The 60,948-nt window shown below is 35.8% G+C and overlaps 1 protein-coding gene, 1 long non-coding RNA gene and 1 other non-coding gene across 3 annotated transcripts; all 3 read left to right on the forward strand.

Annotated features, from left to right (window-relative positions):
• Positions 1–15,152: 15,152 nt before the first annotated feature.
• LOC141715977 (small nucleolar RNA R71) lies at positions 15,153–15,259 on the forward strand. Its single transcript, XR_012572714.1, has one exon. It is a non-coding gene; the product is annotated as a small nucleolar RNA R71 (small nucleolar RNA).
• Positions 15,260–33,354: 18,095 nt separating this feature from the next.
• LOC141712419 (mediator of RNA polymerase II transcription subunit 10b-like) lies at positions 33,355–36,480 on the forward strand. Its single transcript, XM_074515350.1, has 5 exons — positions 33,355–33,679; positions 34,291–34,371; positions 34,462–34,564; positions 35,250–35,339; positions 36,053–36,480. The coding sequence occupies exons 1-5, from the start codon at positions 33,453–33,455 to the stop codon at positions 36,122–36,124; spliced, it is 573 nt and encodes a 190-aa protein (XP_074371451.1). The 5' UTR covers positions 33,355–33,452; the 3' UTR covers positions 36,125–36,480.
• Positions 36,481–36,839: 359 nt separating this feature from the next.
• On the forward strand, positions 36,840–37,614 carry LOC141710768 (uncharacterized). The gene is made up of 2 exons (XR_012571051.1): positions 36,840–37,039; positions 37,183–37,614. It is a non-coding gene; the product is annotated as an uncharacterized LOC141710768 (long non-coding RNA).
• The last annotated feature ends 23,334 nt before the right edge of the window (positions 37,615–60,948 follow it).

A 60,948-nucleotide genomic window follows, 5' to 3' on the forward strand; every position in this document is an offset into this window, starting at 1 on the left:
GCGTCCCACCCGGCTCTTCGTCATTCTGACAAAGTGTCTTACCATAACACTGTTTGTCCCAATCAGAGAACAAAACTTGGGGGGAACAATTAAATTTGAAAGGAATGCAATATCCTCCTTTTTGATATCATCATAAGGAGTTTATTAAGAAAAGAAGTTCATACATTTTGAGGAATTAAAAAGGAATATACGCTGTAGTATTGAGGACAAGAATGATATCATTGGTCACCATCCACATTTCACTTGTATTCATCTTCCAAGCTTGTTCGATCATATCCCAGTTGTGTCATATAATAACTTTAAAAAGTACGCTGGAATGCCTTCGCAAATTAAGTATTATGGTAGATTCTTACTTGTTAAGTCTTGCATTTTTAACATCGCACTTACACATATAATACTTTAATAATTCGATCATAAAGGCATTCTTACCAAATATTTTCGAGCTTCCTCTTTTTAATTTAGAATAACTACAAACCATTCAACATAACGATCCTTTTGTTAATAATATTCTTCTTTTAGAGAGGTCTGGAAATCTTCCCAATCTTCTTCGATCACGCCCAGGCTCCTTTTACATCAATGAGTTCTTTAAACTTTAATGGTCTCCGCCACTGGATGAATAATTACTCCGTACGCGAATTCTGTTGTTAACCTTATCAAACTGTTAGGAATAATCAACTTCTTCATCATCGCGGGTTACTTTATTCCTAGAATTAACAATATTAAGTCTGAAACAAACATCCTTCCAGGTAATCCGGGTCTTTTTAACAAACAAGAAACTCAAGTAGTAACTTGACAACCAAGGTTTAAAACTTATTTTATTATAACAGCCCTTGAAAATTTGTTAAGAAAAATCTCTTTTGAGAGTTTGTTTAAGAAAATTTTGAAAATCGCACACTTGGTTGTCCTTACTATATGAGTTGGTTGTTGTCCTTCTTACCTCTAACAAGGTACCAAATTAAAGAAACAATCACATAAAAGTCCGTTCACTTCAATCTACCTTTTTTCCTTTATCCAGCCCATTTGTCTTCCTTAATCGACGAAAACTTCAATTGTCGTTGCATGCGATCTTATTCGTAGCCTCACATAAAGCTTCCATACTGTAATACTCCCGACATTACCATTGCAGTAGTTAAATAGAACAGGCTATCCAATAGTCAGCAAATCGGCTGATGTCACATCACCTTATTACTATAAATATATCACATTGTCATAACACCATTAATTATCTTCAAGAAAGCTCTAGAACCATAATCTCCTCTAACTCTCTTTTCAATACTTATCTAATCCATTCTACAAGCTAGTCATGGGTGGCCTAATCACTAAGGGCTTCTTTTAACCTGGTAACAGCTATCCTCCAGAACACTTGAATCTTCTTTATAAATACTCACCATTTACTGCAACTCCCGAATCCATCCCCATAGGTACAATTACTTCATAGGACAAGTTCTAAACTAGGGGTATAGAACAGGGTGTAGGGTAAACTGAAGAGATACACTCACAATCGAATGTCCAGTAAACCAAGAATAAACAGATGGAGGTTCTTAAATAGGTAGTCTCGTATCAAAAGGTAGTAAAATAGCGTAGAATAGCTTGAAGAGGTGCAACTGTCATAACGGAGGGTAGTACCATTAATATTGATGAAAGAACAAGGTGCAAATTAAATCTGATAGAAGATGACGATCCTTGAACGGAAAACTCCAAACGATCAGATGATACAGGGAAGTCAGGATCTACCATTGCCGTTGTCCGGAGATCACGTCGCAAGTTAAGAATACCGAGTCGCAATATGAACCGTGCCGGAGACCTACTATACAATCGCACTCAACCTCACAACGTCTTATCTTTCTATTTCCTATTCCTAATCCTAACCCTCTACCCAATCCCGACAATCTAGGCTTGTTTCAGTGACTTATAACCTGTAGCTCTGATACCGACCCGTGGTGCCCTCCAAACCCGGGTCAGAAGTTTGGGGTCCACAACACATACACAATATATAAACCTGTATATGAAATATTATTTGCAATGACCCTGCTTTACATAACCACGGACCGCAACAGGTTAAAGTATAAAAACAAGCCACAACCTTAACTTTTATTACAACATACCAAATCCCAACTAATTTAACTTACAACCGATAATGAAATTATTCTTACAATCTTATTATCTCACTACCATATGAAGCTTCTGCTAGTTCGATCCAACTCAAACTGGAATCCTAGCTCGCACTTTGGACTGAGGAACTTCACTATCATCCATATCCTTCTTAACTGTAAAATATATAAAAAGATTCGCAAGAGTGAGCTAACTAGCTCAGCAAGTCACAATAGCAATAACTGAGGTTAAACAATGATCAAACGAGATGATTCAAAGGAATCAAGTTTCTTGTTAAGCAACCAATAGAATTGGATATTCATTTTAAGTTTTTAAAACCAAGGTTAGGCTGCTGATCAGTCACGCACTAACCCCGAGCAAAGCACACAGCACTGCTCTAACTACTGGATCCAAGGTACACATTGGCCTAACTTGACCATTGATATGTTCTGACCACGAATCTGGTCCACATAAAAAAAACTATCCAATTCTAAAGCAGTTCAATACGATAAACAATATAATTCAATGAAATCGGATCATAATCAATAACAATAAAACATTTTTATAAGAGCATGGTGGAAATTCATGGGTACCACAAGGGCATGTCAGAATATATGAAGGAAATGGCCTCCATCCTGTAGGAGAATCGGGTATTAGATGAACAATATTTTTACAAGGTTTTAGTTCTGTGATGTCACAAGGTATGGTTAAGTATAAAAGTTTATGTATGTTTAAACAATTCTCTTCTGGCGTTTGGTATATGATGGGTATATATTTGTGGAGTAGTATCGTATTTGTGTGGTTTAGTATCTGGTAAATCAACAAGAAATGGTTCACAAAGAATAAGGCTTACGGTTCAAAGATCAAATGATGTGGCTCAGGTTCAAGGCTGAAGGATTCAAAGCATTTACAATATAAAACAGAGCTATTTTGAATACTTAACAATATGTTACGAGAAAATTTAGAAATATTTGCATTATATCTCGAAAAAGGTTTAGAAGTACTTGTCTTACAGAGCTTTACAACTATTACTGATTAATTCTGAGCCGACTCTGTCGCTCAGGCTTTAACGTCCAATCACTAGATCCCAGTGGATTCGACTTTGATACTCAAGTTTCTCTGTTGAAACTCTATTGAGCTCGTCGACTGACTACTAGTTCATCTCTAGTCCACCGTCCACTTCCAGGTTCCCGATTATAACCTACAGGGTCGAAATACCCTATGTTAGACGTCTTGGTATGCTTTACATATCCTTGATACTAATTCTTACCCAACGATATTCAAACCCGACTCGTAATTATGAATATTATAATAACACACGCAACAAATAGGGTTCACAATCTCGAAGATCGGTTCGGTGTTCGTTTTCGGAATATATATATATACTCTTTATTTTACGAAATCAGGGTTATCGATTTGGCAAAATATTTCATTACATCGTACAACCAGGTTTCGTATATAAAATATACACATATACATATAGTCACTCAACGTCCCGATAATCATTGGATACGTTCCCATATTTACATAATTCAGTTTCCCGGAAATCGGGCAGCGTCTCCTTTGTTTATCGAACTACCCGTTGAAACATCAATCGACGTCAAATCTCAAACACAACAATCGCAACAATTATCCAATCACTGCTTCAAACCAACACTATCAATCAAAATCCACACATTTTCAAATTCCAACTCAATCACAATTATTAATTATTACTCGTATTTTATTTTCATTTATTTATTTTCAAAATATTAGGACTCGGAATAATTCATCACGGTCCACCATCAGCTCACCGATGTTCATCGCTGACGGCGGCAGAATCAGTCGGTGCTCGAATAATTCAGGTGTCCAGGCCGATTCCACCGATTATTCAATAATTTTGCACCGAATAATTATCTAATTTCACGAAGCCAATCAATAATTCCTGCAGAAAACCAACAATTTAAATAATTAAATAATTCCCACATAGGCGCGTGAGTTACACGCACAACAGACCCAGTAACCGGAACCACAGCAACAGTCGGCAACAAGCCAGAAAAACACAAGCATAAAACACAATCTTCCCACACAAATGAATTAAACGCATGTTATACACACAATAGACATCGTATATATATACGATTAATACATATACCAACAGCACACACACATACACGCTGGAAAGGTCATCACGGGGTGGCAATTACCATCAGAAACAAAAGAAAACGGAACCACGAACACAGAGAACAAGAAGGAAGGAAATGAAACAGAGAGGGAGAGATAAGGGAGGAGAGAGACGCGTGAGAGATTGAGAGAGATGAGAGGAGAGTAGAGTGATTAAATTAGTTTAGGAAAAATTAAAGTGTAAAATTGATATTAGGAGTTGCAGCTACCTCACAAAACCATTAACACGTATCAACATATAAAGCCACGGCTAAACACGTGTCTTGGTTTCATTTCTTTTCTGGTTTGATCTCGTTTTTGCAATTTAACGAACCATTGCGCGAATAAAAATAATCCCAAAAAATTCCAAATTAATTTTAAAATATCAAAAATAATTCAAAGTTACTAAAAATAAATTTTCCATAATTTTAAAAGTATATTTGAAACGTAACTCGTACTCGTATTTATCAGTTAACGAGCTGAGCTACACTTAAAATAAATTCAGAAAATTACGAAAATAGTCTTAAAATATTATAAATATCCTGAAGTTTATAAAAATATGAAATTCGTAATTTTAAAATAATTTCTAATACGCAATTTTTACCCACTTTTAACAAATAAACGAATCAATGCGCGGGGTGAAATAAATCCCGAAAATTTCCGAAATAATCGTAAAATTCTCAACATATTCCAAACTTAAATAAATATGAGTTTCATAACTTTTGAAGAACTCTGGAATTAAATACATATTTTACAAATAAATGTAATCAGAAAATCATACAGGGTTAAATAATTGATAAATATTGATTTCTAAATTTTGTAAAATCCCAAGAATAATTATTGAAATTATAAAATTATAAAATTAGTTTTTGGAGACAATCCAAATATTTACGGATTTAAAATTGTAATAAAAATCACGTTTAAAAATAAACAGAACAATATAACTCAGTTTTTAACTACACATTCCAATCTTTTACACCAATAAATCTCAGATAAATGGTATATATCAACACACTGCTGCCAAAACCAAAACATATATTTTATTTAATTAATACTTCCATAATTACATATTTAAATAATTTAAAAATACACGAGTCGTTATAAAACTCGATAATTCTAACATCATACATCACCAAAAAAAATATACATATATACTTTATATATTTGTATATTTACACTCACCAAATCAATAATTTTAAAGATAGCATCCTGATATCTTGCTTTCACCTCCTCCGCAAGTGCCTAACAAATATAAAAATCCAATCTGTTTCATTTCACCATATACATTATAAATAAAATTAATTAATCACACAAAACATTAATACAGAGAGATCAAAATTTAACGAGAATCAACTTAAAATGGTGTTTAATTAATTTGGCGGCTGAATCCGGTAATCGAGACACCTAATCAGTCAAAATACCTAATTAGTACCCTAATTACTCAAACATCCAACTCAAATACCTTAATTAGTCAAATACAAATTAATTAGTAATCGAAGCAGAAAGAAGATGCTAAGAAGTTCAAAAACATAAATATTATCTCCAAATCAAACAAAAAACTAAAATTGAGAAATCTAACCAGAATGAAGAAGAGGAGTTTGTAATCGTTGTTGTAGTCAGTACAAGAGAGAGAGAGATGAAGGGAGAGAGGGAGAGAGGGAGAGAGGGATAGAGGGAGAGGGAGAGAGAGAGAGAGAGAGAGGAGGGGGAGAGGGGGAGAGAGAGAGAGAGAGAGAGAGAGAGAGAGAGAGAGAGAGAGAGAGAGAGAGAGAGAGAACCTTCCGGGAACAAGTGAAGCCGAGAGAGGAGGCTGAGACTGAAGGTTTGAGAAGCTTGAGATTGTGAGAGATTTGTCCGAGAATGTGTTTTCATTTGGGGGGGAAATACCGCCCAAATATTTCACTTAGTAAATTGTTCATTTTTTTAAATTTTAATTTTTTTTGTAAATTATTTAGTTGTTATTGATTAAATAGGAAAATAAAGGAAGTCTTTGAATTTATGTATAAGAAATTCCAGATTTAAATCATATTATATGTTACATTGATCATTTACTAGTAAATCAGAATATAATTTAATACTAATTTATGATAATATTTTTATTTTAATTTTTTTTTAAAATTTAAAAAGTTTCTAATGTAACACCAGTTGTTGCTGTTATATGTTGTACAACACCGGAAATTCTCCGCAACAGTAACTTTATAGCTATTGTAACACTACAAGAGAGATGTTACAATAGGCCAAAAATCTCTTAACTGATGTAACGCTCATTGTAACACTTGCATTACAATAGCACACTTATGACGTAGTGAGACACCAATTATATTGAGACCCTATATGTCTATAGAATTTGACAACATAATGGCTTAATGCACAAGTTATCTATCGAGATTACATAGGGCAAGTAAGATGGTTAAAATTACCTACGAATTATGCATAACAATAACACATGAACCTATGCTAGCATGGCAGTTCTAAATCCTTAAATTCACTTTCGCTTCATTAAAGATTAACACGCTATCTTATAAGTTCGCGATACTCATAAGACGAATAAGCACAACCAATACTAGGTTATCAAACAATCACCACACACTAAGGCATCGAAACAAATTAAATAAAGAAATCCATAAATAAATCCGCTAGAACTCCGAGATTACATAGGGCAAGTAAGAAAACTAGCATCCAAAGTTACAACTTAGAACAAAGAATCACAAGTATAAACTAGGTTTTCTTCGCTTTTATTGAATTGTGCTAAAACGGTCTTCATACGCCTTCTCCTTGTGCTCTGGTACGTCTTCTTATGAAAAATGACCTTTATTTAGGTATATATAGCAGCCCATGCGTAGTAGAAGTCCTCCAATCAGAAGCCCAATAGAATCAAGATTTAAATTTCCTGACCTGGCGCGGCTGCACGTTTGATCTGTGCGGGCGCACTGTCTCTGTACTTTGGGTGCGGGCCGCGCGCTATGACAGCGCGGGCGCGCCGACCTTATGGAGAAAATTCCATTTTCTTCTTTTCTTGCTGCAATGAGTTGGTCTTCACGAGCTTTATTCCTTGGACACCATCCTAACACCATATTAGCATCAAATCAATGCTAATTCACCTGAATTCTGGATTAAGGCCTGAAATGCAAAAACACTAGAAAACACATTAAAACACCAACAGCTTGAGTACAATAACACCAATTCAAAGCTTAATGAAGCGTTATAAAGTGTTATAAATGCCACTCAACATACCCCCAAACTTGAATCGATGCTTGTCCTCAAGCATACACAGACTCAAAGAACAAGAAATAAAAATGCATGAATGCAACGATCCCCATAGAATAACTAAACCAATCAACAAGCAACATCTCAACAAATGTAGTTATTCACGTACAGTTCAATCAAACCTTACAAATCAACTTACATACCAGAGACGTGCGTGTGTGCAAATGCTTACAAATATACTATCGCAATTAGATCAATAATTATGACTCACTACTCATCAAAGCAATCACAAGGTTATAAATAAAATAAAAGCTAGACTCAAAATAACTTATAACACTTCAATTCTTATATTGGAGTTTTATATGGATTCATGTTTTTATTCACAACAAAATAACACAAGTACGCTTATTTGACCGTGCAATGAGTGAGGTCCAAAAAAGACTTATACAATAGTACACATGTAGCGATCGTTAGTTTAGTGGATCCTAAACTATAAAAACCTTAGGTCACTAGGCACAAAGTCCCCTAAGAAATTAATAACTCGATTACTAAAGAGCCCACTTATGATCAATTATACATAACACTTATATATTTTTCTCTTTTTTTCTTCTTTTTCTTTTTTTCACAAATTTCTAAACGAGTAGTGTGTTTCGCTCCATCTTGTTCAACCCTAGACTACTCGTATAAATATGAGCCAGCTACTAGTCATTTGACACCTAGCCACAACAACTAGCAATGAAATCCAATTTTCTCCAATTTTTAAAAATCCATGTTATTTTATTATTAAGAGAATATCCTAAATTCTAAATATAAACAAGCGATTAAACCTCGATAAACAAATAAACCATGACCATGATCTAGCCATCAAGTAACCTATAAGACTTAGTGAAATAAAATTGTCTTTAGCATGTAAATCAATTTGATACGATTTAACATCACTAAACACGACATCACTACACTAGCATCAATATCACAAGTCAATCAGAAAAATTATCTAAGGGATCATGATATAATGCAAATGCATGAACTATATGAACAACTATCATAAAAAATAAAATAAAAACTACTACATGGAAAAATATGCAACTATATGCACTAAATTATCATGAATATGTAAACTATATGCGACTCACACAAAACATATTCCTTCAACTAATAACCCCAAACTTAAAATTTTCAATGTCCTCAGTGAAGGTAATAGTAAGGAATCAGGCATACCTAATCCGATTCAGGATCATCACCCTTAAGGGGTGGAGTGTCAGGCGTGTCTGAAGGTGGATACATGGAATCCTCACCAAATACTGGCCATTGGATGTCAACACCTATGGCTCTGAAAGCAGTCTGTAGTGCCTGGGTGAGATCTCGTGCAAACCGACTATGGATGTCATGCACCGCATCCATCCTCCTCGCTAGACGCCTATACTGCATCATGCTCATACCAACTCCAACATCCGCTCCTGCTTCCTCCTGCTCCTGCTGTGATGGACCAGCCTCCTCACCCAACTGAGACCTCCAAGCGGCTCTGCTTGTTTGAGTAGCCCCAGCAGCTGGCCTCCCACCAGGCAGATGATCAAGAGAATATCCAAGTCCCTTCAAATAGGCTTGCCTCCATCTCACTCTTGCATCGTCGACAAAGTGGTGCTGTCAATCAGAGCACTCGGAATCTGGAGCTGCTCGTGTGCTGGCCAATGGGCCAATGAACACCAACTGCTACACACAACTTCATCACAATGGACGCATAGGGTATAGAACCCGTAGTACTCCCTCGCAAAAATCTCAGAATACACTAGTAAATCACCATCCCAAAATCCACATAATCACCCTGAAGAATCCCCTACAACAGTCGTGTACGCTCCTAATTATATCATGCACATGAGAAAATGACATGATGTTAGCACAAATAAATGCATTACATGCACGAGCAAAGCTGTTCATACACGAAGCAGGGAACGTGGCATAATCAGTCATGCCCCTCTTGAACTTCTAGTGAGTCTTAGGTACACACGGAGTAGCAACAATCAAATCCAAATCAAAGTCCTTCGGAGTCTTATCATTCCAGGTGTCCTGACCGGGCCTCCTCACGAGCTGATCAATCACCCTTCTTATCGCCTCAGCTGTGTACTCCACCATCATCCCCCTAACCACAGTGAAACCGTTCTTCTCCGCCTTATCATTAGCATGGAACTCTCGAACAACACTCAAGGGTAGAGTAGCGGGTGCCTCGCAAAAAGCAACCCAACCCATTTCCAAGATCATCTCCAATAACCTACCATCCTTCCCCGATGGCAGAAAACCACGCTCCTTGTCTATAGGCTTCGAGAGAAGCCTTGTATACTCTGCTTCAGCCTCGGGATTGGAAAACCTTGGCCTCACACCACCTGCACTCGAAGAATCAGTGGTGCTGCTGCTTACTTGAGTTCTTTATCTCTTGGGTGCCATTTGGATTGAACAAGAGAGAATAAGAGATAAGAGTTTGAGAGAGAATTGTGTTTGAGAATTTGTGAAGTGGTGAAGTAGTTTATGTATAAGTGTATGTATATATAAGAGGTGATGAGAGAATTAGATATGGAATAGAAGTGGGAATTCATTATGGGAATAGTGGGAATAATGGGTTTGATTTGGAGAGGGAAATTTGGGATGTGGAAGAGTAAAATTCGGGTAGAAATTGATTTTAAAAGAAGTCCCCGATTTTCTCTTTATTCCCAGCTTATTATTTTTTTATTAATTTTTTTTCGGAACTCGGGGGCAGCGCGGCCGCGCGCTACCACAGCGCCGGCGCACCGTGCTTCTATCTTTCCAGCGCGGCCACCCCGCTAGGCAGCGCAGGCGCGCTCTGTCTCTGGAGAATTGGCATGGCCGCCCCGCTTTCTCAGCGCGGGCGCGCCGTGCCACTATACTTGGCCCCGATTTTTTTATTTTTTTATTTTTTTGATTTTTTTATGTTTTTCTCCTTTCTTTCTTCTTCCTCTATTTATTAATGTACAACAAACTTGGGTTGCCTCCCAAGAAGCGCTTGTTTTACGTCGTTAGCTTGATGTAGAAATACGAGATCAAACAGAAAATAAAATGGCACTAACCACCTCGCGGTTTGCCGTGTCACCATAGTAATGCTTCAACCTTTGACCATTTACCTTGAATACTTGGCCCGGATCATTCTCAAAAATCTCCACCGCTCTATGTGGAAACTCAGTTTTGACAACAAACGACCCTGACCACCTTGACTTCAACTTCCCAGGAAAAAGACAGAGACGAGAGTTGAACAAAAAACTTGTTGCCCCGGCACAAATGATTTGAGCACTAGACCCCTATCGTGCCACCTCTTGACTTTCTCCTTATGCATCTTGTTGTTTTCATATGATTGAAATCAAAACTCGTCGAGTTCATTCAATTGAAGCATCCTCTTCTTTCCAACTATATCCAAGTCCAGATTCAACTTCTTCAAAACCCAATACGCTTTATGCTCGAGTTCCACAGGCAAATGACACCCCTTACCATAAACCAACAGAATCGGCAACATTCCCAATGGAGTCTTGTATGTTGTTCTATACGCCCAAACAACTTCATCAAGCTTCAAAGACCAATCTTTTCTTGATGGACACATAAACTTCTCTAAAATGCGTTTGATCTCTCTGTTAGATTCCTCAGCTTGACCATTCGTCTAAGGATGATAAGTCGTGGCAATGCGATGATTCACATTATATCTTTGCATCATAGCAGTGAATTTACGATTGCAGAAATGCAACCCCTCATCACTGATTATGACTCTTGGAGTTCCAAATCTTTTGAATATCTGCTTGTGAAGAAAATTAAGTACTACCTTCGCATCGTTCATTGGCAAAGCCTTAACTTCAAACCATTTCGAGACATAATCAACCACCAACAAGATATACTGATTGTTACAAGATGAGACAAATGGCCCCATGAAGTCAATTCCCCAAACATCAAAGGCTTCAACCTCGAGAAGCACATTAAGAGGCATATCATCTCTCTTGGATATAATACCCACATGTTGGCATCGATCACATTTCAAAATGAACTGATGAGCATCTTTAAACAAGGTCGGCTAAAAGAAGCATGCTTAAAGAATACGATATGTTGTCTTTTCTCCACCACGCTGTTGAGTGGCAATCTCACAAGATCCCCCATGTTTCGCTGTAAGGAATACATCTCCTGATGATTTGGTCATCTCCTTGATAAAAAAGAAATGGCTCATCCCACATATACCACTACACTTCATGCAGAAACTTCTTCCTTTATGCGGAAGTCAACTTTGGAAACATAACGTTACTCACAAGGTAGTTCACAATGTTGGCGAACCACGGTTCTTCTCCTTGCACTCCAAATAATTGCTCATCAGGAAAAGATTCGTTAATCAATGACTTATCTTGTGAAGTAGCAATTGGATCCTCTAAATGCGAGAGATGATCAGCGACTTGATTTTCAGTCCTTTTTCTGTCCTTGATCTCTATTTCAAACTCTTGAAGTAAAAGAACCCATCAAATCAATCTAGGATTCGAGTCCTTCTTCGAGATAAGATATCGAATGGCAGCGTGATCAGTGAAAACTGTCACCTTCATCCCAAGTAGATAAGATCGAAATTTCTCAAAACAATAGACAATAGCCAAAAGTTCCTTCTCAGTAGTTGTGTAGTTCAGTTGAGCACCATTAAAAGTCTTACTAGCATAGTAGACTACATGAAATATGTTGTTCCTTCTTTGCCCAAGAAATGCTCCAACTGCGTAGTCACTTGCATCACACATCATTTCAAATGGTTCGGACCAATCAGGTGCAGTTATGATAGGTGCCATAATCAAACTCTTCTTCAGTGTCTCAAAAGCAGTGAGACACTCGTCATCAAACTTGAAAGAAACATCTTTCTCTAGCAAATTGCACAACAGCTTCGAAATCTTAGAGAAGTCCTTGATGAAACGCCTATAGCAACCCGCATGACCAAGAAAACTGCGAATTCCCTTAACAGAAATTGGTGGAGGAAGATATTTAATAACCCCCACCTTGGCTTTATCCACCTCAAGACCCTTACTAGAAACCTTGTGGCCCAAAATAATGCCTTGGCGCACCATAAAATGACATTTCTCCCAATTGAGAACCAAATTGGTCTCAACGCACCTTTTCAGCACTAACCCAAGATTGTGCAAACATTCATCATAAGAAGTTCCAAAGATCGAGAAATCGTCCATGAACACTTCTATATTATTACCAATCATATCAGAGAAGATAGCTATCATACATCTCTGAAAAGTGGCTGGTACTCCAATAGCCCAAAAGAAACTCTCTGGAATGCAAAAGTACCAAAATGACATGTCAAATTTAGTCTTCTCTTGATCTTCTGGAGCGATGCAAATCTGATTATATCCCGAATAGCCATCCAGAAGATAAAAGGAAGAGGGAAGTGATCCTTCCTTGTAGCCCTGTTTAGCTTCCTATAATCCATGCAAACTCTCTACCTTGTGACTGTTCGTGTAGGAATAAGCTCATTCTTCTCATTAGCTACCACAATGATACCACATTTCTTTGGCACACACTGAACTGGGATCACCCATAAACTGTCAGAAATAGGATAGATGATCCCTGCATCTAGCCACTTGAGGATTTCCTTCTTCACAACCTCTTTCATGAACGGATTTAGCCTTCTCTGTTGCTCAACAGTAGGCTTACTTCCTTCCTCTAGCTGAATTTTATGCATGCAATATGAAGGGCTGATTCCCTTGATATCTGCTGTAGTCCAACCAATTACCGATTTGAATTCTCTAAGAATTCTCAAAAGCTTCTCCTCGCCGCTACCTGAAAGGTTTAATGTAATAATAACATGCAAAGTAAATGCATCACCTAAAAACACATACCTCAAATGTGTAGGTAAAGGCTTAAGCTCAAGAGTAGGACCTTCCTCAATAGATGGCTTGAGGAACTTAGGAGAACTTTTCAGCTCCTCCAATCCCAGAGATTCAAAGGCATATCCATCTTTCGCTTCCAGGGAGAAGCATTCAAATATTGTAAGTGCTTTTCACCTTTATCATCTTCACTATCAGAATTCCCCAATAAGGCTTTTTTAAGGCATCGGACCTTAGCAATAGATCGAGTTCAGAATTGACCACAGAATCTACCATCTCCACCTTAAAACACTGCTCATTTTCCTTAGGGAATTTCATGGCATTAAATACATTAAAAGTTACATCCTGATCCATCACTCGCATGGTAAGTTCACCTTTCTGCACATCTATCAAGATTCGGCCAGTAGCCAAGAAAGGTCTTCCCAAGATTATGGGAATCTTCTTATCCTCCTCGAAATCAAGAATTACAAAATTAGCAGGGAAGATGAGTCTTGACCAAGACATCCTCCATAATACCGCGCGGATATGTAATAGAACGTTTGGCCAACTGCAAAGTCATATAAGTAGGCTTGGATCAGGCAAGTCCAACTTCTTGAAGATTGACAAGGGCATCAGATTAATGCTAGCTCCCAAGTCATATAAACATTTGCCGAATGACACCTTTCCAATGGTGTATGGAATAGTGAAGCTTCCAGGATCTTTAAACTTCGGAGGCAACTTCTGTTGCTGCACAGCACTGCATTCCTCCGTGAGAACAACGGTTTCTAAGTCATCAAGCTTCACCTTCCTATAGAGAATACCTTTCATAAACTTCGCATAACTAGGCATTTGTTCAAGAGCTTCAGCGAAAGGTATGTTGTTGTGAAGTTTCTTGAACACATCCATAAACTTCTCAAACCGCTTATCCAACTTTTCCTTTTGCAGCCTCTTAGTAAAGAGAGGTAGAGGATAGATCTATTTCTCTCCTATATTACCCTCAGGAGGAGTGTGCTCAACAGTAGTCTTCATTGGTTCTACTTCTGCTTCCTTCTGCACTTCTTCTTCAGCCTCTACTTCAGATCTGGAGTCTTAGCTTTTTCAGAATTTATAACCTTACCAGAACTTAATGTAATTGCCTTAAGATGCTCCTTAGATTCCTTCTTGCCTGGCACTTCAGTATCGCTTGGAAGCGTGTCAGGTTGACAATTCAGTAATACATTCGCAATCTGCGCAATCTGATTCTCCAAGGTCTTGATAGAATCAGCTTGGCTTTTGCACATGAGCCTCAACTCCTCCAATTCAGATTTTTCATTAGCTTGCGGTAACTACTGAAGTTGAAGTTTTTGCCTAGGGGCATATTGCGGTTGTTAAAAACCAGGAGGGTTATACAGCTTTGTTGTGTATGGCTGATAAGGTTGTTACACCGCATTCTGATTGTTGCTACAGCTGAAATAAGGATGATTACGGTTATTGGGATTATAAGTGGTTGGAGCTTGCTGCTGTGATCTCTGAAAGTTGCTCACAAATTGAGTTGATTCGCTAGAAATAGCACACTGCTCAGTTTCATGTGCCCCCGCGCGAAGTTCACAAACACTAGTGATTTGATTAACTCCATAATTAGCCAAAGAATCTACTTTCATCGTCAAAGCTTGAAGTTGAGCAGCTATAGCAGTAGCTGTATCCACTTCCAGAATTCCTGCTACTTTGCCTTGTAACATTCTTTGCGTAGGATTCTGGTATTCATTAGCTGCCATTAGCTCAATCAACTCATAAGCTTTATTATAGCTTTTGGCCCATAAGGCTCCATCAGATGCTACAGCAAGCATAGGTCTAGACTGTGCACCTAAACCATTATAGAAATAGTTTATGATCATCCAATCAGGCATGCCATGGTGTGGGCACTTCCTTAGCATCTCCTTATATTGATCCCAAGCCTCACACAGAGATTCTCCAGTTTGATGTGCAAACTGAGTAAGTGCATTTCTGATTACAGCAGTCTTCGCCATAGGAAAGAATTTAGTGAGAAACTTTTGAGCAAGATCCTCCCATGTGGTGATAGAACCTGGTGGTAGAGAATATAACCAACACTTTGCTTTATCCCTCAGAGAGAATGGGAAGAGTCGCAGCTTGATCGCATCTTCAGTCACCCCATTGAACTTGAAAGTATCGCAGATCTCGATGAAATCCCTGATGTGCATGTTGGGGTCTTCTGTAGGAGAACCCCCAAACTGAACTGAGTTCTATATCATCTGAATCATGCTCGACTTGATCTCAAAAGTGTTAGCCGTGATGGCTGGTCTGATGATGCTCGACTGAATATCATTGATCTTAGGCTAAGAATGGTCCATCAAAGCCTTAGGAATTTCTACTTGATCTCCCATCACTCCTAAAGCTGGTTCCTCAAATTTCTCTTCTTCTACTACTTTATCTTCGTCCTCAAAAACTTGCCTACGAATCACTACAGCTTCCCCCTCGGCTTGATCCAGATTTCTCTTACGAGCCCACGAACGTGTATGCATACACGTTCGCTAGAGTGCCTGAAACACGACAAGGAAAAGAGTAGGTAAGTAACAATGTCCGAGTCAATGAACTTTAACGATCAATGATGACAAACACATAAACTAAAAGTTAACACCGAGTCCCCGGCAGCGGCGCCAAAAACTTGTTAGTCGCTAAGCACGCGCTAATAGTTCACGCAAGTATACACGATCACAAGTAATATATAATTATTTCTAGTTCATTCCCACAGAGACTGGTTTAGATTAACTTTATGATTTATGCACTTATGCAACAATGATATGGCTATTATTCAATGCTAAGAAGAATAGCAATTTGGGTTTTGATTATACTACGATTAACTATTGAGAATTATACTAGAGAACATAAACTAAGAGATTAAAGAGAATAGAATAATATATGACACAAACATGGGATTCTAACTTCATTAAATACTTCATTCAATAGCCTTTTCATTCTTAACCTTAGCATGTAATGGTGATGACACTAATCAGACAACACGAAATTGCTAAACGTCAACTTTCGTTGCACAAATAACATACTGCCCGACATCCACAAAAGAGATAGAAGCTGAACATACATCAATTATATTGAGACCCTATATGTCTATAGAATTTGACAACATAATGGCTTAATGCACAAGTTATCTATCGTGATTACATAGGGCAAGTAAGATGGTTAAAATTACCTATGAATCATGCATAACAATAACACATGAACCTATGCTAGCATGGCAAGTTCTAAATCTTTAAATTCACTTTCGCTACATTAAAGATTAACACGTTATCTTATAAGTTCGTGATGCTCATAAGATGAATAAGCATAACCAATACTAGGTTATCATACAATCACCACACACTAAGGCATCGAATAAATTAACTAAAGACATCCATAAATAAATCTGCTAGAACTCCACGATAACGATTAGCCCATAATCGGACTCATCATCAACGTGGCTTCCGATGAAAGCATGGTATTATAAATGTAGTCTTTATACTGTATAAATAATAAACCAAGTACAAACTTAGAACAAAGAATCACAAGTATAAACTAGGTTTTCTTCGCCTTTGTTGAATTGTGCTAAAACGGTCTTCTTACGCCTTTTCCTCGTGCTCTGGTACGTCTTCTTATGAAAAACGACTTTTATTTAGGTATATATAGCAACCCATGCGTAGTAGAAGTCCTCCAATCAGAAGGCCAATAGAATCAGGATTTAAATTTCCCGACCTGGCGCGGGCGCGCGCTTGATTAGCGCGGGCGCGCTGTGTCTATGTACTTTGGGCGCGGGCGCGCTGTGTCTATGTACTTTGGGCGCGGGCGCGCGCTATGACAGCGCGGGTGCGCCGACCTTCTGGAGAAAATTCCATTTTCTTCTTTTCTTGCTGCAATGAGTTGGTCTTCACGAGCTTTATTCCTTGGACACCATCCTAACACCATATTAGCATCAAATCAATGCTAATTCACCTGAATTCCGGATTAAGGCCTGAAATGCAAAAAGACTAGAAAACACATTAAAATACCAACAACTTGAGTACAATAACACCAATTCAAAGCTTAATGGAGCGTTATAATGTGTCATAAATGCCACTCAACACCTGCATCTACACCAATGTCTACAAATACCAAATTATATAAAGATAAGACTGGAAAAAGTGTAGACATATCTGGTTATATAGGGATGATTGGATATTTGCTATACTTAACTGCTAGTAGACCAGACATTATGTTTGCAACATGTCTCTGTGCTAGATTTCAAGCAAATCCCAAAGAATCGGATTTGATGGTAGTAAAGAGAATTTTCAGATATTTCAAGGGAATAATAAACTTGGGATTTTGGTATCCTAAGGAAACTAGTTTTGAAGTTGTTGGATACACCAATGCAGATTTCGTTGTACAAGACATGCCTGTATAATAACAAGACTAAGTCATATTGACAACCCTATGATTAAGTTGTATGATAATCTAAATCTATATTATGTATTGTATTTCTTGAGTCTATAAAAATGGTTAGAAGATTAGACTAGGGGATTTTTCTGTGAATGGATTCAAGCTAAGAAATAAACTCTGGAAGAAGATCAAGCCATGATCATGCCTTAGAGAAAAGATGTAGAAGCTTGGAGTTGAATAAAGTTGTTCTATGAAAAATGCTCTAAGTCAAGATATCGACAAGTCACAAATCAAGTTATATCGAGAAGTCATTAGAGAAGTCCAAATGACTTTAAGAGAAGTCCAAAATAACTTATAGGGAAGTCTCAAAGATATCGACAAGTCATTTTTGCATGTAGAGATCTCAGAGATATCGACAAGTCAAATGAAGATGTGAAGAATTGAAGATATTGACAAGTCAATTTCTCATATAGAGATCTCGGATATATCGATAAGTCAAATTGTGTATATAGAGATCTCAAAGATATCTGTTATTTCCAAACAATCAAACTACAAAATTACAAAAGGGGGGTTGAATGGAATTATGGATTCTATTAGAAATTAAATTGATGCTCTCATGCTTTCAGGCGGCGGGATTTTGCTTCTTTAAATACAACAGTGTTTGAAAAGGCTAATTGCGGATAAGAAATATTCAAGTATTCAAATACTAAGTAAATAAACAAGGATGTTTAAAACTTTCCGGTGGATTGTTATTTCCACCAGAGATATATATAAATGTAGAAGATCTCTGTGATGCAAAAGCACACATCTGCCTACAAGAATTTTTACAAACTAAAACTTGCAATTTCTAAAAGATACATCTTACAAATGCTCTCTTATTTTTGCTTGTTTTTAACTATTTCAATCGATAAAATAACTCTTTGCTACGCTTGGTTTATATATCACCAAGTTACATGTGTAGTAAGATAAAAACGTAAGTCTATTATCTAGGTCTAAACACATGTTTCTTCATTTCTATGTCCAATGCAATCCAGATAGATATGGCATCTTTGAACGTCCCTGTTTTGCATGAAAATACTTCTTGATCTTCATAATCCTGATTACAGGCTACCATATTCCTTTTGTATACAATCAACCCATGTGACTGTCAAGTCACCATCAACTCCCATTTGAATCTGTTATCCGTCGAGACTCTGTTGGATCATCCGTTGAGACTCTGTTGGATCATCCTTTGATTGAGACTTGGGTCATCCGTTGAAACCTTGTAGAATTATCCGTTGAAAATGTTTCCACAACAGTTGACACAATTTCATTTATGCAAGATTATAAGGCATCTAATATTTACAATTTGCCAACCTATTTTTCATATCATTCTAGTAATCAACAAGACTTGGAATATCCTAAAACTTCTAATTCTCTAAGACATTACAGTATACAGGAATGTACTACAAAAACTTATTAAAACATAAGTTACACTATCATTGGATGATAGAGTGTGGTTATCTGTTGATAGTTATAAAATCACTTAATTAAATCTATTAAAGTATTTTGGTAAAATATCATCAAGCCTACAACATATTTCTAACAATCTCCCCCAATTTATGCCTACAAAACACCTTATAAAACATGATCATTCAATAGCAGATAAAATGATAAGTGTTGCAATTTTATTGAAAGTTGATAAAAGAAAGTTCACAGAAGTCTTACAAGCCTTGTTCAAGGTGCTCCTTGAAGGGTTTTTAGCACATAAACGCAGCGAAAACGCAAATTTAATCTTAAAAAAAACCGAAACCCTCTGCAGGATCCATGCGAAAAAATAATATTTAATTCGTAGTTCAGTATGTTTACCTTAAGAAGCTTTACGTTAATGGAAGATGGAGGTCTTTAATAGCGATCCAAGAACGATGAATGGAGATCCTTAGCAGCTGCTCCTCAAGTGTGAAACACTCCACCGGTATCCACCAAGAAAACGATGTACTGAAGGAGGAGGAGATGGAGAAAATTAGGGTTTTGTTAAATTTTTAGGTTGAGGCAAAAATAGGGTTTATAATAGTATATTTATATGCAAAATTTTCAGCTGAAAATTTTCCCATAAAATATTATTATTATTAACCCTTTATTATTCTCATTAATAATTAAAACACCTTTTATCCTTTTTCTAAACACTTTAGAAATAATTCTCTCTCTTGATTTAATTTCCAAAAATTAAATTCTTAATTAATAATATTAAGAACCTTTTCTTAATTAATTTATAATCAATTAAATCTCATTTAATTAATTATTAAATTTTCCAATTAATTATTTATTTCATAAATAAATAATTATCAGCCATTATTAATTAATTCCTCCACCATTAAATCATTCTCTTTTATGGTGTAACCCTGTAGGTTCAATATTAAGCCGGTAGTAGAAATAAATAATAATAAAACAATTTTATCATTATTTATATAAATTCTCTAATTCATTAAATATGATTAATTAATTAATCATATTTATTCTACATCGTGAGGAATATTTCTCAGCATATCGCGACTATCCGGATAATACGAATTCACTGCTTAGAATACCAAGAACCTATTCAGTGAGTAGTTACCGTATAATTAATTCCTTCTACCCTGCAATGTCACGATTAAATATAAGGCATAGAACTTGTGTCAAGCCTATCTTATTTAATCACTTGCTTTCCCATTCACTATGCTTAGTTCTATTTAATGTAAATTAGAAACTCCTTTCTAATTTCATTCACTCTGGCCAGAGATTCCTGAACTAACATAAGTGGATCAGCATTGAACATTCTCTTCCTTCACTGGAAGGGGTAGATCCTTTATTGATCATACACTATCTTCGTATACAAATTTCTATACCCAATAGAGCCCTTATAATTGTCCCTTGAGACTAAGAACTAAACCAAAGCATAGTTCAGTGTACACAAGATGACTATGATGACCTCAAGTCTAAGGATACTTGTACAACTATCACTATGTGAACAACTGCTGACACGTGAGTGAACTCCATCAGTTGTTCAGCTGTGTGAGTCATGTTCAGTGAACTTATTCTATAATAAGCACCTACATACTAGCTATAGTGTCACCACACAAATGTATATGAGAACAGACATCCTTCATAATGAAGCAAGCATAGTATGTACCGATCTTTGCGGATTATTAATTACTAGTTAGTAATCCTACGACCAGGAACTATTTAAGTTTAGAGTTATCATCTTTTAGGTCTCATTATTATGATCTCATCACAATCCATAAAAAGCTTTACTCTAAACTGTGGTATATCTTATTTAAACATTTAAATAGATAGAGCCCGCAATAAAAACAAAACAAGTCTTTTATTAATATCAATGAAATCAAAACAGATTATATAAAAGTTATTCCTAAATCCTCATACATGATTGGACTTAGGGCATATCTCTTTCAATCTCCCACTTGTACTAAAGCCAATCACTCTGGTATCTAATACCCATCTTGTCTTTATGACGATCAAAGTGACTATGAGAAAGTGGCTTTGTGAGTGGGTCTGCTACGTTGTTATGTGTATCAACTCTTTCGACGTTGACATCTCCTCTTTCAACAATCTCCCTAATCAGATGAAAGCGCCGCAGGACATGTTTGGAATTTCTATGAGACCTAAGTTCCTTGGATTGTGCTATTGTTGCATTGTTATCACAATACAATACAATAGACTCTTCAACGCTAGGAACAACTCCCAACTCAGAAACAAATTTCCTCATCCAAACGGCTTCTTTTGCAGCCTCACTTGCAGCTATATATTCTGCTTCCGCTGTGGAGTCAGCCGTTATAGACTGTTTGGAACTCTTCCAACTAATCGCACCACCATTCAGAGTAAACACGTACCTTGCCATGGATTTGCTATCACTTTCTGATTGAAAACTAGAGTCAGTATAACCCTCTATTTTCAACTCAGATTCACCACCAAAAATAATAAAAATGTCCTGAGTCCTTCGCAAGTACTTAAGGATGTTTTCACTGCTTTCCAGTGGTCTTCACCTGGATTGGACTGATATCTGCTCGTCACACTAATTGAATAAGCAACATCAGGCCTTGTACACAACATCGCGTACATGATAGATCCTATTGCTGAAGCATAAGGAATCTTACTCATACGCTCTCTTTCCTCAGGTGTCTTAGGAGACATTTTTTCGGAAAGGGACACTCCATGGCTCATCGGTATGAGACCTCTTTTGGAGTTTTCCATGTTAAACCTTTTAAGCACTTTCTGGATGTATGTACCATGGGTAAGACCTATCATTCTTCTAGATCTATCTCTATAGATCTTCATACCGAGAATGTAGGATGCTTCTCCCAAGTCCTTCATAATGAAGTTCTTTGATAGCCATACTTTGACTGATTGTAGCATCGGTATATCATTTCCTATAAGAAGTATGTCATCCATATACAATACAAGAAATGTTACTGCGCTTCCACTAACCTTCTTGTAGACACATGGTTCATCTATGTTTTTGATAAAACCAAACTCTTTGATTGTCTCATCAAAACGGATGTTCCATCTACGAGAAGCTTGCCTTAAACCATATATGGTTTGCAGCAGCTTACACACTAGGTGTTCATTTCCCTTGGAAAGAAAATCCTCTGGCTGTGTCATATACACTTCCTCCTCAAGTTCCCCATTGAGGAAGGCCATTTTCACGTCCATTTGCCAGATCTCATAGTCGTAGTAAGCAGCAATCGCAAGCAAAATCCGAATTGATTTTAACAGGGCTACAGGCGAAAAAGTTTCATCAAAGTCAATCCCTTGCCTTTGTTTGAATCCTTTTGCCACGAGCCTGGCCTTATAGGTCTCCACCTGGCCATCTGCTCCAATCTTTCTTTTGTATACCCACTTGCACCCAATAGGCTTAACACCTTCAGGCGCCTCAACCAGAGTCCATACTTGGTTGGTATACATAGATTCCATTTCGGATTTCATGGCACTATGCCATTTCTCTGAGTCAACACTACTCATAGCCTCATTATAGGTCACAGGGTCGTCATCATCAATGATTGACAACTCATTATCATTCTCAATGACAAGGCCATAATACCTCTCAGGTTGGCGAGACACTCTCCCTGTCATACGAATGGGCTGTTCCACAGAAGGTTGTTCAGTCTGAACAGGTGTTTCCACTTGATCCGTAGTAGTTTGTGCTTCTTGAACTTCATCAAGTTCAATTTTGCTCCCACTGTTTCCTTCAAGGATAAACTCATTTTCCAAGAAGGTAGCATGTCTGGAGACAAACACCCGATGATCGGTGTAAAAGTAATACCCCAAAGTCTCTTTAGGATATCCCACAAAATTACATTTTACGGATCGAGATTTCAGCTTATCTGGGTCAAGTTTCTTGACATAAGTTGGACATCCCCAAATCTTAACGTATTTAAGACTCGGTTTCCTTTCTTTCTATATCTCATATGGTGTTGGAGGAACAGATTTGGAAGGCACCTTATTCAGTAAATATGTTGAGGTTTCCAATGCATAACCCCATAGGAATACTGGAAGATTCGCATAGCTCATCATGGACCGGACCATGTCTAACAAAGTTCGATTTCTCCTTTCAGATACCCCATTTAACTGTGGAGTATATGGAGGAGTCCACTGGGAGACTATACCATTTTCTTTGAGATAATCTGAAAACTCTTCATTCAAGTATTCACCACCTCGATCTGATCGAAGAGTTATAATACTGTGTTTGGTTTGTTTCTCCACTTCATGTTTATATTCTTTGAACTTTTCAAAGGCTTCAAACTCGTGTTTCATCAAATACACATATCCGAATCTAGATCTATCATCTATAAAAGTAATGATGTATGAAAATCCACCCATGGCTTGCGTAGACATTGGTCCACATACATCTGTGTGTACCAATCCTAGCAAATCTGCAGCCCTCTCTCCATGTCCACTAAATGGAGATTTGGTCATTTTACCCAATAGACAAGACTCGCATGTAGGATATGATTCAAAATCAAAGGGGTCAAGTAACCCTTCCTTATGCAATGTCTGCAGTCTATTTTCACTAGTATGACCTAGCCTACAGTGCCATAAATAGGTCAGATTTTCATCATCTCGTTTTCTTTTATTAGTTTGTTCAATCTGAAGTAAATCATGCTCTACGTCACATACATACAGACCATTATTTATAATACCACGTCCATAAAGAACATTATCTCTAAGGATAGAACATTCATTATTCTTAATAATAAATGAAAAACCATCCAAATCCAACATAGGAATAAAAACAATATTCCTCACAATAGAGGGAACGTAATAACAATTATTCATAATAATAGTCTTGCCCGTAGGCATATGTAAACTAAATGATCCTACAGATATGGCCGCAACCCTTGCTCCATTGCCCATACGTAGAACCACCTCATCTTTTTCAAGAGTCCTACTTCCCTTTAGTCCTTGCAACAAATTGCAAATATGAGAACCACAGGCGGTATCTAATACCCAAGTAGAAATTTGACCTAGTGACATATTAACTTCGATCATGAACATGCCTGAATCAGAAGCGGTAGTCTTACTACCCTTCTTCTTCTTCAATTCTGCAAGGTAAACCTTGCAGTTCCTCTTCCAGTGCCCCAACTTGTTACAGTGAAAACAAACAGCTAAATTAGGACCAGTCAACTTGTGAGCATCTAGTATGCTTCGGAGTGATAGTGCAGAAGACATGACGAATATAGTAAATCTGTAAATGATAAACACATAAGAACACTTAGGACATATTCAATTTCATTTCAGAACACTATATGAATCGGGTCTTTATTCATAAGTGTCTCCCACTAGTTTATCTAATTTTTTCAACCCCCTAAGTGAAAATTAAGCATTCATAATGCTAGTGGGAATAGGGATCCTACATTTCATCACACAACCTCGGCTGTGGCACGAAACGTCATGTGATGTTCAATAGGCAGACAACTCTTGTCAATTACATCTTATGTTATTCCCTAATATAAGTTTAGCCTCTTGAATAATTGAGTCACTGCTGTGGCACGACAAACTCAATATTCTAAGTCAAGTCTAACCCAACATTTCGTACAATTGAATCAGTCTCCAACGGCCCACGGCTGTAGCACGTACCGACCTTTAGATTCTAATTCAATGTACACATCTCTATGTAATAGACAAGTATTTCTTATTTCAAAATCAAAGCCCTCGGCTGTAGCACGAAACGACAATGATTTAAAAATAAGAACCACTTTCTACCATGTTGGAAGGCTATGACCGACACAAGCCTGTTATGTCATTGGCCAATTACTACTTGATATTATTTAATTTTAGAGGGATTATATTACGTTACAATCATAATCATATTATAAAGAGATTCTTCCTTTTAAATTAAATATTTCAAATCAATAATTGATAATCAGATGATTCCCAGATCGGGTGGAGCAATGTCAAGAGGCGTCACTTAATAACCCTTTCTTACAGATAGAAATCTGTTGTTGACAGAATCATCCTTTCTCTCAATATTGAAAATTCATATTCAATTACGTGTTTCATAAACACAAGAATCTCATGATCGTATTCATAATATTTATTGTTAAGGCAAGAAACGATTCCTATTCTAGATTTTCTAGAGCACGCCTTATATTGATTTAAGTTCACCTAAATCTATTATCGCATGGTAAACATAGGCATATATCTCATATATAAAATTAAATAAACAAGTAAATGTAAAGTGCAATAAAGTAAATGTGTTTGGTTATGGCCCCATCCTATGTGATCTTTATCAAGCTCATGATAAAGATCAAGGTCAATCTAATATGGTTATGGAAATAAATACAACTATTTATTTCATAAGTCTTCTTCTTTGTTTAGACTTCTTGTATGCCTCGTCTTCTTCTTTGTATCACCTCTATTGGATAGCCTTCTTGAGTCTTCAATTACATTACATGATTGAAAGTAAAACTAATATAATGAACTTACAAGAGTAACTCGAGTTACATTCGAGATTTATGATTACAAAGATTGACGACATGCAAGTCGTATTTAAAACCAAAACCAAAACCATTACACTAAGGTCGAAAGGCCATAACCATCCACCATGCTCATACAACACATAAAACCATGTTAAAACACATAATCTGATCTTAACATATCATATTATCCATGATCTAATCATAAAAAAAAAATATGACAAAAATCAGAATCAAATCAGAAAAACAAGAATCACTGTTTACGGGCAGCAAACGACGTCAAACGCCTTACAGACGAGTCGTTGATAGTTTAGCTATCGCCTATCAGTTTTGTTGAGACGCTCGTTTACCTATGGAATAGGGTATTCGTTTGTGTAAATCGGACACCAGACCCAGATTTCAGCAAATCTGCAGCAGCCAATTCAGAATCCATATCTAATATGATTCTCATAATTAGAACAAACATAAATCATGTATATATCAGTATATATACAGATTACATAATCATCTTATGATTATACAACTCACATGAATATCATATATTCAAAACCATACATATATAAGCATATTATATCAACATCAAATCATGGCGAATCACGTACATGCTCATATATCGAAAACAGTTAAACACATAAACGAATTAAAAACTTTTCGCAAGTAGCTCTGATGCCATTGAAGGGTTTTTAGCACATAAACGCAGCGAAAACGTAAATTTAATCTTAAAAAAAAACGAAACCCTTCGCAGGATCCATGCGAAAAAATAATATTTAATTCGTAGTTCAGTATGTTTACCTTAAGAAGCTTTACGTTAATGGAAGATGGAGGTCTTTAATAGCGATCCAAGAATGATGAACGGAGATCCTTAGCAGCTGCTCCTCAAGTGTGAAGCACTCCACCGGTATCCACCAAGAAAACGATGTAATGAAGGAGGATGAGATGGAGAGAATTAGGGTTTTGTAAAATTTGTAGGTTGAGGCAAAAATAGGGTTTATAATAGTATATTTATAGGCAAAATTTTCAGCTGAAAATTTTCCTATAAAATATTATTATTATTAACCCTTTATTATTCTCATTAATAATTAAAACACCTTTTAATTATTAATCATTTTTCAAAACACTTTAGAAATAATTCTCTCTCTTGATTTAATTTCCAAAAATTAAATTCTTAATTAATAATATTAAGAACATTTTCTTAATTAATTTATAATCAATTAAATCTCATTTAATCAATTATTAAATTTTCCAATTAATTATTTATTTCATAAATAAATAATTTTCAGCCATTATTAATTAATTCCTCCACCATTAAATCATTCTCTTTTATGGTGTGACCCTGTAGGTTCAATATTAAGCCGGTAGTAGAAATAAATATTAATAAAACAATTTTATCATTATTTATATAAATTATCTAATTCATTAAATATGATTAATTAATTAATCATATTTATTCTACATCGTCAGGGATACTTCTCAGTATATCGCGACTATACGGATAATACGAATTCACTGCTTAGAATACCAAGAACCTATTCAGTGAGTAGTTACCGTACAATTAATTTCTTCTACCCTGCAATGTCACGATTAAATATAAGGCATGAAACTTGTGTCAAGCCTATCTTATTTAATCATTTGCTTTCCCATTCACTATGCTTAGTTCTATTTAATGTAAATTAGAAACTCCTTTCTAATTTCATTCACTCTGGCTAGAGATTCCTGAACTAACATAAGTGGATCAGCATTGAACATTCTCTTCCTTCACTGGAAGGGGTAGATCCTTTATTGATCATACACTATCTTCGTGTACAAATTCCTATACCCAGTAGAGCCCTTATAATTGTCCCTTGAGACTAAGAACTAAACCAAAGCATAGTTCAGTGTACACAAGATGACTATGATGACCTCAAGTCTAAGGATACTTGTACAACTATCACTATGTGAACAACTGCTGACACGTGAGTGAACTCCATCAATTGTTCAGCTGTGTGAGTCATGTTCAGTGAACTTATTCTATAATAAGCACCTACATACTAGCTGTAGTGTCACCACACAAATGTCTATAAGAACAGACATCCTTCATAATGAAGCAAGCATAGTATGTACCGATCTTTGCGGATTATTAATTACCAGTTAGTAATCTTATGACCAGGAACTATTTAAGTTTAGAGTTATCATCTTTTAGGTCTCATTATTATGATCTCATCACAATCCATAAAAAGCTTTACTCTAAACTGTGGTATATCTTATTTAAACATTTAAATAGATAGAACCCGCAATAAAAACAAAATAATTCTTTTATTAATATCAATGAAATCAAAACAAATTACATAAAATTTATTCCTAAATCATCATACATGATTGGACTTAGGACATATCTATTTCACTCCTCTAGACTGAGCAAATTATTCTTGTATCCTTGAGTGTCTAGTCTTCTTTCCCAATTTTCACTGTTCTCTTCTATCTGGAGTTGGAGTTGTATGTAGAACTCAGATTCATCTTCATTAGCTAGATCCATCATCTCTTTCATTTCCTTGAGAGTTTCATTACTTGATAATTTTAGTTGGTCTTCTAGCCTGGAAAATATTCTGGTATTCCTTTTATCCTTGAACTCCATCAACCAGTACGGCTTCAAATGCACTCTACTTCCAGTGTAAGGAATAGTTAAGATTCTTGGTAGTGCACCTGGTTCTCTCCAGCTTCTTTGTATTTGTTGAATTTTGTTAAGTATCTTTGTTTTGGCCACCTTGGTGAATTCAAATCATTCTTTATTGCAGAGAATACTTTAACTAAGACAGTATAGCCTTCATTGAGAATTTTATGAAGAGGCCAGGTAAATTCCTTTACACCCTTGTACCTGAACACTAGTCTTTCTGGGAGTCTGTTGTGTGCATCAATTGCTCTCACTTCATCTAGCTCATCCAAGTAAAGATTAATGTCTGAAAACTCTTTTATGTCACAAATAAGGAGTTGATTTCCTTTGTTGACTGTTGGCTTGAGTTTAGGTAAGGTTTTGGATTGGAATGGAATAGACTTGACTAGCTTTCTTGGTCTGTTCTTTCTCCTTTCAGATGTGGTTGATATTGGGATGTTCAGCTCAGGAATAAGTAGGTTTTCCCAGTCTATTGGTTCATCCTTGGGAATGATTGGCTCATCATGAAAATTCATATCATGACGGACCTTGATTTCAACTTGCTCCTTTGTGGGCATAGTTGGTTGATTTGTAGTAGTAGACTAAATAGGCTTTGGTTCTTCCTTCTCTTCTTCAAATACCATCTTCCTATTGGCTCTTTCCTTTACTCTTTTTACAGATTTATGCTTTGGTTCCCCCTTTTTTTCAGTTTCAGTTATGATGGCAGGATTCTCACTTTCTGACTTGGTAGTAAGCTTTTCAGCTTATTTCTTAGCTTCTAAGGAAGCCTGCCTTTTCTGATACTTGAGCCTCAATTTTTCTTCTTTCTTGGTTTCTCCAAATTGAGGATGTCCATCCATCACACAAATTAGTTTGCCATACTTGTAGATCTTTACTATTCTTTTCTTCAAGACTGAGTCTCTTAGATCTTTGAGATTTGCAATGGAGTGACCAAGCAGCTTCTTTTCATCAGGTTGAGGAGTTGCTAGACTAGGTCTAATGGATTTTTGCTTGATTGTTTTGATGAGTGATTCTTGGGCTTCAAAATCAAAGTGGCCTTTTAATATCTTCTAGAGGAAGTTTGACCCCTTTCCATATTCCCCAACCTCATTTCACTAATTGGAATTTATCTCAATTGAGTGAAGTGCTTCACAGATCTTGATTTACAATTGGACCAAATACCCTTTCAATTTTCTCATCAATTTTCTGCATTTGTTCTTTCAACTTGAGTTCAGCTGTTGCTAGGTTGATTAGATCAAAACTATTTAACACTGGTGGATTTGAGAAGGTAACGACTCGAACAATTACCTTACTGACTTGTATATGCATATCATTCTCCCCCTTTTTGTTATCATCAAGTAAAGCAGGGTTGGAAGTGTGAGCAGCCACCAGTTGTTGAAGTTGAGTTTGTGTTTGTTGATTGGAAAGAATTTGAGCAACTGAGTTCTCCACTGTTGACATCCTTGAACCCAATTCCTCAACTTTTCAACTCAAGTCATGTTCCTTCCTGAGATGTTGGTTTAAGCTTGTCATTGTAGAATCAGGAAATTTGGCATCCAGTCTCTTAGAGATACCCTCCTTGACTTGCTCAATATCATGCTTCAGTTCATCTATAGTTTGATTATGTTGAAGAGCTTGAATTTTGTGCAACTGTAGAGACTCTAGACGGGCTTGTAGGATACTTTTGGTATTGGCATTGTTGGTGGCTTGAATGGCAGCTTGCGTTTGATGAATAATTTTGAACAAGGCGGATTGGAAGTGATGATAGTTGCAGTCCTTTGTAAACATCCAAGCTGGAGTTTCTGCTTCTCCCCCTATGTTCCTGCCTACCTCTTCAGCATCCTCTCCAAGAGAGTCACAACCAATAGAACCACCAGAGGCATCAAAAGGATAGTCAAAATTATCACCAGTTGTAGAAGGAAGTGAGTTGATTGCATCATTTGCCCTTAGCATGGAGCTGTAGTGTGCACCAAGTGTAGAGTCTTCTCATCATCTTCATTGCCCTGTTCATCTAGAACTTGATATGCTGGAACAGGATGAGTAAGCCTCATCATTAAAAGAGACAGAATCTAAAACATCTTGATATTCTTGCTGAAATAGATGCTCATTTTCAGCATCATTGACATCCTTTAACTCACTAACAATGAGATCTTCACATTCTTCTGTCCCTGCATTTCTCTCATTATCTCTCTTTTCTTGCATCAAGGACTCCCCTTGGCTTCCCACCCTCACCTTCACCATCCAAGGCAGGACTCCTCTCAATCACTATTGCCATGCTGGAAGAAATAGCATGCATTTGTTCACTCTTTTCCTCTCATTTTTCCTGAGAGTAACTCAGCCTCTCACTCAAGTCACTCCCTTCCATCAGTCCTAATAGTGATTGAAAAACTACTAAGTCATCTACACTAGTAACAAGTTTAGAAATTTCAGGCTGTGTAGAGACTTTCAACAGATGAGAGATATCCGTCGAAATAGCAGTTGTGAATGTCGACAGATAATTGTTGTGAAACTTATCCATCAAGAGACAATCACTTGTCAACAAATGTGAAATATCCGTCGAGAGAGTAGAAATGATGGAGTTACCAATGTTGAATCTGTGGTGATTGATTTGAGATTTAGCAAAAATGTCTCAGTAGTTCCATAAAGAAATGGCAAGTGAGCCCACAAATCATCTATAAGAAGATACTTGCTTTAGATTTTGGCTCCTCCATGATTGTCAAAGATGGAGAACCAGGAATTGATGTGTTGATCATATCCACATCCACTGAGTTTATGGGAGAATTGTGTGTGTGAGGTGTTTTAATTATGAAAGATTTTGGCTGTGACTCCACATTTATTGGAGCCATATCAACCTGAATTTGTGATGGTGCAATAACTGAGTCTTTGACTATAGTTGGCACTGTGTGTGCATCCTGTGACTCCCCTATTGTTTTAAATTTCTATTTTTTGATAGAAGTTTGAGGTTGGTCTGTGTCCATTTCCCTTTTGGCATGTGCTCTTGGTTGAGAGCTTATTTCAATAGTTACATCCTTTTGGGAGGATGCAACTAGCAATGAGCTTATTTCCTTATTTAACACTACAGTCTGTTGGGAGACTGTAGTGTGGCTGGTTTGGGTCACACATACCACACTCTCCTTATCCTTAGGGTTTCTTTGATGATCACCCTATCTTGTACACTTACATCATCATAGGCATGAACACCACTCTGTCAAGAAGCTCTTGTTATAAAGGAACTTACGGCTGATAGTAAATCATATCTGCAAGATCTGTCAATAATGCATACATTCTCTTTCATGTAGTTAATAGCTGAAGTTGAAAGTTCAGTTTTTGATCTTGTAAACATGTCTATTTATAATAATATTTGAAATAAAATACTCTCACAAATAGATAAATATTCATAACAATATTATACTTAATATACCCAATAATTTTCGTTAAAAAAAATAATCTATAAAATTTACCCGGCCGGCCTTAATAAAATTATACTATTGATCCAATTTAAAATAAAAAAATATTTAAAAACTACATATAATTAGTTAGATTTGATGAATCGGGCTAAAAGAAAATAATAAATATTATTGATCCCGCTAAAAATATTATATTATTGGACCGAACTATAACAAAATAAAAATCTGAAAGGAAATTCATGGGGTCGATATAATGTCATCAAACTAAAACAAAATAATATGTATTATCCATTCGTTCTAAAATAAAATAATAATCACCCCGGGTTAAAATAAAATTAAACAAAATTAAAAAATATATGCCTGCAAAGTTGACTCAGTTAATTAAAGAGGGGACCTGGTCACAAGTTCGAATCCCGCGGAAGGAGAATTTATGATTATGTCTCCTAAGTCACGATCTCTTGCTTGAATGCGGTTTACCGCAGTGCGCACCCGAAGGGTAGCGGCTGCGGGTTCCCTGCGAAAAAAAATTAAACAAAATAATAAGTATAATTAGCTGGATTTGGTTGATACAATAAACTTCAAACTAAGATAAATTTTTTGTCATTAACACATAAAATTTTATGGGTTTGAAAATATTAAACTAACATAAATCTGAATATATTTAGTTGGATTGGATCGGCTAACGGATTAATGACAATTTGTATAATATTGATCTTAACTAAAATTTACCTTTTAATTAAATATAATAATCTTTCGTAAACACGCCTATAAAATCAATATAAATATAAATTTCACTCATTACATTATTGTTTAAAGCTGTAGTATCACTAACTTATATACCTATGTGTGTATATTAATAAGTATCATCAAATTGTATCATTAAAATTTCAAATAAATAGGTTTCATAATTTAAAATTCTTACTTCAAATAAAATTCAAAAAATATATATATATTATATTAAAAATAATCCGTGCATCACACGAGAATTTTAAACTAGTATCACATTAGATATGAAATTTTCTTCTATTTTATTCCAATATCTATAATTTTCTGATTTAGCCAGTGCTTTCTTTATTTTTTGATGCTCCTAACACATTCGTAAATCCCATCACATAGTTTCCCATGTATGGTGTACACTTGGGTAATGGCAAAATAAACAAGTTAAATGGGAATTTACTTGGCGGAAAAAGAAAATATATAGTGGGGTTTTTATTTATATTTTATTTTAAATGACTTATTTTGTAATTTTTAAATTACGTTTCTTAATATGTGGGTTCCTTTAATTTCTAATCATATTCAAAATCTCATAAATAACTTAATATGTCAATAAAAATTATCTCAAATAAATTTGAACAAAATTTTCTTATAAATAATTTAACAAATTTCTAAACAGCATATTTTACGAAAACTTTAACCCATAAATATATAAAAATTTCTAAATTTGAACCAAGAGATGTATAAGAATTTCTGAAAATTAAAAATATAAATAATATATTAACATACTTTTTTGGCAGAAAATATTTCTATACAGATTAATATATAAGTAAATTCATTGAGGTTCAAATAGGAGTTTGAATTATTCGCTTCAAATTTTTTATATCCGTATTTAGATTTTTTAAATATTCATATATTTTTATTAATAAAAACTTTGCAATGCAAATTTAAATATCGTTATCATCGGCGTGATCTTAAATAATTATAATTTGAACATAATAATATTGGGTTCCCAGATCAACAAGTCTAAAAGGGCTTGGAATAAATCGCCCAAGTTAATATTGTTGAAGCCACGTCGGAAAAAATGGAAGCACTCCACGGCGGAGGAACAGCAGGACCAAACGGAGTCGTATCATCCACAACGAGTGACGCAACAGCGATGGAAACAACAACAACATCATCAAACGATCCAAAAGAGAAGCTAGATCAAGTTATTAATTCCATACAAAAAACACTTGGAATGCTTCACCAGCTCTATCTCACCGTTTCTTCCTTCAACGTCGCCTCTCAACTTCCTCTGCTCCAGCGCTTGTATGTATTCTATCTATCTTTTATATATCTATTCACCTTTTTGTATCGAATTAAACCCTAGCTTTTACCTTTTTTTTTATTTTAATTGTTATTATGAAATATGAATTGAATTAGTGTAATTAAACATAAACACTGAATTATGGAATTGAACTTAATTAGGAATTGGAACTGATGTTGCAGAAGAATTGTGGTGAATTCATAGTACTCGAATGTAAACCCTATGTTGTTACATGGAGAAACGAAAATAATATAGTATGATCTAGTGTGTCATTGATCTCTGTTGAGCTACCAGGAGTGCTTCGTGTGGTTTATAAATTGTTTTCTGGACATAGGTTATTAGTTACTTGATCTTGGAAAGATTATCAACCCACACTATTTTCATTTTTTGATATATGTAAAGATTGGGGTCTTTGTTTCTTCGAAATGACATTGTACATAGAATCGGTCCAAAAAGTAAATTAATATTGTTTTTTTCTAATTAATCTAACTGGACACGTATATGTTAACCGTTTTTGTATTGGACTTCAACTGTAGTATTTAGGCTTTGTTGTTTCTCGCGTTTGTTTGCTTCTTACTTGCTATTATTAAATGAATTGGTGCATTTATTGCAGAAATAGCCTTGTTTTGGAACTTGATAACATGTCGAAATTGTCTGAAAATTGTAACGTTGAGATTCCCATGGAAGTCCTAAAGTAAGTTGCTTTTGTTCGATATTCCATTTTGTTTTGGTTGTTTTTAGTATAATTACTAATAAATAGACTTTTATATTTATTTTTTGATAGTTTGATTGATGATGGGAAGAATCCCGATGAATATACAAGGGATGTTTTGAATAGCTGTATTGCTAAAAATCAGATTACCAAAGGCAAGGCCGATGCGTTCAAGGTATCTATTTGTCCACTGTTCTATGGACTATGCTAGTTGTCAGTATCCACTTGTTGACATTCGCCTATTAGCCCAGCTCATGGGAACAGAGTGTTGTATCACCTTAATGAATATAAATTAAATTAAAAATTGGTTAGAATATTATATAATTCACTAGCTCCTATTACAGACAAACAAACCTATTTTACACATTTGATCCTGTACAAGGTAGTTTACCTGTTCTGCGAATCTTCTTGATTCTGAAATTTTGTAATATGGACTTATTTAATAATTTTATTTATGTATTGCAAAATAAATTAACTATCCAATTGTTATACACCTATAGGAGCAATTTTGTTGTTGGATGAGGATGTTTTGATGTCTAATCTAGGAATTAAATTAGTGTTTTTAATGCTTCTCCACTTGTGTAAGTTGCATGAACAACTCCAAAAAAATTGGTGTCATTATTAATCAATTGGTTCCCTAAACTATTTTAATTAATTTGTTTTGGTTATTAGAACTTAAGCTTTAGTTACTTATTAGTTCAGTTATATTTTTTGATTAGATTCTCATGATACTGAGTTTATCTCGGTTTGTTATTATTTTGTTGAGATTTCTGCAGTTCATTTTTGTCCATTAATTTATCTAACATTAGGGTTTCAAGTAATTTGGAAATAATGTTCATTGTTGACTATGATCTGCGCAGAGTTTGAGAAAGCATCTTCTTGAGGAACTGGACCAAACATTTCCTGATGAAGTGGAATCTTATCGAGAAATGCGTTCTGCTTCTGCAGCCGTGAGTTTTTCTGTTGCAAGTACTTTCATTTTTTTTATGGGTATAACAGTAAATTTATGTTCAGAATGTTAAATATTTCGGAAGAATTCAGAATGATTATATGTTTCGTAAATGAAAATTTATTTTAATTAGTTTAAAAGATTGTAATTACTAATCACTTGGTTAATTCCCTTCTCAAAATATGTCCCCTTCTCATCCTTATACCAAATGTAGTTTATGTTTCAAAAGGTTAATATATATTGTGCTTATGTATATTGTGTTCTCAATATGTATCTGTATAGTCATGTATCAGACCGTTTTTAGCAATATTGATGTCCATAGTTATCTTCAAGTACTATGTATATACTTTCATATCAACTCTATCTAATTAGTTGGACTCTGGAATAAACCACAATAGTATATTTATATCATATGGACCTTGTTATGTGCGATGTGCACTCATCAAAAGTAATATTTAGTTTGTTGTGCTCATATACTTGAATATTTTAAAGTAGCTGGATAGTACACGGACAATTGGCTATAGTGGTTCATGTGGTTCGTGCGAAGGGCATCTTCACTTGTTCTTTCTTGCCAGTTTATGTAGTCTAAATTTCGATGTGTAAAAAACCAATATTTTTTCCGGAAAATCTTCAACGTGAGATACGTACATTTGTGTTTTTTGATTGTCTGAAATGAAGTATGCACAACTTAAGCTGAGTTTTTGGCTTATGCAGGAAGCGAAACGGCTTGCCCAAGCACAAAGCATTCTGCCAAATGGAGATGTTAAGGTCAAACCAGAGATGTAAATGTCAGCAAGTTCTATCATGTAGGAACATGCAGTTGTATCTTAAAGCACAGGAGTTCTGAATTCTATGATTTATGTTGGAGATCTATTGTGCATTAGAAGTTTAAGTTTTTTTTTTGACTAATTTTGGTAGAAGTATAAGCTGATTGTTCATGTTCTACAAATATAGAATTGTTCCAGATTTGACAAAAATGACAACAGAGGCAATTACATGTTGGGAATTCAGTGTCCAAGTTGTTATCTCATTCAGCTCCAGTGCTTAACATAGAGTCAAATTCTACTCCAACTCAACCCAGTAGTCTCTGTATAAATACAATTGTAAATGTAAAAAAGCATTTCTTTCAAGTTTGAGACAGAGATATGGAAGCCTCGTAAGATCATTAAAAATTGTGTTCGATCCGTACTTGGGGTACTACTTACATATCGAGACAACTCGTGCAATGTACATAATCTTCTCTAGTTTTTTTTTAAAAAAAATATCAATAATAACATTTAAATATTTTATTGGTTTTGAATACAGTACTAAAAATATCTTTCGTTGTGAAATTGACTTTATTTAGATTAGATTGAAATAAAAAAACCTTCGCTTATGATAAAATGAAATGGGATAACGTCTTGTAAACGTAGAATATGTGGAATGTAGACCATAAATAAAAAGTCTGATCCCAGAAAGATTCATTCCAAAGTAAACTTAAAAAGACTTTAACGAGGTATGTAGTAAAATGTCCATGTATTAGTCACAGAGCAATACATCATTATCTATGTATGAATATGATTTCCCACTATAGATAATCTCCTTGACCAGACTACATTCACTTTGTTTCTGTCCAGAACCAAAACTAGGTTATGAGATTCAAGCAGCAATGAGCCATGGCTTCCATAAATATTGGCTTCCTTGTTCTTGCACAAGTTTGCGGTACATCTCTCTCTCTCTCTCTCTGGCCCGCCCCCCCATCAGAACTATTTTTACCACTGTGGTCTATGTAAGAAACATAATTTTAAAGCTTCGCTCATCTAAAACCTTTTGCATCAACTGATTTGTAGAATCTAATTTTGTAGGGCTGTTCTATTCTGTAACTAAATGGAGATGCACCAAAAAGGTTTGCCCACTTAATGCAACGGTGAAGGATACAGACGATATAAACGCCACACCTAACGTTGTGGCATAACTTTGCATAAAAATGGTGATGAAATTTTGTTTGTTAGAGAAAAGACATTGTTAGTCTACGATTCCAAAACAAAAGGACCTAAGGTTGCTAAGCACACCTCTTATTTCTGGGGAAGGAATTCAGTTTCATGCCTAGTTTGGTTTGTGTTCAAGAAATGGAGTCAAGGCAGTTAGCAGCTTGTTTATAAGATTGTGCAAATTTAAATTTCAACATGGAGTTTATCTTTTATTTAGCTACTAGTATATTTTATAATGTAAGAATCTTGGCCACATGGTACTAGCTGTGGTTCATAAATCAGATTATGAATGCTTGTTCTTGTTTCCCTTCTCTTTTTTCACAATCTCTCCCCCTCCGCTGTCATTTTTTTAAATTTCAACAAAACTATACTATTGATGATGAATAAAGATAGATTTCAGGACATCAAAATAGTTCACTCTTCCTTTGTAGAAATTTTCATCAGGTAAGCGTTAAATTAGCAAAGTATAATTTTAGAGTGACACTTTTGGTGGTCTAACATGACACTTTATAACCAGTGATGGGTTAATGGGATTTCTGCGCTACTGATTATCTTCATTGCTCTATCACTGATCATCTTAATTACTTTTTGCTTATAATTATACTTCAAACTGATTATGGTCATGGTCTTAACATTTTTCTCACTGAGAATCTTGTCAAACACGGGCAGTTTATTTTATAATAAAACAAATTAAAGGTATAAATGTAAACTGTATTTCAGGGAGGTATATCTCAGACCAAGTTTTCAAAAAATTTATCGAAATCAAATATTATTTTGTGTTTATTATTTCCAATCTCATTTTAAAAACACAAATTATAAACTGGTTTTGGTTTATTTTTAATATGCTTCGAATGAGGATGCAAACGTATAAAATTTGAAATGAAAAAGAAATCTTTAGATTTCAGAACATTAATAAATTAGTACTCCTTAAATATGTTATTATTATCGATGTTGCAATTAGTTTGATTGAGATTAAAAAAAAGAGAAAGCATATTTTACATATATTTTTCACTCAACCATGTTTTAATTTATATAGATATTATCTTAAGCCTGAGCAAGCCTAACGAGATCTGAGTATTTCAGAGACAAACAAGTAATACTAGGTAATTACTTTTACTTCTAATTACATTCATATATGCCAATTTTGAGACTGTGATCAAAGATTTCATTCTATTGATGCTCCATATTAGTAGTGATTTCAGTTGTTTTTGTTAGTGATTTAATTGTTCTTTGATTAACTTTGGCAGCTCAACTTGTTAGTTTGTATTAATCTTTGTTAGTGACTGGAAACACAAAAATTGAACAATTTAGAGGACAGTGAATGAGACACTCACTGCACACATGCATTTGAACCCTAAAAATGAATTCAAATGCATTTGGTAGCTGAAACCTTTGACTTCGATGCTTGAAAACAACAATGCCAACAATTAACGCATGGCTTAGCAATGTTCGGGAACATTTGGCTTTCATAAATTTTATGTGATCATCTGGTTCTCGCAATTTTTCAACTTTCATTTGATCCTGGTTTGAATTAATAAATGAGAACCGCGAGAACTACTAAGGTTCAACAAGATACATAAAATATACATGAATATAGTTATGTATAATATTGAACCTATTTGGCTTTCATACATTTTCTGTGACCATCTGGTTCTCGTAATTTTTCACTTTCATTTGATCCTGGTTTGGAGTAATAAATGAGAACCGCGAGAACTACTAAGGTTCAATAGAGAAACATAAAACATGAACATAGTTATGGATCATGTTGAACCTAAGTATATAAAATGTTAAGTAACCAATCTATCTAAAATTTTAAGTACAAGAAGACCCGAACATGATATTTTCGCTACGATTGATAACAATAAATACAATCAATTCCAATACCCAAACCAGTAACAAATACTTAAATTATATAAATGGGGTGGGAGGACTCGGAACGAGCTCTAATAGTATGTTAAGTAACTAGTCCATCTAAAATTTTATGGTGGTATAAGAAGATCCGAACATGATCTTGTACTGTTTAACATAAAAAAACATTAGTATCATTACAATTACGATTTATGTGCAGTAGTGTGTTTTATGTGATCCTAGAAAATATAAATGGTCTTTGTAGCATATATGCCACATGAGTTATTGACATTGTAGGTAATCTATAGGTAGAAAAACACTCTTTTCTTATGATTCCTTATTATGTTTAATATGTTCTTTTATCTATCAAGCCATTTCACTTGTTGATACACCCCAATAGGCTATAGCTTTTACATGTACTGTATAGCAGGAAACAAACGTAAGACAATATATTCTGATTTTTTGGCCTAACAATCTTAGTTTTTAGAAAAGTTGGTTCATCGAACAACGAGATATATAATTTCATTTTTAGAAAGTTGGTTCATCGAACAACGAGATATATAATTTCGGCTCCTGTCCCTTTTTTGGGACGTTTGAATAAAAAAAATTTTTTTATGGCACATGTGTTCAGAATTGGACAAAAAATGACACAGAACGCCACTATTTTTGGTGTCATTGACACCCGGAAGTAGTGGCGTTCCAGGAATTTTTTTTCTTCCCCCCCTTCGTTTGTGCTTTGTGCAGTTTTTTACGAGATAAGAAATCATGGAGAAAGACATATTTTGAACTCTTATATTGAATTAAAGAAAAAATATTTTGGTCTATTTTTTTTGTTGGATAGTGATATAAACCTATTTTTCAGTACGTATTTTTTTATTTTAATCAAAAAATTGTATATATATGTCAGATTAGTTATTGACACTTAATTTTGTAGGTAATCTATAGGTAGAAAAATACTATTTTCTTATGGGTTCCTTATTATGTTTAATATGTTCTATTATCTATCAAGCCATTTCACTTGTTGATACACCCCAATAGGCTATAACTTCGACATGTACTGTATAGTAGGAAACAAACGTAAGACAATATATTCTGATTATTTGGCCTAACAAATCTTAGTTTTTAGAAAGTTGGTTTATCGAACAACGAGATATATAATTATGTTTTTAAAAAGTTGGTTCATCGAACAACGAGACATATAATTTTGGCTCCGTCCCTTTTTTAGGACGTTTGAATAAAAAATTCATTTTTGTGGCACATGTGTTCAGAATTGGACAAAAATGACACAGAACGCCACTATTTCTGGTGTCATTGACACCCGGAAGTATTGGCGTTCCAGGAATTATTTTTTCTTTCCCTCCCCCTTCGTTTGTGCCTTGTGCAGTTTTTTACGAGATAAGAAATCATGGTGAAAGACATGTTTTGAACTCTTATATTGAATTAAAGAAAAATTATTTTGGTCTAATTTTTTTTGTTGGATAGTGATATAAACCTATTTTTCATACGTATTTTTTTTATTTTAATCGAAAAAATTATATATATATATATATATGACTTTCATAACTTCAAAAAGGGTATCTTACGAGTCGAGTGCGCATTTTTTTGATGAAGACACATTTTCACGGGTTTTTCAAATGTAGTTGTAATTTTTTTTTTTGTAAAAACTTCTTTCCGTGTAGTAGTACTTTGATTACTTTATATTTTTAAAATAAATAAATTAAAAATTTATGAGTTTTGACTACCCAAAAATGGTAGTATAAATTAATGATAAACTAAGAAAGAACTAATACAAAACAGTAATTCAACACAAAATTGAAATTAGCACGCAACTATTAATGATAATAACATTACAATAAAGAAAGATACAACTAATATAGATCTAGAATGCATAAGTGCAAAAAGAAAATACATAATGGAAAAATAATGCATATATAGAATATGAAATTGCGAAATGGAAATTTGCATGCCGTCAAATAAGAACACAATGATTCTCGTCAACATGATGCGATCGAGGTTCAACATCACCATGATCATGGGTCACCAATAATTTATGTCCACACAAGAGGTGTATTGTTAACCCTAAATCTACATCGTAACTCACTGTCTTCCGCACTCTGACGATTAACGTAAAACCTGGTTGAAGGTGCATCGGTTAGCCAGGTCTCGCTGGTATCAGTATCAAGGTTAATTTTGTATCCGGAAATGGTGATGGTATATGGGTGTAGACGTTGCAGAGTAGCGAAGTTCAACTCCCTATTAACTGGTACAACATTTGCTTCCAAAAAGACAACTTTAACTTTGTTATTGCAATATAGTAGCAATTTTGAGGAAATGGAATACATATTTTGAAAAATCTTTGCACTATGATGGATTTAACTTGTTTTTCTTACATTTCATCACCAATAACCATTTCCAAAGACCTTCGTTGTACATTTCTTACTATTTGTAACTTGTTGTACATTTCCTCGGTCAACAATTAATCCAACCACATCTACAACCCAAAAAAGAAGAAAATGTAATATATAACGAAATGTAATACGAAAAGGTTCAATGAAAATGGAGTACAATGATTACCAACGCAGTGATCATTTTGGAAGTGAACCTAATCAATTGTTGAAAGATCAACAAAGTTAAATACATCTTCATAAGTGTCGGGAACTTCAGGTAATTTGAGTTAAATAACAAATGAGAATGTGCATGTCCCCTTTGACACATTTATAATTGCTCTCGTAGAGTGTCACAAGAAAATTTGAAATATCATAAGTTTGACCTTCGACAATTCGACCATGAAAACGACCTACATCCCCAAACGATATCCATGCATGCATACGGTTGCACTATACGGACCCATGAATAAATTTATGAGAACCATATAAATGACTTTGGTGATTGACAAGATTAAGTTTTTAAAGCATCTTACATATTCATCAACAAGTATCATCTGCAAACCTCGAGACGCTACGTTGTTATTGCTATAGTCATCCCATTGTCGTGATACTTGAACTTTTATTCTTCACTGAATTTGACTTACAGGCCGAAAGTTTCTTAAATATGTTTAATGTACTGAATCTATTGAAGTGTAGTATAAATGGTTTGTAACTTATGCAATTGCAAAAGAAAAATAATATGACTTATGGCCGTGTATGTTTTAATTTATAGACCCTTATCAGTAAATGAGTTAAGTATCCCGTGAATACACAGTATAAGGCACATACAAGCATTTTCAATAATTTTGAGACAAACACTGAAAAGGTTCAAGTGGAAGGAGACACGAAAAAAAATAATGACAAATGAAATCATATAAATGAAATAAAGAGGAAAAGATAACTATTTGATAAAAGTTTTCACTTTTTACAGATGAAATTAAATAAAGTTACTTGTATCAATGTCACTTTACAACTGCAATTTTGTAAGGGCATGCCATTTCTAGGAAGCCACATGCAAAATGCAACAAAGTAAATGAGTAGTCTTGTCAAATGCAACAAAAGTTGTAAAAACTGTATAATTTGACAAATCAATTATATGTGTTTGAAAGCAGTATAAAAATTAAGTAGAACGTGAATGTATGTAGCATGTCTACTTCATTTATGAGGTACAATAGTTTTTGTTTTGACAATACAATAATTACTTTATACTAAAAAACAGATAAAATGAAGTGGAACCCGATCCTCCTGTACAGCTAAGGCAGCAACCCCGTAGAGCAGTGAAAGAGAAGGGGAGGCTATGCCACCCCAGAGGGAGGTTCTGTGGATGATCAATAATGTTTCTCATGTTTCCAGACTTGTTTTCATTACATATTCAGTTCAGACTTTTTTTCTTAGTTCTGGTCACTTTCAGACTTGTTGTTTTTATTATGCCATGATCTAGTCACTTCCGTTTACCATATTACTTTTCAAAGTACTTAATAAATAATATCCAAAAAGTTCAAGCTTAAAGAAATTAAAATTTTCATATAGTGCAAATAATGTTATATGGCAAGAACAGAAAACTAAAATAATACATCAACGAAAATAGAAAAAATAAAATGGAAACACAATGACAACATGACCACCATCAACTGTGAGGCCCCCAATCTCGGGGTTAGAAAATGAGGACCCACACACCTTTAATCTAATAATTAAATAAGTATAAACCCCGATTAACTACTAACAGGATCAAACAGAATAAAGTATGAGACAAGATTAAAACTACCAATCAGAAAATATAACTTACAATCCCAAAATATTATTAAATATAACAATATCGATTCCGGCTGGGAACTGACAGATAACCCATTGTATCTTTACAGATTTCCTTCTAAGCGCTTGCTCACTCAGAAATACCACTACCTGCTCGGGCAACTGGAAGCCCTCAACACGATAGGGACCACCAGGTACGCTCTTACGAGCAGTTCGCCTAAGTCTGGCCATCTTCTTGCTTAACTGCCATGGTTAGATTAAAACAAAACATATGAGTATAAAACTCAGCAAGTAACTATAAAGCAGTTCAACAATATCAAATCCACAATATACTTTACCGAACTCAGGGCATTATACTTTATTTGTTCTAGGTGGCAGATTTCCAGCTTTTGGGTTAAGGAAATGTTATGAAGGATAATGTGGGGCTTTCAAGGAACAAGGCTCAACGCAGGACGAAAGCCGATATTCATCACAAATCATTAAAGGGTCATAATAGATCTTTCAGAAAGAGGAAAACAACAGTATTTCACTATATGGAATCAATCATACGATCAACAGATTAAAATCAGGGTTCTCGAGCTTTAAGCTTCACATTAACACAATCAACTCTTTTCAAAACAATATAAACCATTTTCATTTTCAAGAATCAATTTACTGAAAAGAAGGTTTCAGTTTCCTTTTAAATAATCAATTATAACCCTTGATTGGATCACTTTATCTTTCCATTTCATTATAATACGAGTGATCAGCCCGTACCGACCTCCATTCGGTCTTTAAGGTACCAATTGACATAATTTCATCCTTAAGTTGAACAAGCCCCGCTAGCCTCTTACCATGACTGGACTAGTCCCACTAGCCTCTTACGTCCCAATCTAATCCATCAGGATTTCATTTGGAAAACCTTGAGTTGGAAAAAGATAGGTTTTCTAAAAATTCATTTTATCATTACCAAGAATATGAAATAATTCAGACTCTTTCGAGTCGAAATTCATTCTTAAGTCAAATTTCAAGAAATCAAAGTTAAGGGAGTGATTCAAGGATAAACAAGGAACAACTCTTAAGGATTTTGAATCAAGGATAACAAGGTACTTAAATTAGAAGGATCAACATCTGTTTCAGGGATCAATAGGGTGATCAAGAAGTAAGGTATCATTAAAAAGGGTTTGCAAAGGTAATTATAGGGTTCAATACAATTCATGGTTTAACAAATAACTTGAACGGAAAGGACAAGTTACCAAAGGGTTGAATCAGCAAGCTTATCAATAACAGTTTATCAAGATCAAAAACAGGGTATCTCAAGTCATTAACAGGGGTTCATTAATTAAACAGTTCAATACTCTACATGGTATGAACATTAACCTCTCTATAACCATTTCACAAGTAATGAGAGTTACTTGCCTGAATTTGCTTTCCTGAAGGTTGAACTACTGCCACCTAGTATACCCTTTCCTTTCCTAGCCTGACTGCCCTCACGCTCCGAATCTACAATAAAAACCAAAATCTTAATCAGTTCTCAACTCTCGTTCCCGGAACGATCACTCAATATGATAGCTCGATTATACCCTTGACTCGAGTATACGAATATAGCTTATACACATAAGCACATAGCACATCATACGTCATATATTTTACTCTTAACCTTTACACCTTTATATACTCGACCATCGACTTATAAACATCCTTATCTCATCTCGGAGGTCAAATCATACTTTATATTAGTACACATAGCTCTTGAAATTCTTATACGACAAAACTTACAGTATCGACCCTAAAGTCATCTTTAAACCAACACGACAACCACAGTTAACACAAATCAATCATCCCTTTTCTTTTATACCTTAATTCGAACCAAACATAGCAAATTAAGCAAAAATCTCACATACAATCCTTAATTAATCTTAATGATCAATTCAAGCACTTAAATTAGGATTTGACCCTTTTAAGTACTATAAACCATTCAGCCTTAATCACAATCACAATCAAACTAAGACATGCATCATCAATTCCTCTTTTAAATCAACATGCAATCTCATTTCTTCCTAGTTAAACTTAAATTATACCAAAATCAAGTCACAAAAATCAATTTTTCCTTTTTATTAGCACAAGGTCGAACCAAAACCTTCCTCATGCAATCCTAAATTTGATTTCTCAAGCATCCAATCACACATACAAGTCCAAATATCATAAAAATCATTGTTATCAATTAACATACTTAAATCACAAAAGAACATAACCCTTATTGATATATGCATGCAAACATTAAGTAATTAATTTTCCCAAACTCTCTAATTAACCATTAATTTCCAAGGATGAACATCATCAAGTCATGACCATTACTAAAGTCATTTTTGATCTTCTAAAAACCAAGATCCCATTCGGGTTTTCATGAAGCAACATATGCAAATGTTTTTCTTAATCCTTAAATCATAAATCATCCTAATATCAACCCATAATCACTTTAGTTAACAAAAATCAAATCAATAACTTCCAAAAACCAAAACCATTCGGGTTTTTCAATATTAACACATGCAATAGTCAAAAGAACAAGTTTTGGTGTAGTAGAGTTCAGCGGTTACATCATTACTCACCATCGGTTCACCGGAATTTATCACCGGTGGCGGTGGCCTCATGGTGGTGCCCTCATTCGAGGGTATCCTACCATAAAACCTTCAATTATTTCTTAAAATCACAAAAATAAACACATACAAGACATGATCACCACAAGTTTACTTCATCTTGTTTTTATAAAGCAACAATTCGGCATAGCCGAACCTACACACACGCACACAACCCACATGCAAGTATCAAACTATGCATGCAATAGGATTAAAGCTCATATATAGAATAAGAATGAATTTCCATGGAAGAATCCACAAAAATCAAGTGAAGAAGAGCGATATACCGAGTGGAATAGAGAGAGAGAGAAGAGAGAGCTTCGAGAGTGAGAGAGATGAGAGAAAAAGAGAATGAGAGAGAATGGCCGGGGTGGAAAAGAAAGGAGGAGAAAATGAGTTTATATAAGCTTAGAGGGCAGGGGCATTTTAGTAATTAACTAATCCCCTCTTATGTTGATTAATCATTTTCTTTTTACTCAAATACAATAAAAATCAAATATAAAATATATCTCTCTCAGAATGTCGAAAATTATTGCAAATGACAATTTTAATACGTAGATCTCGAAATTAGCTTTCCAACCATTACTCATAATAAACTTTTGAGCGAACGGTTGATTTTATATGATTTTCACAAGTTCGTGCTAGTAATAGCATTTTAGCACATAAAAATCAATTTAAAATGCAACGACCCACAAATAAATCTGTCTACCATTTTTAAAAAGTCTCTAGGACTACTATGATAATAACAGAATAAATCCCATGTTTTTATCTTACTCAGATAATTTTATAAAAATGCGTGAAGGTTAAATAAACCTTTATTTAAATCAAATATTTCCTTTAAATTCATAAAAATATCACAGAGCACATAGTCATGCACACAGTCAAGCAATCACACATATACGAACACATAACAACTCAGGTCTGATCAGAGAATTTGTCCTTCTTTAATCTTTATCCTTTTCTACGCGTACCGGGTCACGTTCAGCCTGACGGCCCAACGCTCAGCGTTTCGATTACGCTTCTCATTAACATTATCGATCGACACGTTACTAGGACGAAATACTTTATTTAAACATTCATTTCACTCAATCACACATATTTCACATTTTATATTCTTTAAATCCTTATTAGGACGGGATTCGTTCTACCTGACGGCCCGACATCACAGCTTAACTCCTAAGCTGACTCTTTAAATTGGAACGCTTTTACTTACGCTCCTATATTCTAATATACAACAAAGATAATTAATCACCACTTAATCACATAATTATGATCACATCACATAAAACATACTTTATTGACTTAATTACGTCGCAAAATTCTCAGTCATCACAATCTACCCTCCTTAAAAGGATTCTGTCCCCAGAATCTAATCTAAGCAAATAGATGGGGATACTTTTCTTTCATTTCGCTTTCTAATTCCCAAGTCGATTCTTCGACTAGCGGATTTCTCCACAATACTCTAACTAGAGGTACAACTTTATTCCTGAGTGTCTTCTCTTTTTGGTCCAAAATTCGAACTGGTTGTTCCACGTAAGACAAATCTGGTTAGATTTCTACTGGTTCCAACTCGATCACATGGCTCGCATGAGCATTATACTTCTTCAGAAGAGATACATGAAATACATTGTGCAGATGTTGTATTTGCAGAGGTAGCGCCAACTCATATGCCACCTTCCCAACTCGTCGCAATACTTCAAATGGTCCAATATACCTAGGATTCAACTTCCCTTTCTTTCCGAATCGGGTTAAACCCTTCCAAGGAGATATTTTTAATGAGACTTTGTCTCCAGATTCGAATTGCACATCTTTTCGTTCTTGATTTGCGTACTTTGCTTGTCGATCTTGAGCTGCAATTAATCTCTTTCGTATCATTTCTACCTTTTTCTTCATTTATTGAACTAGCTCTGGGCCAATTAATTTGCGCTCACCAACTTCGTCCCAATATGTAGGGGACCTACATTTTCTTCCATACAATGCTTTATAAGGCGGCATGCCAATACTCGCGTGATAACTGTTGTTGTAGGAAAACTCAATCAATGGCAAATGATCGTCCCAATTTCCTTTAAAATCTATTGCACAGGTTCGCAACATATCTTCAATTGTCTGAATTGTCCTTTCACTTTGTCTGTCTTTCTGCGGATGGTATGTCGTACTCATTTTCAGCTTAGTTCCCAAATGATCATGGAATTGTTTCCAAAATCTCGAGTTAAACCTTGGATCTCTATCAGACACGATAGATACAGGGACTCCATGACGCATCACAATCTCATCTAAATACAATTTGACCAACTTTTCCAACGAAAATCTTTCATTTATTGGCAAGAAGTGTGCTGACTTTGTCAATTGATCGATTACCACCCAAATCGCATCATGATTAAAATTGGTTTTAGGTAATCCTACCACGAAATCCATCGCTATATGTTCCCATTTCCATTCTGGTATATCCAGTGGTTGAAGCAATCCGCTTGGCCTTTGATGTTCCGCTTTGACTCTTTGACATGTATAACACTTACTTATCCATTCCGCAATTTCCTTTTTCATATTTGGCCACCAATAACTTGCTTTTAAATCCTGGTACATTTTTGTACTTCCAGGGTGAATTGAGAATCTCGAGTTATGCGCCTCTTGTAAAATCTCGTGCTTTAGTTCCTCAACATTAGGTATCCAAATACGTGAGTTAACACAGTATATTCCTTTTCCATCCTTTTTTGAATTTTAATTTCTTCTCCTGTCAACTTATCCTTTTCGCGATTCATCACTTGCTCCTGACAGCATCGAATCTTTTCCAAAATTTCGGGTTGAAATGACATTGCATATATAGCTTCATCTCCAAATTCTGGAGTCTGCACCTCTATTTCCATCTTTTCAAAATCCTTGATCAATTCTTCTGATGACGTTAACATATTCAACTTTTCCTTGCGACTTAGAGCGTCTACTACCACATTTGCCTTTCCAGGATGATAGTCTATCGAACAATCATAATCTTTGATTAATTCCAACCACCTTCTTTGTCTCATATTCAATTCCTTCTGAGTGAAGATATACTTTAAACTCTTATGATCTGTAAAAATCTCACACTTTTCTCCGTATAAATAATGCCTCTAAATCTTAAGGGCAAACACAATTGCTGCCAATTCCAAATCATGCGTTGGATACTTTTGCTCGCGCGGCTTGAGTTTCCTTGACGCGTATGCTATTACCTTTCCGTGTTGCATTAACACACATCCAAGTCCATTATATGAAGCATCACTGAATATCACAAATTCCCCTTTTTCATCTGGTAATACTAACATTGGGGCTGTTACCAACCTCTTCTTTAACTCTTGAAAACTTTCCTCGCACTTTTCCGTCCATGCAAACTTCTCGTTCTTTCTTGTCAACTTCGTTAATGGTACAATAATCTTAGAGAAATCTTGCACAAACCTCCTGTAGTATCCAGCTAATCCCAGAAAACTTATGACTTCCGTAGGAGTCTTGGGTCTTTCCCAATTCATTACAGCTTCTATATTGGCTGGGTCCACTTTGATTCCTTCTTTATTAACTACATGACCAAGAAATTGCACTTCCTTTAGCCAAAATTCACACTTCGAAAACTTAGCATACACCTTCTCTTTCCTCAGAATTTCCAAGGAGATCCTCAAATGCTCCTTATGATCTTCTTCCATCTTGGAGTAAATCAGTATATCGTCAATAAACACGATAACGAACTTATCCAAATATTGCTTGAACACTCTGTTCATAAGATCCATAACTGCGGCTGGCACATTCGTCAAACCAAATTCCATTACCAAAAACTCGTAGTGTCCATATCTCGTTCGGAACGCTGTCTTGGGTATATCTTCCGTTTTGATCTTTAATTGATGATACCCAGATCTTGAAATAATCTCGGAGAAACACGAAGCTCCTTTTAGCTGATCAAACAAATCATCGATCCGCGGTAGAGGGTACTTATTCTTAATCGTGAACTTATTCAATTCGCGATAATCAATGCACAACCTCATACTTCCATCCTTTTTCTTTACAAACAACACCGGTGCGCCCCACGGGGATACACTCGGTCGGATTACTCCTTTATCCAACAATTCTTGTAACTGAGCTGCCAATTCCTTCATCTCGACTGGCGTCATGCGATAGGGAGCTTTCGATACCGGTTCCGTTCCAGGAGCCACATCAATCGTAAACTCGATCTCTCTATCTGGAGGTAGTCCAGGCAATTCATCAGGAAATATATCTGGAAAATCTCTTACTACTGGAATATCCTCGATCCTTACGAATTCTTTCTCCACATCCGTAACATGAGCCAAATAAACTTCGCATCCTTGACGTATTAATCTTCTCGTCTCAATAGCCGTTAGGAATTTCTTCTCTTGCTTCTTTCCTTTGAATACCACTTCTTCACCATCCTTAGTTCTTAACTTCACCTTCTTACTTTTACATTCTATCTACGCTTCATGGTTTGACAACCAGTCCATTCCTAGTATAACCTCAAACTCTCCTAACTTAAAGGGAATTAAGTCAGCAGAAAAGTGCCGACCTTCTATAGCCACATCACAATTAGGACAAAACTTATTAACAACAACTCTCACTTGATTTGCTACCTCTATTATCAAACTAGGTTCCAGAGGGTACGCAACACAATTTAACTTATCAATAATACTTTTAGAGATAAAAGATCTAGTTGCTCCAGAATCCATCAATAGTTTTACTTCTACCAAGTTAATAACAAGCATACCTGCTACCACCTCCATATCTTGCACCGCATCCTTCATCGTCATATTAAAGGTTTTAGCTCTGGGTTGAGCTGTTGGTGCTGGGAGAGACGGCGGTCCAGCAATCCTAAGAACATTAGCCTTCTGAACAAGCTCCTTGCAATTCCTGGCCATATGGCCCACCTTACCACACTTGAAACAAGCCAAGTCAGGCTTCCTTGCTCCACTTGGACACTCTGAAGAATAATGCCCTTTCTGGTTACACTTAAAACATGTCACATCCAACTTATTACACCTTCCTGGGTGTCTCTTTCCACAATTCTTGCATTCTTGAATCTGGGGTCTGCTATCCTTCCCCGGTTGTCCTGCTTTCTGGAAACGGTTCTTCTGAGCTCCGTTACCGGGTTTAAACTTCTGAAACTTTTGGTTCTGACCTCCACCATTCTTGCCAAACTTCCCTCTAAATTTTGAACTCCCTTGCCCTTGCTCCGAACTTTCGAATTTCCTTTTTCTTCCTTCATTTTTTCTCCTCGCAGCTTCACGCTCACCTTCCATTATCATTGCCTTTTGAACCAAGGCAGCATAATTCCTGATCTCCAACAATGCTACTTGGCTCATAATCCATGGCTTAAGTCCCTGTTGGAACCTCTTAGCCTTCTTTGCCTCTGTATTCACATACTCAGGTACGAATCTAGACAACTCTGAGAACTTCACTTCATACTCCGCTATTGACATATCCTCTTGTCTAAGGTCCAGAAATTTCATTTCCAACTGATCTTGCATATAGCTTGGCAAATACTTTTCCAGAAACATCTCGGTGAACTTCTCCCATGTTAGGTCCTTTCCTTCCAACAATGCTTTCGAAGATTCCCACCAGAAACTTGCTTCATCTTTAAGGTAATAACTCGCATACTGAGCTTTCTTATCGTCCTTAATTTCTGCTAACTTAAAAGCTTTTTCCATTTCTCTTAACCACGACTGAGCTTTAATCGGGTCTGGAAAACCTAAGAACTCTGGGGGATGAACGGATTGAAAGTGTTTAAAATTTCCAACTTTAGGGGCCACAAGTTGTTGCAAAAGCTGAGCAAGTCTGCTCATCATGGTGGTTTCTGGGTTTATTTCTGGGTCTTGGGTTGGAATTTCTTCTTCTTGGTGATCTGGTGAGTTGGCCATTTCTTACAAACCTGATTGAGCAATTATTTAGAAATAGGATAGCATGGCATATATAACAACATTTTCTATAAAATCTCCTTTGCGGGTTTTAAGCTTTACCTAATTTTGCACATGCAATCCTATTACTACATAATTCTCATATCAGTGTTGTTTTATCATGGCACAGAATAGGGTATTACGAATTTTAAACATGGTTGTATGGAAACATGATATTGAGAATAGTTTATGAGATATTTAAGGTGCACAATGGAAAACAAGATAATGGATTTATTTAAACAAAGGGTACATAAAGAAAAGTCTGGCTATCACAAGTTCTGAGATAAGGTACAATATATAGCAGGGTTAAACAGAGGAAAAACTGGAAAATATCCCCCTATCTACCCCTAACTTCTAACAACTACTGCTACAACATAGTTCTGAAATACAACAAGATAAATGAAAAAGGGATCCCGGCATCTGACCAAGTATCCCAAAGCCTACCGGCGCTGAAAAACAACAATCTACGGGCTCAACCAACAGTCCTGTCTAATCATCCAGAATCTCTCTCAACACAACCAACATCCAGCGAATAATCTTATGCAGCCTCCGGGCCTCAGCATCAGCATCACTAGTGGATGGTCCCTCATCCAATCTCCTCCTGGCAACCTGCTCCACCATCTTCACCCGAACTCGCCACTCATCATCTATAACTGAAGCACTCCGCCTAGACTCTCGGGCTAGCCTATCCACCAAAGCTCCCAACTCAGGAATACGGGAGTAAACAAAGTCTCGGTCCTGGGCTAACTTGCCACCAACACTGACAGGTACGGTCTTAGGCATCTCAGACTCTGGCTCAGGGGCAGGGGTCTCTGAATCTGGCCTCAAGGGTGAAATCTGCATAGGGATCTCACTACTCTTAGAAGGGTCCTCCTCTGGGTCTGAACTAACATACACAGGCTCCTCTGGAGAGGGTGGAATGGGGTCCACTGGGGTACCGGTTAAACTAATCTCTGAATCTGAGTCACTACCACTACTGGGATCCTGAGAGAAAACACAAAACAGCAACCAAGAAACAATGTTAGGGTTAAATAACGCTTCCAACTAACTCACACCCTATCTCTAGTTTCCACTTTAACTAATATACATTTTCCTTAGACTATACCTAATAGTCTAACTCAACTCTATATGAGTCGAACTCTCTCACGATATAAATATACCCAAAATACCCCTTTTATTCCTAACTTGTCTCAGGGACTAGATCCTGTAGCTCTGATACCAACTTGTGACGCCCTCAATCTCGGGGTTAGGAAATGAGGACCCACACACCTTTAATCTAATAATTAAATAAGCATAAACCCCGATTAACTACTAACAGGATCAAACAGGATAAAGTATGAGACAAGATTATAACTACCAATCAGAAAATATATCTTACAACCCCAAAATATTATTAAATAAACAATATCGATTCCGGCTGGGAACCGACAGATAACCCATTGTATCTTTACAGATTTCCTTCTAAGCGCTTGCTCACTCATAAATACCACTACCTGTTCTGGCAACCGGAAGCTGTTAGGAATGTATGTGCATTAGCTTGATGATATGTTTAACAAAATACTTAAGTAGAAATTTAGTGTCTGTAGCCTCATCGGATAAGACCACTTTGGCTATCCGTTGATGGTGTAGCTTTACTTAGAAATAAGTTTAGTGTTGTAGCATATTTCAGTCTCTGTATTTAAAATGTAATTCTTAGAAGTTGAGAGAAACTATGAGTCATGTTGACTACTAGATGATATGCAGATAGGAAGGCCAATTGTAAATACTTCATGCCTTGTAATTTTGTATAAGTGAAGTGGTATCAACAGATGACTTAAAGACCTTCAACGGATGAGAAGCTAAGCTTCAACGGATGTCTCTAAAGCTTCAACGGGTAAAGTCATCAACGGATGAGTGCATCAACGGATGAAAGCTTCAACGGATAACATCCTTCAACGGATGAGTGCATCAACGGATGAAAGCTTCAACGGATGCTCTGATGATTAGCCGTTGATAAGAGGTAGTTGTACCTACAGACAGAGGCACATGGGTTGATGGAGACAACTGAGATGTGGTAGCCGAATTTCAGGATCAACAGAAAAAGCAGCCGTTCTTCTCTGGTACAAAGATGCAATAGTCAACAAAGTACTGGAGTGAACAGGAAAAGAAGCAAGTGAAGATCTTATTTTATTATTGTATTTTATATTGATCTTCACTTGTACACTTGGTAATATATAAACCAAGCAGAAGCTAGTAATTAGAAGAGAGATTTTCCAGAGCTGTTTAGAAAAACATTGAGAGAAAATTCATCTAGTTTGTACTAGGATGTAGCTGTGATCAACATTGTTTAATCACAGATTTTCTAATACCATCTCTGGTGGAACAACAAATCCACCAGAAAAGTTTTTAAGGTCTGTTGTGTTCTTTACATTTGTGCTTGAATATATATCTGTCTGCATAAGCTTAAAGCAATTCACACACTTGTTCTTCTTGAATACACAACCTTCATAAACTGCTCAAAACTTGAAAAAGTTTTGAGATTTACATTCAACCCCCCTTCTGTAAATCTCATTGTTAGTCCTCTAGTAATAACAATTGGTATCAGAGCAGGCTTTTGACATACAAAGAGTTTAAAGATCTTGGAATCTAACAAAGATGAGTAAGAAGGATGTTGGAGTAAAGATCCCAGTTCTTGACAAAGACAGTTATCACCATTGGAAGGTGAAAATGCACCTTCATCTACTCTCCCAAGATGAAGGTTATGTAAACTGCATTGAGAATGGTCCTCACATTCCCCACAAAGTAGCAACAGTTGCTACGGCCACAGTTGCTGTTGGTCAATCCATTCCAAAACCTAGAGCAGAATGGACAATGGAAGACACAGAAGAAGTCCACAAGGATAAGAAGGCTATGAACATTTTGTTTAATGGTCTTAACATGGATATGTTTGATAATGTGATAAATTGCACAACTGCCAAAGAGGTTTGGGACACAGTTCAACTACTGTGTGAAGGTACAGAACAAGTGAAAGAAAACAAAATGCAGCTTCTCATTCAACAGTATGAATACTTTCATTTTGAAGAAAATGAATCTTTAAATGAAACATTCAATAGGTTCCAAAAGCTGTTGAATGGACTGAAGCTGTATGGAAGAGTGTACCAGGTGAAGGATTCAAATCTTAAATTTTTAAGATCCTTGCCAAAGGAATGGAAACCCATGACTGTCTCCTTAAGAAACTCTCAAGATTATAAGGACTTCACTCTTGAAAGATTGTATGGAATCTTGAAGACTTATGAACTAGAGCTGGAACAGGATGAGGTATTGGAGAAGGGGAGAAAGAAAGGAAGTTCAGTTGCATTGGTAGCTGAAGATGAGAGGAAATGCAGACAAGAAACTGCGAGATCTACATCAAACTCCAAAGATGGTATAAGAAATCAGGAATCAAGCAAGGGGAAAGAGCAAGTTGTTGAAAATGAAGACAACTCCAGCCAAGATGACTCAGATGGTATTGATGAGCATCTTGCATTTCTGTCCAGAAGATTTGCAAAGATGAAATTCAAGAAAAACACTAGAGCCACTAAACCTCACAAAAACACTGTGGACAAATCCAAGTTCAAGTGTTTCAATTGTGGTATAAGTGGACACTTTGCAGGTGAGTGCAGAAAGCCAACTTCTGAAAAGAAGAAATTTGAACAAGTAGATTACAAAAAGAAATATTTTGATCTACTCAAGCAAAAGGAGAGGGCTTTCATTACTCAAGAAAGGGACTGGGCAGCTAATGAAGATGAAGAGGATGAAGATGTGGAGTATGTCAACCTTGCTCTCATGGCTGATTCTGAAGAAAATGAAGTTAGTTCATCAAGCAATCAGGTAATCACTACTGACTTAACACAGCTTACTAAAGAAGAGTGCAATGATGCTTTTAATGACATGTCTACTGAATTGTATCATTTGCGTGTATCTCTTAAATCTCTTGCTAAAGAAAATAGTAGGATTAAAGAGAACAATCTGTTTTTAAGTAATAGAAATGCTTTGTTAGAAGACAAGATGATTGACCTAGAGAAAACTAAGTTGCATTGTATATCTGTTGAAAATGAACTAGCTGAATCTGTTAAGAAAGTAGAAATACTTTCCAATCAATTAGAGAAAGAGCAAGAGGTGATCAAAGCCTGGAAGACATCTAGGGATGTAAGTGCTCAAATTGCTAAGGTCCAAGGAATTGAATCATTCTGTGAAACTGCCTGGGATAAAAATAAAAAGAAACTGGAATTAATTGATGGGCTGTCAACGGATGTGGAATCAACGGATGATGAAAGTTATCCGTTGAAGGAAGAAAAGGAGCATCCGTTGAAGGTTCCTCAATTAAAGCAGGCAGATGTTTCTAAAAGAGAGAATCTAAAGAAACTCAACAAAAAGTTTGGTTCAACTTCAAAGAACTTTGTCAAAGAAGAAGCAAGCACATCCAAAGATGTCAGTAAGGTGAATGTAGGGCACATGACCTTAGAACAGTTAAATAATAGGCTCAAGATGGTTGAGGATAAAAAGGAATCTAAAAGAAAATCCAACAGAAATGGGAAGGTAGGAATTAATAAACACAACAATTACACACCTGATAGGTATGCTCCTAGAAAAAGCTGTGTGCATTGTAGTAGTGTTAATCATCTATCTGCTAATTGTAAATCCATTAAGAAGACACCCATAACTGTACCCTCCTCTATGCCTAATATGTCTGCATCACCTCTGCATGCTATGCCTGTTATGTCTCAACAAAATCCTTATGCACATTTTGTAAACATGCCATATTTTAACAATCCTTATCTTGCTGCATGTAGTATGCCTCAAATGCCATACAATATGCCCATATGGAATAACATGTTTGCACAATCAATGCCTAATAACTTTACAAATGTGCTAAATGATTCTGTGACTAACCCTACACCTCAACCAACTACATCTAAGACCAAGGTTGACTCAAACTCACCTAAGTCTAAAGATGCAGGAGGAATGAAGTCTAGGAGAAAGGCTAACAAGAATGGACCCAAGGAAACTTGGGTACCAAAATCAAATTGATTGATTTTATGGTGTGCAGGGAAATGAAAGAAATCTATGGTACTTGGACAGTGGTTGTTCAAGACACATGACAGGAGATTTCTCCCTGCTCACAGAGTTCAAGGAGAGAGCTGGCCCTAGCATAACCTTTGGAGATGACATCAAAGGGTTTACTATGGGATATGGCTTGATTTCAACAAGGAATGTCATCATTAATGAAGTTGCATTAGTTGATGGTCTCAAGCACAATTTACTGAGCATCAGTCAACTATGTGATAGAGGGAATACAGTTTCCTTCAATTCTGAAGCCTGTGTTGTCACTAGTAAGAAAGACAACAAAGTGGTTCTAACTGGAGTTAGAAAAGGAAATGTGTACATAGCTGACTTCAACTCTACAGATGCAGAATCCATTACTTGTCTCTTCAGCAAAGCAAGCTCAGGTGAAAGTTGGCTATGGCACAAGAAGCTATCCCACTTGAATTTCAAGACAATGAATGATCTAGTCAAAAAGGACTTAGTTAGAGGAATCCCTCTAGTTGAATTCTCAAGGGATGGTTTGTGTGATGCTTGTCAGAAAGGCAAACAAAGGAAAGCATCATTCAAAAAGAAGCTTGAAACAACAATTGATGAACCATTACAGCTGCTACATATGGATTTGTTTGGACCAGTCAATATATTGTCTATTGCAAGAAAAAGATATTGCTTAGTGATTGTAGATGATTTCTCAAAGTTCTCATGGGTCTATTTTCTTGGATCAAAGGATGAAGCAAGTGAAATCATTATCAATCACATCAGGCAAGTCAACAATCATCCTAACTTGAAGGTTAGAAATATCAGGAGTGACAATGGAACTGAATTCAAAAATTTGACATTAAGGCTGTTCTGTGAAGAAAATGGAATAATGCATGAGTTCTCAGCTCCAAGAACACCTCAGCAAAATGGGGTTGTTGAAAGAAAGAACAGATCTTTAATTGAAGCAGCAAGAACAATGCTTGAAGAATCAAAGTTACCAACATATTTCTGGGCTGAAGCTGTTAATTGTGCCTGCTTCACTCAGAATATTTCTTTGATCAATCAAGCTAAAGGCATGACTCCTTATCAGTTGTTCAAGAGAAGAAAACCAACTCTAAACTTTCTTCATGTCTTTGGATGTAAATGCTTTATACTGAGGAATCAATCTGACCATAAAGGGAAGTTTGATGCAAAGGCTGATGAAGGGATATTTGTTGGTTACTCAGCTGGAAAATCTTATAGGGTCTACAATCTAAGAACCAACATTGTTATGGAATCTGTGCATGTTGTGTTTGATGATAAAAAGATTGATGGACTAACAGATGAGGGACATAATGAAAGACTCAAATTTGACAACATTGAGATATATTGTGATGATAGTGAAGAGGAGACTGATGGAGATGACACTTCAAAAGGGATTCAAAACATGCCCTTGGATAATGCACAAAATAATGCAGTATCCGTTGAAAGACATAGTGCATCATCCGTTGAAGTACAAAATGAAGCATCCGTTGATCATGGTTCATCAACGGATAATCGATTTACATCATCAGTTGATAGAACTCCAAGTTCCCCGCAAAGGACCAGCAACTCAGGGGGAGTTTCAACTAGTCAACACTCTGTCTCACATCATGACAATACTGAGGCCTCCTCATCTAGAGCACATCTTCCACCACAAAGGAAATGGACCAAGAATCATCCCTTTGAACTGATCATTGGTGATGCATCATCTAAAGTGCAAACAAGAAAAGCCACTCAAGATGAATGTCTGTATAGTAGCTTTCTGTCTCAGGAGGAACCTAAGAAAGTGGAAGAAGCTCTATTGGATCCAGATTGGATATTAGCTATGCAGGAAGAGCTGAACCAATTTGAGAGAAACCAAGTATGGAAGCTGGTACCCAAACCAAAGAACAAGAGTCCTATTGACACAAAGTGGGTATTCAGAAACAAGATGGATGAAAATGGCATTATCATAAGGAATAAAGCCAGACTGGTTGCTAAAGGCTATTCTCAGCAAGAGGGAATAGATTTTGATGAAACATATGCTCCTGTTGCAAGACTTGAAGCCATCAGAATATTTCTAGCCCATGCAGCCCATGCCAATTTCAAAGTCTATCAAATGGATGTCAGGAGTGCATTTCTAAATGGGAAATTAGAGGAAGAAGTCTATGTAAGTCAACCTCCAGGATTTGAAGATCCAAATTTTCCAGACTATGTGTATTATCTGTTGAAAGCACTCTATGGACTGAAGCAAGCACCTAGAGCCTGGTATGAAACCTTATCAAAATTTCTTTTGGAGAATCACTTCACTAGAGGTACTGTTGATAAAACTCTCTTCTTTAGGGATGTTAATGGCTCTAGTATACTTGTTCAAATTTATGTAGATGACATAATATTTGGCTCTAAAGATGACAAACTTTGCAAAAAGTTTGCTAAGCTAATGCAAAGTAATTATGAAATGAGCCTAATGGGAGAACTAACTTATTTTCTTGGTTTACAAGTTAAACAAGTTAGTGATGGAATTTTCATTAGTCAAACTAAATATATTTATGATCTTTTAAAGAAGTTTGACCTAATGGAATGTTCATCTGCAAAAACTCCTATGGCCACTGCCACCAAACTTGAATTAAATAAGACTGAAAGGTCTGTGGATATTACAAGTTATAGAGGCATGGTTGGTTCACTTCTATATTTAACTGCTAGCAGACCAGATATAATGTTTGCTACATGTCTATGTGCTAGATTCCAAGCTGATCCTAGGGAGTCTCACTTAATTGCTATCAAAAGGATTTTCAGATATCTCAAGGGTACACCAAATTTAGGTATTTGGTATCCTAGAGAATCTGGCTTTGATCTAATTGGTTATTCAGATGCAGACTATGCAGGTTGCAGAATAGATAGGAAAAGTACAACAGGCTCCTGCCAATTCCTGGGAAACAAGCTTGTATCATGGTTTAGCAAAAAGCAAAATTCAGTCTCTACTTCTACAGCTGAGGCTGAATACATTGCTGCTGGAAGTTGCTGTTCTCAAGTGTTATGGATGAGGAACCAACTCCTTGACTATGGACTTCATGTTGATAGAATTCCTATCTTTTGTGACAACACAAGTGCCATAGCCATAACAGAGAATCCTGTGCAGCACTCAAGGACCAAGCACATTGATATCAAGTACCACTTCATTAGGGAGCATGTCATGAATGGTACAGTGGAACTACATTTTGTTCCAAGTGAACAACAAATTGCTGACATATTTACCAAGCCACTTGATGAATCAACATTCACAAGATTGGTGAGTGAGCTAGGTATGCTTAATTATTCTTAAAATCCATGTCTTTATTGCAATTTGAATTGAAGCCTGAAATATATTAGTTGCTAAGAACAAATTTGACTTTTAACATAGTTTATTCCATCAACGGATGTTCCCTATCCGTTGAAAGTCAAAATTGCTCTATCAACGGATAATCATTATCCGTTGAAAGACAAATATATTTCTGGAATTTTTTATCCGTCAACGGATAAAACTGAAGTACCTTTCAACGGATGACAATTTGCCTTATCCGTTGAAATGTCACATCAGTCGATTCAGGTGTTTTAACAGCCGTTGATTCTATTCTCTTAACCGTTGATACTCATACATACATCTGTGTGTATTGGTCTTAAAGGTAGTTTTTAGAATACTTACAGTTTATTCTTAAAACGGCTGAAATTCACTAACGCATATTTATTGATAAATCTTTCTTTTATTTTTTTTAATTTGAGAAAGCATATAAGTCCTTCTGATTGTTCATTTTTACTTTACGCTTTCTTAAAATTTCAAGCATTCACCATTTTCTCTCTGCAAAAACTTCAAGTTATTCTCTGCAATTTCTACTCACAAAAATGGCACCAGTCGTGAAGATTATGTCTCAATCTGGGTTCATCTATGAAAAGAACAATTTCATAGCTTTGGTAGAGAAGAATGAAGCCCACTCAGACTATCACAAAATGATGGACTTCATCAAAAACTGCAAACTTAGCTATGCAATGCTGGAAGCCCCA

This window comes from Apium graveolens, chromosome 3, assembly GCF_009905375.1.
Source record: "Apium graveolens cultivar Ventura chromosome 3, ASM990537v1, whole genome shotgun sequence".
In the NCBI taxonomy this organism is placed as follows: Eukaryota; Viridiplantae; Streptophyta; class Magnoliopsida; order Apiales; family Apiaceae; genus Apium; species Apium graveolens.

Bases quoted from the DNA above. Each gene is read 5' to 3' on its own strand.
- LOC141712419 (XM_074515350.1), top strand. From the start codon at position 33,453: ATGGAAGCACTCCACGGCGGAGGAACAGCAGGACCAAACGGAGTCGTA. The intron at 33,680-34,290 runs GTATGTATTCTA...CATTTATTGCAG, and splicing joins CTTCCTCTGCTCCAGCGCTT to AAATAGCCTTGTTTTGGAAC. The intron at 34,565-35,249 runs GTATCTATTTGT...TGATCTGCGCAG, and splicing joins GCAAGGCCGATGCGTTCAAG to AGTTTGAGAAAGCATCTTCT.